Below are 71,002 nucleotides of genomic sequence, written 5' to 3' on the forward strand. Positions count from 1 at the left end.
CTCACCCACCCCCTCTGCTCTGGAGAGAGAGCAAGGGGGGCATATCCCAACCACTCCACAGACGGGAATCTGAGGAGGCCAGCCTCAGGCCCACGGTGGCCTGGGATGGAAGCCCTGGCCAAGTGGGGATCTTCCTTTGCTCAGTGCCATGGCACCCGGAGATGTCTGACTGTGGGCTCAGTGTGAGGGAATGCAGTGCTTGTGAGCCCAAATGCTCACAGCTCTCACAGCTTAAAACCTGGATCTCAAGACAGGCAGAAAGACTCTGTCCGGGACCCAGCAAGGTTAGAACTGAAGTCCCAGGCCTTCCCAGCTTGGCTCACTGGCACACTCCTGAGGGTCCCGGGACAGTTGTCTTAAGGTCTCTCTGCCCATTCCTGGCAGGCTGGTCTCCTCAAGCTCTGCCAGGCCCACTACTCTTCCCGGCCCTCACAGCTTCCTGTGTGACCTTGCCACCCCTCAGGCTGCACCTGCTACTTCGTGCTGGTAATAACAATAAGAGCCAAGATTAAGTGAGTGCTTACTCTGCGCCAGGCACTGTTCTAAGCATTGCACATGTGTTAGTTCATTTAATCTTCACAGCAACCCAATGAGGTTGGCGTTACTATTATCCCTTTGTACAGATGGAGAAACTGAGGTCTGGGGAGGTTTTGGAACTTGCCTAAGGTTGCCCAGCTGATGACTCCCAAACCACTCTCTTTCGAGCTGGTTTCTCTTTTTATCTCCTTTCCTCCTACTGCTCATGGCATACCTTTACTGGAATGTCCCACAAGCTCCTCAAACCCATCATGGCCAAAGCTGCGCTGGCATTTCCTCTGCACCCAAGCCCAACCTCAAACCTCGTCTTCCTCCTCCCAGAGCCTCATCTCTCCTGGTGGCTCTCTCATCCGCTAGAACTCCAGGAGTTATCTCACACTCCTTCTCTTACTCCTCACCACACCCGGAGGGCCTTCAGTCCTACCCATTCAAATTTCTTAAATCTCCCTCCTCTTTTTCTCCTTTCTCAGTATTCCTTCCCTCTTTCAGGTCATCTTTATCTGGGTTGTGAGGGCTGAATAAGAGAAGATGGGCACAGAGTGAACAGGCCATATGAGAGCCCCTCTCCTTTTCCCAATGGCACGCTGTGCCCACAGGCCTCTGGTCCACAGCACGCCACCAGGGATTGTTCAACCACCACCCCTCCCTGGCAAGCTGTCTACCTCTTCATCTTCCTCCCAGCCCAACACCCAGTGGCCCTGAGGAATCCTCGAAGGAGGAAAGCCCTGGCAGGGGACCCCCCTTGCCAGACAGTCTCAGTTTGGGCATTGATGTACAGGTTTCCCCAGTCTTAACAAGTGAGACCTGAATCATTGCACCATGCAAGTGATAGTGATGGTGCCTGGCTCCACTGCACACTGGGGCCTCCAGGAGTAAGACAGACTGGCCTGGGAGGCCAAGCACAAGGTTCCATCCTTCATTGGCTGGGGAGATCTCATGGCATGGTCCTCTCCCCCAAGAAAGGGTGCTTTGCCCGAGCATCACTGGGCTCTGGGAGCAAGGTAGGAGCTCTGGACCTAGGAAACCTACCCTTAGAGGAGATCAGGACACCTCGTTCCTGGATTTATCAAGCATCAGGCTTCTTGGCCTTCTCCCTGGGGCCATAGGTCCAAGGACAGATGGGGCGTTTTTGAATTCTAATGCACAATCTGTACATCCCTCTGTTCTTCTCCTCTCCCAGCCTGATGAAAACCTGCCCCAGGACCTTACTTCACTGTTCCTTTAACACTGTGTTCAGGGGCATGGCCAGGAGCTAGAGGGCTGAGACAGCCCAACTGAGCCCAACATGACAGAGAATAAGCGGCCCTTCGACATGGATGGGTCATCGTCAGTCACAAATCACATTCCCTGAGTCAGAGGCTCACAGAGTAGCAATGCCAGGGACAGTTCCATCTACCTCAGTCCCCTTGCATTGCAGCTGAGCAGACTAAGGTCCAGAGAGGGCAGGAGACTGACTCAAGACCACGCAGCAAGACAGTGGCAGAGCCCAGCACTCCCAGTCCAGGGCCCTTTCTCCCACACCCATGACAATATCTGAGGAAGTGGTGATAACTGGTGGGAAAAACTGGTAGTGGGGGCTGCAGGAGGCGGGGACTTGAGGGGAGAAATGTGGGAATGGAAAGTCACTGGGTAGCAAAGCCCCCAGCGCTGAGTGGCAGCCCACCCTGGAGACATCAGCCTAGCTATCAAGCTGCTTCCATTGCTGAGGATTAGCACAAACATCCCCCAGCTGGGGGCCTCCCTGCTGGCCAGCTGTGCAGGCTTTGGGTGGCGTGCCCCAGATGCGGGAGGCCCCAGGCTAGAGGCTGGACTTTCTCTCTAGTGACGTTGTGTGCTCTCCCGGCATCCAGAGGGCATGGGCCAGCCTCTGGCTCATCTCTGCTGTCAGGCCCAGTGAAGGACAGTCAACACTCCTGGCTGATCAAAGGCACTCCCACCCTCTAGCCCCAGGAGTGCCGGGGGCGAAGGGGAGTGGGGAGAGCCCAGATGCCATCCTGCCATGCTTTGAAGTCCTGATGCATTTTGGGAAGGGACTTGCTTTGGAGTGGGACCTCTAGAACACAAACTTTACAAAAATTCCTGACATGTGTTATGATGGAGGCAGGAGAGCCGAGTCCTAACACCTTTGGCTAGTCCCTTCACCTCTCTGGAGCCTTGGCCTCCCCAACGTAGCCAGTTGGATGCTGCCATTCCAGCACTCTGTGATTTTCTCCTCCTTATCTCTGAGGTCAGTGGGCAAGGAAGCCCAGGTCAAGCTGGTGATCAGGAGTAGATGTAGTCTGGCCCTGAGGACAGGGTGGGTGAGTGGGATAGCTGGGAGTGGAAGCAATTAATTCATTTATTCATTCATCCATCATTGAACACCTGCTGTGTGCCTTAGCCCAAAAGCTTGCAAATAGGGCACACTAATGCTTTGCTCCACTACCCAAGGGACCTAGATTTGGAACTGGCCCAACCTCTCATTGTGCACTGAGTCTGTTCTAGAGCTGGGGCAGGTATGCTGATTCTTAACTTTCAGCTGGCAGGGGCTGTACCAGTAGGGGTTTTGGTTGAATCTGACTCCAGCCAAGTTAAACTGAAAAAAAAGATCTACTAGAAGACTTTGGGATGGCTCCAACTCTGGTTGGAGAAGGTGGAGAACCAACCTCCGAGAAAGGGCAGGCACCCAGCAAGGCAGGGAAGAATGTCACAGAGCCAAGGGACAGGCAGGCTAGCAGAATATCTCTGGCACAGCTCCTCCTCCACCCCCTCCCCTTCAGTTGACACTGAAGTTGGGAATCATGTCTTAAATGTCCCTGCTTCCTTACGTGGGGAACAACCAATTGTCTGTCAGGGAGCTAGGAGAGGGAACTCTGAGCTTCTGACCTTCCTCCTCCCTCACAGACTCCCCTTCCTCCCTGCCCTTCGCCAACTACTTGCAGCCTAGACCCAAGCTGACTTTGTTTTCCAGCTGACCAAGCCCTTCTGGCTTCTCCCAACACCCCGAGTAACCCCGGCGTTTCTAAACTCACCATATCTCCAAACAACTTCTTTTTCCTCTCCATGTGTGTCCCTTAAGGTCACCTCTGGAAGGGCCAACGTAGCCATCTCCCTCACTAGTCCTGATCACCTCATGCCTGGCCCCAGGTTAATTATAAGCCTTGTGAACTAGCGCATGATGTCACTTCAGGGTAAATAGTGAAAGTGGGGTGACACAAAACTCTGCCATCTGCTGAGGGGGCACGTGCTGGAGGAGCAGTATGGCCTAGACCTCTGATTGCCCCCAGGAGAGTCAGTCAGAGGGGGCCAGTTTGCTGAAAGTCCCAGAGATCCTCGTGCCAGCCTGCCAAGGAGCCAGGCTGCACAGGGGGCCAGGCCAGGTTGGACGTGGAAGCCGCGCTGGGGACCTATCGGTGCTGACCCCTTCTAATAGCCTGCCCATCAGAGGCAAAGGGGATCTCCTGTTCTCAACATGGCCCGCTGAGATGGCAATGTGCCACCATGGTGAGGGCCATGGGAGAATAGCAAAGCTGGCCTCGAGACATTAGGGATATTATGTGACTTGCTCAAGGTTATGTACATGACAATGAGCAGAGCTGGGATTCCCAGGTCCTCAGTGGGGCAACAAAGTGTTCTAGCAAGGCCCACGTTGTCCCCACTCCCCCAGATAGTTTTCAGGACGTCCTCCTCCCCTGGGCCTCCTGCCTCAGGCCTAACTCACTCACTTAGAACCATAGTGTGTCAGTGTAGAGCTTGAAGAGACCTTAGAGCTTAGTCGTCTGGCCCTCCCCTACACACGCGGCCACACACGCAGCCCAGATGGGAAATTGAGGCTTGAAGAGGGAAGGAGAATGTTGAAGATTGGCAAGAAACTCCATAGGTTTAGAAGCCTGATCTCTGGGCTCCTCTGGCAGCCTTTGCTGTATATCCAGGCCTGGCTGCATTCCTGTCCTTCTCACCTTGTAACTCAGCCATGGCAGCTGTTACTACCTGCTCCACTCTTCATCCAGTCCGCAAGCTTTGTGTTCAGTGCCCGGCCTCCTGCTGGAGAAGCCCCCACTCTCTGCCTGAGCACAGAGCACACCAGGATCAGCTGGTGACCCCAAGCTAGCCCCATGGAAGAGCCACCTCACTTCTGGCCCACTTCCTTTTCTTTTGATAGCATGTGTGAAGAAGCTATTGGTACCAGAAAGAGTCCATGAAAAGAGGTAGGCCCAGGCAAGGCAGCACAGGCTGCTAATGGAAGAGGCAGCTCTTACCCCTTCCATCAAAGCCTTGGAATCCAGAACTGCAAAGGCCCCAGGGAGGAAGTAAAAGGAAGCCGAGTTGCTAAGTGGCCTGCCCCCAGCCCCCGCTGCAGATGCCCGGCTGGCTGGAAAGGAGGGAGGCCAGCAGAGGAATGATAATAACCATCCCTCGCATCTGGACAGCCTTTTCACACACCACTCACTGGTTTCCCACCCCTCCTCTTGTCTCAGCCACACAAAAGGGTAATTATCCCCATTGGCCAGATGGAGGCTCAGAGAGGACAAGAAACCTGCCTGAAGTTTCCCAGCAAGTCAGTGGTAGCGTTAAATGCCGTTCTGTATTCCAGGATTCCACATCCCATGCAAATTCCCTTAGCTTTTTGCCTTGCCTACGGACCCAGGCCCAAGGCTCCCAAAACTCTGCCCAGCCAGCGGGTAAAGGGCCTGGGCATCCAGGCTGCAAGGGACTGCAAGAGAATGGGGCTGGGGGTAGGGAAGGGTGCTGAGGGCCAACATGACAAAAACAGCAAATCTACCCCTGTCCCAACTTTCCCTCATTGCCCTGTCACCTGAAGAACTTTCTCTAGCATTTCTTTTAGAACGGATCTGCTGGTGACAAATTCTCTGAGTTTTCCTTCCTCTGAGAATGTCTTTACTTCTGCTTAATTCCTGAAGCATATTTTCCCTGGATATCAAACTCTGGTTGGATTCTTCTCTTTGGGGATTTTAGAAATATTGTGGAACTTCCTTCTGGCCCCCATGGTTTCAGGTGAGAACTCCACCAGCATTCATACCCAGGTCTCTTCTGACTCCAAGGGCCTGCTCAAAAGGAGGCAAAGGTGGGGAGGAGAAAGAACTCTGGGGACTGGGGCTTGAACTGTAACTCCACCACTTCCAAGCTGGGTGACAATAAATGAGTCCCTCCACCGCTCTGTGCCTCAGCTTTAACGTTGTTTCCATGAGAGGGTGAGACTGGATGGTCACGCTATGTGGCCCTGACATTCTCTGCGTCTCTGAGAATTATCAGACTCCCCAGGGTGGCAAGTTCCTGGTGAAGAGAAGAGAGAGACCCTACGGAGACGCCCTCTGGCCCTGCCTGCCCTTGGGGAAGTGACTTGAGTCCCGCACCTTTTGCTGCCCCAGCCTGGCCATTTGAGGCAGGGAGGGTTCTTAGGATGTTTGCAGCTTACCAGCCCAGCTCCCAAATCCCAATCAACTAGGGGAAGCCCCTCATTCCCTCTCACCTGGACCACTGCAAAGTCCCCCCTTGGTGGGTATGGGGACAACCTCCAAGACCACTCCATGTCTCTCCCTCCACCCACCCTACACTTGGACTGCTGGGTTTCCCCAGATGCTCCCACGCTCTTTCAGGCCTCCATTTTTTTTCCCTCTGCCTGGGAAATCCTTTCTCCCTTGTCCACTTGGCAAGGTCTTGCAGAAGCAATACTAGCTCTTCACCTCACCTCTCTGTGTCTCAGTTTTCTCAGCCGTAAGTTGGGGAGAATAATAATACCTGCCTCATAAAGTTGCTGTGAGGATCAAATGAGCTACTCCCTGCGAAATGCTTTCAATATTGTTTGGCCCATAGTAAGTACTCAATAAACATGGGCTCATTATTATAATTAACATTGACGCTACTATAGCGTGGTGATTAAGTGCACAGACCCTAGAACCAGACTGCCTGTGTTCAAATCCCAGCTCCAACACTAGCTGTGTCACCTCAGTCAAGTCACTTAACCTCTAGGGACTTCAGTTTTCTTACCTTTAACAGGGGGACAATAACAGGCCCCCTCATAGGGTTGTTGCAAGGATCAAAGCCTGGCGCATAGTAAGCTCTCAATGAATGTTAGCTATTATTTTGATGATGATTGTGATCGTTTCTGCTTCCTTCCTCCTCAGAAAGAGAGACAGTAGGAGCTGTTGGGGGGAGGTCCCTCTGGAAATGGTGCTATGGAGGGATGCCCACGTACTCACGCAACTCTTGGGCCACACCAGATTCCTGGTTCTGACTAGGAGATGCTCTTGTGAGATTTCCCACCCTTATGACTTTGCAGGCCTCTTCTCTATGCCTAAATCGCCCTCTGCCACAGCCGAGCTCCAAGGCTCTGCCTTTGGGAAGCCTCCCTCAGTTCCTGCATGTCCACTGAGTTCCAGGGATTTTCCAGGAGCCCCCCCCCCCCCCCCGATGTGCCATCTGAAGCTCCAGCAGCACGTTCCCCCAGGCCTGCCTGGAGTGGAGTTAGTTCTGCACTGCAGCCCTAGATTCTAGTCCTGGCTCTGCCCCTGACTTTCTGTGTGACCATGGGTCAGTCCCTTTTCCTTCTGGGCCTCATTTTTCCGTCTGTAACATGAGAAGTGTGGCCCAGATGGTCTCTAAGGCATCTCACAGATGGGTAAGTCGTAACATTACTCCCCACGGTCATCCCAGGGCTGAGCTAGGCCAGTGGCTGACATTAAACATGTGATGAGTCGAATCAGACTGAAGTGGACTGATTATAGAAACAGAGACAAATGCCCCAACCCAGTCCCTGCCATGCCGCCTGTCTACCCTGTGGCCAAGCCTTTAGCCATCCCTGGCTGCCCAGCTCACTGACCTCTGTACCTTGGGGGTTGAGGGCAGAGCCTGCCTTCTGCCCGGAGGCTGGAGTGCTGGGGCCCAGCAGGAATGTTCCTAGGTTTATTTTCGTTCTCTCAATTGGAAGGCTGGAGGCTTTAATTTAGCTCTCCCTGCCTGGAGCGGGAGCCCAGGCTGGGGTGGCCTGCCTCGGCTGCCAAGCATGAGCCCCACACCAGACCACAGCCCAACCTCAGAGCTGCCTGTGGCCGGCTCTGCATAGCAACACCCCAGACAACAAAGGCCCCTTAACCCTCCTCCTCTAGCAGCGACCGTGGTGGTGGCTGCTGCTGTTCTGGGGCTCAGCAGAATGGGGCCCAGAACAGGGCATGGGGTGGCTGTCAGAACACTAGGAAGGCACAGACAGTCCCTGTGCCCACACTGGGCACCCTCCCACTGAGATTCCTGGCAGGGCCACATGGGCTGCCCCCTCTGAGCTAGGCCAGACTAAGAAGGAGTGTGGCCAATGGAAACTAAGGCCTAGGGCCTAGAGGGCCACTGGGCTTTGAGGGCGCAGTCAGCTGTTTTCTATCTTCACCGAGGGCCAAGGGGGAGGAAACCGGCAGGAAAAACAGGAAGAAGGACTGAGGGTTCTAGCCTTCTGTCCTAGGCTACCATGGAGAGGTGACTGGCCCTCCAGCTTCTCCCTTCAACCTACCGTCCACACTGCCACCAGAGGCATCTTGCCAGCAAAGACTTGATCAGATTCTTTCTTTAATTAAAACATTTCAATGGCTCCCTACCGCCTACAGGGGAAGATCCAGCCCTCTATTCAAGGAGCTGAGTCCCTTCACAATGTGACCCCAGCCTACTTTCTACGTCATTCGCCACACCTCTCCCCACCCCACCCACCCTCCAGTACAGCCCCTCTGGATGCTGGGTTTCCTCCAGATGCTCCCGTGCTCTTTCATGCCTCCATTTTGTCCCTCTGCCCATGAAATCCTTTCTTTCTTGCCTGCCTACTTGGTGAACTCTTCCTTATCATTTAAGCCCCAGCTCAAATGCCCCCTATTCTGGCACAATGTTAACTGTTCCCTCTTTTGTGCTTCCACAGTATTACCATCAGACCTTTATTCAGCCAACCAGCATTTATTGAGCACCTACTATATGCCAAACAGTGTTCTAGGCACCAGAGATACAAAAGTAAAAACAATGTCCCAGAGCGTGGCCTCATGGAGCTTACATGTGGGAGATACAGATAAATAAGCAAACAAGCAATCTTCTATCTTCATAAGATATACATAAGATAATTTCAGATGGTCAGATGTACAGGGTGTGCTGGTCAACGTTTAACAACCAGCTCTGGAGAACAGAAGCCCTGAGCTGCAGCATCTGCTGATTTCTGTGGTGTAAATGCTCCCAACATGGCCCACCCGAAGCTACCAGAGTGAAGTCCATGAACACCGAGTTGGGAAGTGCCAGTGAGAGGCAGCTCCAGCACACCACTGGTATATGCCAAAAGTAGAAGAAAACAGGTTAAGAGAAGAGCGAGTAACTGGGGCACAGAGGTGGCCCAGTTGGATCAGATTAGGTGAGGCGGGTCAGGGAAGGCCTCTCTGAAGAGGTGGCATTTAGGAGGTGACCTGAATGACAAGGAGCCAGCCATGCAAAGAGCTGGGGGAAGCTCTTGGCACATTGGGTTTTTTAAAATACTTTTTCTAGATTTATGCACCCCTAAGTTCATCACAGCATTATTCACTATACCAAGACATGGAAGGAACCCAAGTGCCCATCAATGGAGGAACAGATAAAGAAGATGTGAGATACACACACACACACACACACACACACACACAATAGACTACTACTCAGCCATAAAAAAGATGAAATCATGCCATTTGCAACAACATGGATGGACCTTGAGAGTATTATACCAAGTGCAGTAAGTCAGACAGAGAAAGACAAATACCATGTAACTTCACTCATATGTGGAAGATAAACTAACAAGCACATATATAAGGAGGATAGCTTGGTAGTTACCAGAGGAGAAGGGGGTAGAGGGAGGGTGAAAGGAGTAAAGGGGCACACGTGTATGGTGATGGAGAAAAACTAGACTGTTGACACTTTGAAGTCTATACAGAAACCAGTATATAATAATGTACACCTGAAATTTACACAATGTTATAAGCCGGTCCGACCTCAGTAAAATAAATAAATAAATAAACATGTTAGAAATTGAGGTGTAATTTATAAACAGTCAACCGCGTTGACCTGAAGTGTTATAGCTCCATGAATTTTTACAGGTGTACCCCGCTGTGTCGCCACCCCTAGATGTAGATCAAGCACATTCCCGGTACTCCAGGAGGCTCTCTGCAGCCTCTTCCCAATCCGCAATAAGCCCCTCTCCTGCCCCAAGGGTAACTGCTATTTTGATGTCTATCCCCATGGATTGGTTCTGCCAGTTCTTGAAGTTCACGCACATGGAATATAAATGGGACGTGCTATAGTATTGTCTTTTTTGCATTGGATTTCTTTCATTCAACATAATTTCTGGGAGATTCATCCAGGTCGTTGCACATCGCAGTAGACTGATCTTTTTTATTGCTGTGCAGTATTCTATCATATAACTATGTCCTGGTACGTTCAGTTGTAATGATCTGTGTCCCTGCCAATCCCCTCCCCAAGCCTGAGAGATGGCTGCATAGAATGGCAGGAATTGCCTGGGCTTTGGGATCCAACCAATATGAGCTGTGACGTGGGCTCGGCCTCTCTGGAGCTGAGGGATCTGGAGGAAGGCCTTCCCCTCTGCCTCTTTATCCGCCAAACGGAGAGGGTAATGGCAAGCCCTCCTACAGGTGTGGTCAAGAGTTGGGGAGAGGCCGGCCCGGTGGCACAGAGGTTAAACTCGCACGTTCCGCTTCTGCGGCCCAGGGTTCAGCGGTTCAGGTCCCGGGTGCAGACATGGCACCACTTGGCACGCCATGCTGTGGCAGGCGTCCCACATATAAAGTAGAGGAAGATGGGCACGGATGTTAGCTCAGCGTCAGTCTTCCTCAGCAAAAAGAGGAGGATTGGCAGCAGTTAGCTCAGGGCTAATCTTCCTCAGGAAAAAGAAAAAAAGGAAAAGAGTTGGAGAGATGATACACGGCAAGCACTTAGTGGAGAACCTGCTCTGGGGCGTCTGCTTGAGGTGTCTCCGGGTGCTCCTCTTCCTTAGCCTGTGCAAGTGTGTGTGTGTGGAGACAGTGAATGTGTGATCGTGTTTTGTGCCATGAAAAGTCTGCCGAGATTGCTTTTGACATGGCTGGTGTAAGCGACAGTTTTGAGGGGCCAGAGGTACTTCCACTGCACAGAGGGCCTGATGTTTGAGGTGTCTCCTCATCAGGCAGGGCCAGGATATACGGGGGGGAAAGAAAGAGGTAAGGGACTCATGACCTCTGCCACTGCCCGTGGAAAGGCAGGGCCACAGGGGATTCTGTGTGTGGTCTCTGCTCCCTCCCTGCACTCTGCTTGGGGAGGGAGGCAAGCCAGGGATCATTTCCTCCACTTTACAGTTGCAGGAACTGAGGCTCGGGGAAGAAAGTTAGCCAAGGTGACGTAGCTTGGTAAGTGTTGCAGGAGAGATTCAAACCTGGGTGTGTTTGACTCAAAGCCAGTGGGTTGAGGGCATCTTGTGGGTGTCCAGGCTGGGCACCTTGAGGGTGCTGACCCAGCTTCAAGGAGATAGAATAGCTGGGCAAGCAGATTGGGGCTCTGGCCTGGAGGAGGGCCTTGGGCCTGGTGCCATGGACCACAGAGGGGGCTACCTGGGGAGCTCCTGCCAACACGTCCCCACATAATGGGGCTCACGTAGACATCACATCCTCTTTCTTCTCCTTCAACTTCCCAGAGGAGAGAGTATGCAGGAGAGGAGGAGCGCCTAATGGGAAACATGTGTCCTCAACATTCCAGCTGCAGCTTCCTGTCTGCTCGCCCCCCTGCTCTGCCCCTCACTTCCTCACCAGCTCATGCCCATGTACGGTCTTGTCCTTGGTACTACCACCTCTGACCCTCCGCCACTCCCAATTTGGCCCGCTAGGCCTTGAAGGCCAATCTTCCTGCATGAGAGACCTTTCTCCTTCATTTACTCTTTACCCCTCTCTTTTCCTGGCCCTGGGGAGCCCCCAGCCAAGCAGGCAGAGGGACAGGGGGAGCCCTGTACAAAGCAAAAGAACCAGTGGCTCTCAGTCCCGATTCTGCCACAGGTTCTTTGCGTGTCATTGAGCCAGTCCCTTCTCCTTCCTGGCCTCTTCCCTCTCTGTACATTGGGCGCCTCTCCCAGGGCCTTGTCAGCTCTGGGTTTCTCATCAGGCAGCAGTGGCTGGGCTCTCTGGAGCCCCATTTCCCTGATGGAGAGAAGCAGAGCTGACTCCAACTCAGGGTCGGGAGCAGTGCCCTGGAGGGAGAGAGGAAGCGGATTGGATTCTGTTGAGGACGGAGGGCTTCTGGGCATAAGAGGGGGCTGGAATCTGGTCGCCCTGGGCCCCTTTTCCTGTGGCTGCTCACTCAACTTTCGTTCAACAAATCGTTACAAAGCAGCAGCTCTGAACCAGGCAGTGGGCTGGGTGCCAGGGTTACAGAAGTGGCAAGGCAGACACAGTCCCTGCCCCAGAGAAATTGCAACAGGCCCCACGGTCCTCAATTAGGGCTTAAAATCCCATGTACAGCATCCACCCCTCATCCTTGAAGACCTAGGGAAACACAGGGCCCAACTGTCCGAGGTTCCACAGAGAGTTAAAACCTGCGACAGGGCTCAAATCCGGATCTCCTGACCACCACCTCCTCCCCCGCCTTGCCAAAATTCTTCTCCCTAAAATCCTAGCCTCGCTGGCTGATCTGGAAGGCACTTTAATCATGCCTAAGAGCCTGGAGATTTACAAAGGAAGCCATAACTGGGAATGACGCAGCCTTCTGGAAAGCTGCTTCAGCGGGGAAATCCTCCTGGCTGGCCGCAGGCAGGACTCCTGGCTCCCCTCCTCTGCACCCCCACAGTATCATGTTCTCCCTTGCCAGCACAGCAGGGATCACAGGCCGCCTCCCTCTATCATTTATTCGTGTGCCTGTCTCCTGCACTGGACTGGGGATTCCGTATGTCTTCCCCATCTTCACATCTCCAGGGCCTGGCCCAGGCAGACACAGAGAAGCAATTCAGCGGGTGCCTGTGGCATGGAATAGACTGTTTTGCTCACTAAATACTGTTTCTTCTATGTATGCCCTAAGTACGTGAGTTCTGGAGGCAGGCAGCTTGCGTTTGCACTGTGGTTCCATCACTCACTAACTGCAGCTTTGGGCCACTGACTTGACCTTTGTGTACTTTGCCTTGCTCATTGGTAAAATGAGGATGCTTGTAGTACTGACTTCATGGGGTTGCTGTGATCACCCAAAATAGTGCCTGGTACATACTAAGTGCTCAACACGTGTTCACTACTGCAACCACTACTACTACCATTTGAAGTTAAGGATGTATAAAGCTATTTCCTGTACAGGCTGCCAGAAGTGGATATTCCTCATATGCAGCCGTCTGAAGGCTGGGCACTAGCCCAGCTCCTCTCAAACTTTCTCGTGCATAGGAATCACCTGGTGATCTTATTAAAATACAGACTCTGATTCAGCAGGTCTGGGGTGGAGCTGGAAACTGCATTTCTAACCAGCTCCTGGGTAGTGCTGACACTCCTGGTCCAGGCACCACATTCAGGGAGCTCTTGCCAATATTAACTACCAAGGAGAGCTATGACCCATTGAGAAGATAGTGTCAGGCCCCGTGCTAAGTGCTCCATACGCATTATCTCACCAAATCCTTGTAGCAGCCCTGGAGAGTATGTATTGCCCTCTCTATTTTACAGAGAAGAAAGCCGAGGCTCAGAGAATTTAAATGAATTCCCAAAGGTTACAGAGCTTGGAAGTGGCAGAGGCAGGATTTTAACTCAGGCCAGGCTGACTCCCAACCCGCATTTTTTCCCCTTCTGGCAAACAGACTCCCCTGTGGCCTGGCATCCCCTGGAGGATGTCTGTCCCACTGAGAAAGGGCTGCAGCACAGTGTTCAAACAAAGTGACAGTAAAAACCACTCCCGGGGCACAACTCTAGAGTGTCCAAAGCAGTTGCCTGGCCGCCATAGGCCTGGAAGCAGGCAGAGCAGGGACTAGGGTCCCAGTTAAAGCTGGTAAGGACCGAGGGAGCTGTCAGAGTGGGTATAAGGGCAGGCAGGAGGGTAGAGGAAGGCCCATTGGTTGCCCAGGCCTGGCTTCCCAAGGGATGGCCCTTTGGTGGGGTCCCATGACCCAGGAGTTGTCCCTCATCCCTGCGGGCACAGGATTCCATCAAGGTTGCTGGACCCAGGACTACTGACTGCCACTGGCCCAAAGCCCAAGACTCTGAGGTCTCAACCAGACAGTCTGTTATGTCCTTGGGGTTAAGTGTTAAACCATCAAGGAGACACTGTGTTCTCACTGGCTTCTGATCATAAGGTAAACCCACAACTGAGGCAGAAAGAGCCTGGTGCTTCTGGTAGCTCCATGGCCCAGGGCCGCTCTGTTCCAGCCAAGCCTGGGGACACTCTCACACCTTCTGGCTCCCTGATCACCCCCATTCGCATGCCCAGTTAGGCTCACGGAAACCTTTTCACACAGTGCGGATACAATGAATGTATGCTACCTTCTTGGGTCTTTCCTGGGTCTTCTAACCTGGGACCACGGACTTGTAGAGTGTCAGAGAGATGGGTTTCTGGGGTCTGAGAATCTGATAGAATTATAAGCTAGACTGTGTGGATGTGTTTTCTGGGGTGGCTATCCATAGCTTTTACCGTTCATTTACTCATTTAGCAAATATTGATTGAATGCCTTCTCTGCGCAGGGTGCTGAGCTGGGTACTGGAGGCACAGTGATGATTGAGACAGCGATCCCTGCCTCCAGGGAGCTTCCAGTCTGGGAGAGTCAATGAATAAGTAAGCAAACCAGAAATATCTCCACTTAAGGGCAGATGGTAATGCTGGGGCCCAGAGTCCGTCTAGTCCAGTGTCATTCACTCTATAAGTTGGCACTGCTAACATTTTTGAAAGGGTTCCTCAGTAAGGCCCAGGGCAAAGGAGGGGGAAGGTTTTGCCAAAGTCATATAAAGAATCAGTGGCGAAAACTGAAACAGACCCCTGGGCTTCAGGGCTCTCAGTGTGGGGCATTGATCACCACGTGCATTTAAGTAGGCACTGGGCCAACAGAGCGGCAGAAGAGAACAACCACTTGGGGCCTGGGATCTCCGGGCCCGACACATTTTTTTTGTGTGTGTGGCCAAAAAAGCCACTCCCACCTCCATCGGTATTCTTAGTTCATCCATTTCCAATGCAGACTGCCTACGGGGGAACCTCACCCCACACCCCTCTCACCCCACAGCAGCTGTTCTCCTTCTAGCCTGCTGGGTGGGCTCTGGACCTTCCTGGGGCCTCACTCCCAGAGAAGGTCCAGCTGGCGGACCCAGCTGGGGGTTTGAGGGAGGACGGGGCCCATCTGGAGGGGGCTTGGAGTGAGCCAGAGGGGCCAGCAGGGAGAGAGAGCCCCTTGAGAAGAGAGCCCAGGCTGAGAGAACTCTCAGAATGGCACAAAGAAGAAAAGGAGAAGCCAGGTGTCTGGGTTGGCATTCATGCGAGTCTTCTGAGGCCTGAAAGAACACTGAGAGGTCACCTTTGCTCTCCCCGCCTCCATTCAGGGTGCACTTAAACTATCTTTGAATCTGTGTGAATTTCTCCAGTTTCCAATGGCTCTTGGCTGGAAATTGACCACTCTCCCTGCCCACCACTCCCCAGCGCTGTTCTCTTTCTTCTCTGGGGGCTACTGTGGCCCAGGCTCCAGGCGATGTCTGGGGAAGAAGGAGGAGTGGACCTGTAGTTGAAGAAGTCCTCTCTCTGCGTGGAAGGCCTTCAGTCTCACTGGGGAGACAAAGCCTAAATGATTTGCTCCAATACACCATGGTCAGTGCTTTGGGTCTCCTAAGGAGGGAGGGAGTAAGTCTGTGGTTGGAGGGTCTGGGATAGGAAGGAAAGGACTCCTAGAGGAGGCATGGAGAGGAGGGGAAAGGCTCTATGAGCAGAAGGTCCTCTCAGGTCTCCGGGGGCTGGGCTGATCTGCTCAAATCTCCATGTGATGCTCAAGTCCTTTCTATCATATTTCATCCAAATGCTTGACCAGCCTCTGCTTTCCTACCCCTCGAGGGAGGGAGCTCATTCACTCTCAAGAGAGAGAACCCTACCTCTAAGAAAGTTCTTTCTTGAATTGAGCTAAACTTCATCTCCTTGTAGCCTCTGCCCATGGGCCAAAGCACTGCCTCCTGGGGTCACCTAGACTCTGTCTTCTCCCCCTGCTCTAAAATAGCCCCTTGGAGTTCTGAAGCATCACCATCACCATAACCCCTGAGTCTTCTCCAAGCCAAACACCTCCTTCAACTCTTCCTCATGAGACCAGGGCTCCAGCTTCCTCCCCGGTCTGCTTTTGCCTCTCTGGCCATGCTGCAGTGTGTCTGTGGCACTCCTAATATGTGGCACCCAGAACTGACACCATATTCCAGGGCAGTCTGTCATCTCCTTGTTCCAGAAACTTCTATGCTCCCTACAGACGCAGCCTAAGGTTCCTTGGACTTATTTGGGAGCAGACCTCCTTGCTCTGCTCCTTGCCCTCTCAACTGTTTCAGCCTGGCTGACCTGCATCTGGGGACTGGGTTTTAGGATCCAAGAGTAAGACCTGACATTTCTCCCTGTCATATTTACTTTGTAAGCCTCAGCCCCTCCTTCTTGTCCATCAGGAATTTTTTGGAAATAAACTCTGAAGGTGGATGAAATTAGCTCTCCCACCTGCAGTTGGGCCCATGCTCCAAACCTGACCAGCGAGCAGCTATGTCTGCACATGTGCCACAAGGCACTTGTCTCTGCAAATTTGTCCTGAAAGACTTTGTCAGATGCCTGGAGTCAAGAAGTCAGCTCCCCCCATGCTGCCCCGTGGCCCCGGGAGCCTGAAGGAGGCACAGAGTATGTCTAGGAATTGATAGTGGACCCATGGGCAGAAGGGGAAAGATGCCAATCACTCTGCGTGGCCAGCCATCAGCCAGCAGACCTTTATGGAAGCTTGTTGGAGTCTCTGAGTGTGATAGGGTGGCTGCAGAGAACACTCAGAGACGTCAGGCACTGCCTCTGGCCTCTGGGAGCTTCCAGTCTTATAAGGAGAAAGACCAAGTGGGCTCCTGAGGTGATGGAGTAGGTTGAATAAGGTCTCCCAGAGATATCAGGTCCTAACCCCTGGAACCTTTAAATGTTACCTTATTTGGAGAAAAGGTCTTTGCAGATGTGGTTAAGTTAATGATTTTGAGATGAGGAGATTATCCTGGATCATGTGGGTGGGCCCTAAATGCAAATTGCATTATGAGAGGGAGGCAGAGGGAGATTTGACACAGGCTGTAAAAGAGGAAAAGGCCATGTGACCAGGGAGACAGAGATTGGAGCTGTGCGGCCGCAAGCCAAGGAATGCTGGCAGCCACCAGAGCTGGAAGAGACAAGAAACTGTCTCCCTTAGAGCCTCCTGAGGGAGCATGGCCCTGCTGACACCTCGATTTCAGCCCAGGGGTACTGAATTTGGACTTTTGGCCTCCAGAGCTGTGCAAGAATACATTTGTATTGTTTTAAACCACTAGGTTTGTGGTAACTGGTTACAGCAGCCACAGGAAACTAATACAGGCAATGAGGGAGACCAGCAGTCAGGTGAGGGGCCTAGACCAAGACCAGGGAAGGCCAGGAAACCGGTGGCTACAAATCTCAGGCAAGGCTTCCCGGAAGAGGCAGGCCTGGAGCTGGGGCTGCAAGAGCTGTGAAAGGAGGAGATGGGCAGAGGGGGAGACAGGGCTCTCCGGGCTGTGGAAAGGGGGCGGATCAGGCCTGGTATGACCAGACGACACCGTGGCTACAGAAGGGAAGGGGTCAGTGTGTATGTGTGAAGAGGCCACATCCTGCCAAGTTGCCACTTTACCTTCCTCCCATGGAGAGAGGAGCAGCACTCTGCATCACCAGGTGGGTGGCCCTTTGCCCTGCTGGAAAAACCCCAGATGTGGGGTCAGACAGACCTGGTTCCGGGCCCAGCACCACCACATGCCAGTGCCTGCTGCCTCCCTGAGCCTCAGTCTCCTGGTCAGTAAAAAGGGAATACTAATTTTTGCATCGTTTCCGAGGACACTTTCTCATTTTCCAGCTTCCCTTTGTTGCCTCAATTCTTCTCTTCTGCCAGATGTTCACAGGCAAGAATAGGGTGGCTTCCTTTTACACGAAGGGATCCAAGGGGGATGGGAATGCTAAGACCTCTCGTCTCGGGATGCAGTGTGGGTTGGGCAAGATAATAGGCTGCTCTGATTCTGTGCTTAATGAAGGCCAGTGCCCTCCCGGCTTGCCTCCAAGAGCCTCCCGGCCAGACCAGGTGCCCCCTTCTCCCTGAAGGGCCTGTTTTTCCTCTGCAGCTCCTCTCTCCTGACCCCTGCCAGCCCAGCTCCCAGGCAGCCACGGGAAGGTGTGGAGGAGAGCCGAGCTTGGCTATTTATAACATGGGGTGCGATAAACACTTTGAAAAGATATTTCCCAATAGACCAAACTCGAAGGCGATTACATAAGCAATTAGATCTTCTGAGCTCTCTGCTATCTTCTTGCACCAAGGCTGCCAAAAACATGTATGAGCAAGTCTTTCTTTATAGTCAGACATTTACACTTTACAAGGACATAATTGAAATGTTTCAGGTGGGCAAGCCAAGCCTCCCTCCCCACTCTGCAACCCACCGTCTCCCTCCAGCCACCATGTGTGCTGGAGGGGTCCTCAGGGCTCCTCCTTCTCAGCCGGCTGTGTGATCCGTGGCGAGCTCCTGCAGGTCTTTCGTGCTCTCTGCACTTTGCTTTTGCCTTCTGTACAATGGGGACAACACCACCTGGCCCAAAGGCTGGCATGAGAACTCTGTGAGAAACTGTCTGAAAGCTAGCAGCCTGACCTACGGTGGGCATTCCAGACATTTGGGATCCCAGGGTCCCTTTCCCATCTCCAGACCACAATGTGTAAAGATTTTGGCTCCTGGTTCATCTCGCCTACCCTCCCTCCCACACCACGTGCTCCCCCCAAATCCTAATGCTTGCTTTCTAATTTATTAGGCTGTTAATGGGCCCGAACAGTGGTAACTGACTCCTGCCAAGGGGGAAAGCTATCTGCTCTCAACAAGGTTCACACTTCTGCCTTTTTCCTGGCCCAAGTGCCAAGTCCCATTGATCCCCAGTGCTGGCGCCTTCCACCGGGGCAGAATCTTCTGTCTGTAAAAATGCCCGGGACCAACTTCCTTAAAGCCGCAGAGCTGGCAGCCCCTGGAGCCTGGCCCTCCCTCCTCTGGCTGTCGTAACCTGGCACACATGGGTCCAGCAGGCCGGCCTGCTCATTTTGTCCAGGGGAACTGGACCAAACAATGGCTGACAGAGCCTGAAGTGGCTGGAGAGCTGAGAGAGGCCTGGCCCCAGTCGTCCCCGACCCCAGCTCTGGCTGCTCTCTTCACACAAATCTCCAGCCACTCACCCTGCACTCCCACCTCCAGGACTTTACCTGTGCTCTTCCCACACCCTCTGCTCCACCTCCATGTAATAGATCATCACTCACCATTCAGGCCCCAGTCCAAGTATTTCCCACTCTGCAAAGGAAACCCTCACCAAGGCCTACGCTCCCAGGGACTTGCGTGTCACCCTCTCCTGGTATCAGAGTGCGCTGTGGGTCTGGGCTTTCTCTGGTCCCCTGCGGCCAGCCTGGAGCCTAGCCTAGAGGAGATGCCCGGGGCATTTTGCCCAGTGCAACAGAATTAAACAGCAGCAGCAGGGTTCTCAGCACAGAGGACAGTGAGGCAGGTGGAGTCTCCTCCTCCAAGACCAGGCAGAGAATGGCCAGGGAATGGGGTCTCCTTCTAGTGGAGGAGGCAGAGGCAGCAGGGAGCATGGAGGCAGATGTGGTCAGAGGACACTTGAAGAAGATAGAGCCAATAGGCAACTCTAAGGGTATTCAGCAAGCACTTAAAGAGGCTTATCAGGGGCCCCCAGGAACACCTTTGTCGTGTATGTGGCAAGGGGTCTGTTCTAATGTTGGGGATAGAAAAAAGGCCCTGGAAACAGAAAACCACCATACAACCAGCTACGTGATCTTGGCAGAGTCACGTGCCCTCTCTGCACCTCAGTTTCTTCATCCTACAACAAACATGGGAATCCTTACCTCATGGGGCTGTTGCAGGAAGGAAACGATGTAATATGGGGACGAGGGGGGAGCACCTGTGTGCAACCGCTTGGCATTCCTTCAGCACCTAAATAAACTACCATTGCCTTCTCCCCCCACGTCCCCCAGGGAACTCCCAGTCCGCTTGGGGGCCTTATCCAGAAGAACCCAAGCAGTAGTAAGTGTTGAGGACCTTGGAGTTGAGTGACGAATTCTTAAAGGGACAACTTATGAGACGGACAGAGCACAAAGGAACAAGGTTGAATGACTGCAGCACAGCTGGAGGTTTGACAGTAGGAAGACTGCCCAGTTGATGAGAATTAGAGCCACTAGAGAGGAAGCATCCTCTAAAGGCTTGACATCTGAGCTGAGACCTGTATGGTAGGAAGGAATCAGCCATGAGGAGAACTGGGGGAAGAGTGTTCCCGACAGAGGGAACAGCAAGTGCAAAGGCCCTAAGGCAGGAACCAGCTTTATGGGGTCAAGGCACAGAGGAGGTGAGTACAACTGGAACAGAGTGAGTCAGAGGAAAGTGATCCCAAATGAAACCAGAGAAGTCAGCAGGGGCTAGACTATGGCGAGCCTTGTAGCCATGGGTAAGGACTTTACATTTTACTCTGAGTGACATGAGACGCCCTGGGAGGGTTCTGAGCAGGGAAGTGACATGACTGACCTAGGACTGTAACAGATCACTCGGCTTTTGTGTGAATAACAGTTGGCAGGGGACAAAAATAGAAGCAGTGAGACCATGAGGAGGCTTCTGCAGTGATCCAGGCAAGAGGTGATAGTGGCCTGGAGGGGAGGGGTGGCAGTGGAGGTGTGGAGAAGTGGGCAGATCTGGGATTTATCTAGAGATGAAGATGGCAGGACTTGCTAATGAATTGGGAAAAGAAAGAACACTTACTTGGCATCTATTATACGGGCTCATTGAATCCTCCTGACTGCCCTGTGAGGTCAAGCTGATTTACCTCCATTAGACTGAGGAGGAAACTCAGGCTCAGAGAGGCAAGCGGCTTGCCCAAAATCACACAGCAAGGAAGTGGCAGACCAGAACTAGGAGCCACGTCTGTGTGATTCCAAAATTTTGTGCCTTCCCCGACACCATTATCCAGGCCTGAGCTAGGCCAAGCCTTTGGATCTCACTTTCCCAGAGATCAGTTCTCTGCAGGGGAGTCACCTGCCACTGCTGTCTTCTAAACCTGGCTTCGAGCCCCACTCTACCTACCACCTTCTCCTCCCTCACTCCTGAGGCCAGCCACTTCTGCAGCTGAAGGGGGAGCAGCCTTAGTGTGCCCATCTATAAAATGCAGGAGCAGCCCATTGCCTCCATAGGGATGTGAGGACTAAATGAGATGCGAGATGAAGTGTCCAAAGCTCCCTGCCCAGAGCCTGGTGTGCCCCCTTCCCTCTCAGCCACTGGATCCACGTGGGCCAAGCCCAGCAGGCTGCCCCGGCTGCTCTGGGGCTCCCTTCCCCACCCACCCCAAACCCCTACTCAGAAACCAGCCTCCTGAGGCGGGGCCCGGTCAGGCTCGCTCTCTCTTGCTCTTACTGTCCATTCCTCAGGGCCCAGGCAGATGGGATGGGTCCTATTATGCAAAAAGGACGTGGAAGAAAGAAGAAAAGCTCATTTCTTCTGGTATGATGTGTTTTATCCCCACCAAAACCAAACATAACTGACTCTCACTCTCGGGGGGGCCCTGCGAGCCCCTCTGGGGAGACAGAGAGGCAGCATAACATCCACTCGGTCTCCCCCTCCACATCCCAAGCCTCCGGGTCTCTTCCCCCAAAAGCTCAGGAACGCTCTGCACTGAAAGGAAGCGTTGGTCTGCTCTAGCACACCACGCTTACGGTATACCTGGGGAAACTGAGGCTCAGAGAGAAGGGACTTGGCCAAGGACACACAGCTAGTTAGCAGCGGGGCCAGACCAGAAATGGAATCCAAGTCTTCACCCCCAGAAGAATGCTTTTGCCTCCGGAGCATGACTACACTCCAGCTGGCACGTGCCTGGCATGTGCGCACATGTGCCCCCACTAGCCTCTGCCAAGCTACGCAAGGGCCCGGGCAAGGAGGCTTGGGGGCGTCTATGTTCAGAATCTCTCACAAGCCGCTGACCCATGTTCCGTGTCCCCAGGACACAAGGTTCCATTCTGGGTCACCCCGAAAGAGGTGCTTGCTCCCCAAGCTGGGTAGGCCCAGCACCCAGAAGTTCATGCCCTCTACCACCCTCTTGGATCGACCACCCACCTCCCTCCCTGGGGACTGATCTCTCCCCAGGTTACTCAGCACACCCGTTCTGCCCTCTCCTGGCAGCCCCACGGTTGACCGCAACCTGGGCCCCTCCCTCTCCACCAGGAAGAGCAGGAGGGCACGCAGAGGCCATGAGGAAACTCGTGCTGAGCCGGCCCTCAGGGACCTCACATTGGGGAGCAAGAAAGGGGCCATGGCCTCTGGGGGTGAGGGAGCCAGTGCGGGATTATGGGCTCCTCGCTCGGAAATGATTGGTCGTGACAAGCTCACTGCAGGAACAAAGCCATGTGAAATTGACCTCATCACCAACGATCAGATCAGATTGTTTAGTGTGAGGGGAATGTGAGGGGGATGTTCAGCTGGGCGATGACCTAGTTAGGGCCTTAAAGAGGCAGAGCAGCTGCCCCACTCCGGGGCTGAGGAGGCAAGAGGCCTCCCATGGCGGGGAGGCCCCTGCTGAGCTGCAGGTGGAGGAAGGCCAGTTCTCAGGCATGCTCTTGGTGCCTCCAGCATCCCCAGAGGGCGTCTGAGCACCATGGAGTAGGACCCAGCCTCAGGAGACTGACGGACAGTGAGAGAGTGGGCCAAGGCAGGAGCCAGGGGCAGAGCTTCCGCACCCATCCAAGGAGAACAACAAGATAGAGCCGAAACTGGGGAAGCCCTGAGGCAGAGCCTAGGGGCCAGGGCTGGAAGTTATATAATGATCGATTGATTGGTTTGTTTGTTTACTACGTCTCAAACACTATTCTAAGCACTTTGCCTATATTAACTCAAATTAGCCTCAAATCAACCCTATAGGGTGGATACTATTATGGTGCCCATGTTACAGATGAGCAAACTCAGAGAAGTGACGTGACTTGCCCACGGTTACAAAACTATTATGTGGCCACCTGGTCATAGAGTCTGTCCTATTATTTGCTACAGTCTACTGCTTCTCCTCTGATGACAGGGGTTGACCAAATGTGGCAGGCCAAATAAAGACGCAACAAGGAGGAGGTGGTCTGTGCCTCTTAGGCCTTTCTTTCCCATCAGGCCCTAGGGGCACCAGGGGGCCCAGGGGCTGGGGCAGGGAAGTGGGGGCCTGTCAGGAACTTCAGGAACAGGTGCCTGCTTTCTCCTTGGATCCTGTTTCCTGACACTTGCATGAGGAACGGAGAGGGGAGGGGGAGGGAAGGGACATGTGGCCAGCCGGGCAGAGCAGGCCCCTTTCTGCCAAGTTCTGCCTTAGGGAATATGACTCCTGCTGTCTGAGGGGTACAGGGGGGATGCCAGAAGCGGGGCAGGGCTGCTGGCGGGGCACATGGTATTAACCCTTTCATCAGTGATATGTGTGCAAAAACCTTAGCACAGGGCCTGGCACAGAGGAGAAAGGCGCCCACTAACGTGCAGCAAATGGCAAAATCCACTAAGGGTAGGCCGGGAGCAACAGCTGCAGCACAAAGGATCCTGCTCGGCTGCTGAGAAGAATCCCAGGGAGGCCGGTAACCTCCCCTTGAGAGCCTGAGGTGTAGAAAAGACCCCTGTCCCCCGAGGGGTTTGGAAGCAGCCCTGGCCTGTGCCTGAGTGGAGTCTGTTCCGAGGGCTCCAGGAGTGCCAGCTCAGACAGCAGCTGAGGGATGGGTGCGGAGCCGCTCCGCTAGTCCAGGCCCCGCCTGGCTCCATGCAGGCTGAAGAGACCAAGCTGGCAGGTCCTCAAGACCTCAGCCTATTCTCCTGGAGGCTTGTCCTGGGATTAAGGGGCTGACTGGACGCTGTGTGCTCCCTTTCTATGGGCAACCAGTCCTGAATGTGCCCCCAGGGGAGGCCCCTCTGCTCTCTGGCTCCCTTCTGCCCAGTTCCGTGGGCACCTGGGCTCTCTTGTCAAGGGCTTTGGGTCTTGGGTGAGGATGGCCCAGCCTGCCTACTGCCCCAGCCTGCTTCCCAGCTTCCTTTATGTCTTCCCTATTTCCTCAGGCTGGGCCTGTTTCCATTTCCCCCACCTTATCTCAGGCTGAATTTCTCAGAAATGACCTGGTGGGGTTTTATTTGTGACTAGTGGCCTCTCCCTGGGATATGCCTCGCACTCCTTTCAAATCCTTCCTCAGTTTGCTCTGGGTAGGGGTGCCCTCTCTCAGCATGCAGTACAGCTACTCAGAGCTGGAGGCCTCTAATTCTTTCGTGAGAGCCCACGTTGAGAGGATGCACGCAGAGAGACCTCTGAAGGACTATCAAAAGCAGAGCTACCCCAAGGACCACAGTTAGGACTCGTGGGTGGAAGCCATAGGGTTAGAGATGTCAGTTCACTTCAGAGAAGGACTTCCTGTCAGGTTGAGCTGTTCTGCAGGCAAACAGCTGTCTCAGGGCCTAGTGAGACCCCTGATCCCAGAGGTGTGTAAGTAGAGGCTGGATGGACAACCATGAGATTCTATAGAGGGCCAGTGAAATAAGGGTGGGACTGGTCTACCCCAGTGGCCCTCTCTCTGTTTACTTTTTTGTTGCAATCGCTACAGGCCGGTGGGGATGTTTGCCTTCTGCTCAGCTCCCCTCACCGGAAAATCTGTGCAAGTTCTTGAAGTTAAAGACAGAAACGACAAGGCTAAGAGCAAATCTAAGACCTGGTTGGAGGGGGAAAGAGACAAGGAGAAAAGAAAAACGGGTGGGGGGAGAGAAACAAGGAAAATGAGAGAGAGAAAGGGAGAGACAGAAATAAATAGCAAACAAGAAACAGAAAGAGAGAGAGAAACACAGAGAAAAGGAGGGGCAGAGACAAGAGAAAGGGCGAGACAGGAAAAACGAGACATCAAGCCAGAGGCAGGGAGAAAGTTGGAGACAGAGAAGTGCTCCCCGGCTTCACGTTCCTTTGTCTTTCCCGGCTGCTCTGAGGTTTCTGGAGGAGCCTTCCTCCCTAGCTGACCCCGTAACCCTACTTGTTTCTTCAAAGGCAAGGGAGCGGCCCCCAAGGGCAGCTGCCCCAGCTGCACTGGTCAGGGCCTTGGAACACGCCTGAGGCTAGGTGAGACCTGGCCCAGGCCACCAGGCCTCTCCCCTGCTGTGCCTCTGGTCAGAGAGAGACTTTCAGGGGGCCCCAGCAGCTCCAGGACCCCGCAGCCAAGAGAAGACTCTGGGGGAGGCCGTCTGTGCCTTCACACCTCTGCTTCTGGGCAGAGGAAGCAGACTGGGGTTCCGGTGGCCCCCGGAGCAGAGCTGGGCCCACCCAGAGGCAGCTTCAGCTCAATTCTGGGAACAACTCCATAGCCGGCAGAGGCTCTTCACAGAGGGCGGGCTCCTGGAGGCCTGGTGAGGGCCCCATGCACAGCTGCATACCCGAGAGCCTAGCTGATGGCCCAGTGGTGGTGGAGAGGGGTGCGAGCCTTCGTGGGAGCGAGACCAGAGAGCTTCAAAGCCTGAGAGAGTTGGCTAATTCTGTGATCCCCCTGTCCTTAGCGGGCAACATATCTTTCCAGCCCAAAGGGGAGATTCCTGCTGTGTTACTTAAAATAGCCAAGCTTTCTAACAAGGCTTTTATTCACGCTTTTACATAAGAATGTTTTTCATGTATCTCTCTTAACGTGGCTATGTAGTAATGTCTACAGCTAGGTAACTATATACCTATCATAGCTGCGTATCTCTGTATGTATGTATCTCTATATCTATTTATCTATGCATCTCCAGACCTCTCTAGGTAACTATATTTCTATGTATTTGGATATCTCTTTGCTATATATCTACATAGCTCTATTCTATCTACGTTTCTCGCCCTCTATGAGAGGGGCTGATGGAGATCCAGGGGGGTTAGGGCCCCCTGCTTCCTGAGCTGCCTCTCTCCATGGCCACTGCCTGCCTTCGTGCCCATTGTGTGAGGCTTTCCCTCCCACCTCCTTTGCCACCAGACAGTGGCCATCCTGGACCTGGGCCAAGGGGTTACCATGAGGAAACTGGCCAAAGTCCGGAAGGCCACCCTCACAAGCCAGAAGTAGCTGCTTTGCGTGCATCTGTTCAGGCGAGGAAGACAGGAGAGCAGGAAGAGAGCTGTGGGGAAGTGTGGAGGGGGTGGGAGCACAGGGCATGTGAGAGCGGCTGAGCAGCCATGAATCTTCGTGATGGGAGGCAGGACATCCCAGGAGTATGCCAGCACTGCCGTTCCCTTGCTGTGAAATCTAGGCCAAAGTCCCGCCCTCGCAGGCCTTCGGTGAGCCCATCTACGCCATGAGCGTCTTCAAGGGTCCGTCCAGAGCCGATGCTCTTCACGGCAGTCACCACACTTCTAAAACAGGCATTCCTATCACTAGAGCGTTTTGAGCACACCCGCCCCACGTACCCACAGGGGTTTCGTTGTGTCTAACGTAGTGGTTAAGCACACAGACTCTGGGGCCAGCCTGTGAGTGTGCATCCTGGCTCCTCCACTGGGCTGGTGACTCAGTCACCCGGCTCAGTCGCCCAGTGGAAGGAGGAGACAGGATTTCTGCTCACCGCCACAAGGTGGTTGCGAGGGTCTGGGACCGAGCAAGTGTACGTGTGCCGCTCTGACTACACATGTGTTACTTTAATAATTGATGATGGAGGTCACAAATTGCATGTTGAATGTCAAAATTGTTAAAGGATGAGGTAAACAGAAATAAAATACTCTCTAGATTGTAATGTTTTCTTCTCACTCCCCAGTGGGTTGCTTAGTGCACTTTGTGTTGTGACGGTTCTAAAGTTTGCTTAGGATCCCTGCTCTGGCTTTCTGACTCTGACTCAACCAGGAAAGCCTGAGTTTGAGCCTGGGCCCCCTGAGCTGACCAGGGGTGCCAGCCTGGACCCGGGCCCCCCCGCCGCCACACAATGACTGCCGGAGATGCCACATCTCTCTAGGAGCCCTCTCCCATGGAGGGACTGAAGGCCCAGAGGGAGCCTCATTTCCCAAGACCCTGAGGGCCAGCACTACCGGGGGCCTCACACACAGCCCACAGGCTCTGCTGCCCACACCCCAGGCCCCCGTTTCCCATCAGCCCAGAGCCTGGGGTCAAGGTGTAGCGCCTTCCTCTCTTCTTCACCACAGCTAGCCTCACAGGGTGAGGTACCAACCTCTCTACCTCAGAGCAAGCAAGCCAAGCCCATGGCTCGCACTTGGCACCGAATCACTACTTACTGAACGGATAATAACAGGAGCTCACCATTGCTGAGCACTTGCGCACTTTCCTAAGCACTTTATCTGCATGGGCTCTTTGAATCTTCCCAAGGATCCTATGAGGAGATGCTCTTATTCCAATCTGCCCCATGTGTACATTGCTAACAGTGAGGGGGCAGGAAAACGGACTGCCCACAGTCTGGCTGAGAGCAGCCTCTTCACCACCTTGCCATGTTGAATGGAATGGGAGGAAAGGGCTTTTCCGGGCCCCCTTCAGGCTCTCCAAAGGCCCCTGCTGTCCCCCTCCTGAATTCTGGCTCCTCCCCCAGCCTAGAGAGAACTGTCCCCAGCCTCCAGCTCCCCCACCCTTTTGCTCTGGGTGTCCAGGTCAGTGGGTGTGCACCCCCTGCCCCATGCCCAGGGCTCCTGTAGCCCCCCATCTCCGCTCCTGGCAGGACCCCCTCCTGGGAGCCCCACCCCGACCAGCGCCGACCTGCAGGTAATCCCCTCCCCCTTCCTGCCCCCGCAGCTCCAGGCCCTTCCAATTAGCCCAGTCTCGGATCCCCTCTGCTGGGAACGGCCTCCCCCAGCCCGCCGCCTCCCCGACTAGGCTCCCACGTGGGGAGCCCCGCTCCCAGGCCTGGCCGCCCCATTCACAGAGCCCTCCGCCATTGTCCTTGGCCTGTCACTCACGCATGGTATTAGCATTTCTAAAGCCCACTTCTCCTTGTCGCAGCTTTGGCCTCAGCCAAAAAGGGGCTCACTTTGAAATGTAAGTTTTGGGCGAGGGTGCTTTCTAGGCTGCTGAAACAGCTTCCCTTTAGGCCCTTAGCTCTCCGGGCCTCAGTCTGTTTGCCTATGAAATGGGGAGAATTGTTCTCCCTCGTTTCGAGGCAGAGGACACCTGGAATTTTGCAGCTCCAAAAGTCGTTGGGAAATGGGGGGCTTCCTGGGACCCCAATACAACTGTCGGCTCCTTCTCCCTGGGTTTCTTGGGCCCTGCCAGTCTGGACCCTCCGTTCCCCTACCCACGTGCCAGAGGAGATATGGAGTTTTGTCACAACTGGTTTTCCCTGCCCTAACCCAGGCGGCCTTTGTTAAGGCCCTGGCAGGATGGGGCATGAATGGGGGTGACTTCTTTGCCCTGGCATCTGAAACCTGCCTTAGTAACTTGGGTGGAGATACAGCGCCACCCAGTGGCTGCCTGGGTTCGCTGCCAGTCTTCCCTGGTGTGGGCCTTCGCATACCTGGCTTCAAGGCCCCCAGTGGAGGAGTCTCACCAGGAAAACCCTTTGTACTTGTGGAATTTCATTTGCATTGCTTTGGCTGCTTCAGATCCAAGATTAAAGAGCTAGTGGTTAGAGTCCCAACTGGCTCAGCTCAACCTTGGCCCCACCCCCACCATTCCGCTGGGCTGGCGTGGCTCTTGCTCCAGGCTCTGTTGCCAATGGTCAGCCCTCCACCGCCGGGCCTCACTTTTTTCCGTCTGGAAAATGGCAGCATATTCCTGGCCGTCCTCTGCCCCTCCTGGTGGGCTGGGGAATGGGGATTAGCTTGAGCATTCCGTTTATGTGCGGTGGGCGGAGGGGTGGGTCAGAGGGCCAGTCCTCTAAGTCAGTCCGCCACCTGGGCCTGAAGAATAGGCTCTGGCCCCGTCCACACTCCAGGGACCTGATGCCTAACCTTCACCTCCTACCTGGAGGCCCATAAGCTGCTGACCAGCCCCTCTGAATACCAGAAAAATGGGACCCACCCCTCCCCAATGCCTGCTTTCTGTTGTTCCTACTCCCTGCTTTCTCCCCTCTTCCTACTTCCTATCTACCCCCACCCCCTTGTTCCGCTGTGTGCTACAGGACATCTGCATTTCTCTTCAAGCCTGGCAGGGAGAAAAGTGAGGCAAGAGTAACCCCCATCTCCAATTCAAGGTCCCCCTACCCCATTCTCCTCTGAGGCCCCTTCTGAACCTGCTCTGGCTGAAGCAGGCAATGAGGGGAGAGGGAACCAACAATCAGCCTCAGAAAGCTGGGCTGCTTAGTCTCCATCCTCCCTTCTGGCTTCCTCCTGTGGTTCCTCCCTCTGCCTAGGAGAGGCAATGGGCTCCAAGGTCACTCTGGCTTGGGGAGAGAGGGGAGGTGGATTGGGCCCAGAGCATCTTATGTCTGCTTAGACCTCCAGAAAAACTGGACTGATGGAGAGAGCAGGGGACAGGAGGAGTCTTGGTGGGGGAGGAAGGAACGGAGGGTGCTCAGCTCCAGTATATAGCGTGGCCTCTAAGTAGGGTCCAACCTGGACTTTTTCCCAGTCGGGAGGAGGTAGACAGAAGGAGCTGAGAGCGGTCCCAGCAACCTGGATCCACACTGAGAGCAGGGCCCTGCTCATCTCGGCCTCTCTAGCTCTGCTTTGAGGAATTACCGGGGAGTTCTGGGACCACTGGGTGTGAGTGTGGGGCAGTGTGTTCAAGGGGCGCTCCCCAATCCCAGCAGAGCTCCACTCGCTCAGGTTTTTTCCTCTTTTTTTGGTGAAGAAGATTGGCCCTGAGCTAACATCTGTTCCCAGTCTTCCTCTTTTTTTGTTTTGCCTGAGGAAGATTGTCGCTGAGCTAACATCTGTGGCAATCTTCCTCTACTTTATGTGGGACACCACCACAGCATGGCTTGACAAGCAGTGCTAAGTCCATGCCTGGGATCTGAACCTGCAAACCCCGGGCCACGGAAGCAGAGCTTGTGAACTTAACCACTATGCCACCAGGCCGGCCCCATCTACTTGCTATGTTATTTTTATTAGAGTTCTAGATGAGATTTTTGTCCAGAAAAAGTATTTTGCCACCAGCAGAATGTTTAAAAAGCCCTGATTTAACCCATCCCTACAATTTACAAAGGGAAAACTGAGGCCCAGAAAGGTAAATTCAAGTGGTTCCAGCATCTAGCATAGGGCTGAGCACCCATGAAGTCCTCTGAAAACGTCTGTAGAAAGAGCAATTGAACGCCATGGAATACTCAAATAATTTTAAAGCATAATGAATTCACTTTCATTTTATATATGACCATGATACAAGACCTGCTGCCTTTTAAAACTATCTAAGTTGTCACAGGATCAACAACAAAGAAAGCTGAGAATTTGCTCAGATGTTGGGAATTACCTAAAATCATAGTAAACTCTCATGTTTGAAGTGTAAGCAAAAGTATAATTCATAAAATTGGCTAATTGTCCTTGCCTGCTGTCCAAGCCAGGATGTGTGTATATTCTTGGGTAAATTTTGGTTACTTTCCATCATGAGTTTAACATTAGCTTGCTAATGTTTGACATGAAAAAGAAGTTAAAAAGGAAGAGCATCCTCTTGCTTCAAGGTTGGAATGTGAACAGTGCAGTCACGAACACACGGGTACGTTCACACCTCAAGAGAGTGGTTTGGTCCTGCTGGGCTCCTCATTGTCTCCGAGCCAGCACTTGGGTCCTCTAGGCCCTCTCTCTGCCCTCTGTGGACCATTATGCACCACAGAGCAAAGCCTGTGATTGCACAATGGCGTGGATTCTTGATCGTCTTCTGTAGATTACCCTCAGACAAGGTTTAATCCTGGGCCATTTTCTCTCTCCAGGCATTGATGGGCTATCAGGAAAGTAATCTAATGTTAGGAGCTGCTTGATCAAGAGAAGCCATCTATCAAAAATGGGGTTGTGTTTTCCAAAGGCAAATAGAAGTAATTGGTGGGCTAGGCCCTGGTTTGAATTATCCATGCCACTGCTTTGCCCACCCTCCCAGCCCACCTTCCTATGCCCCTGGAATGGATAAGGAGAAAGAGTTTTCTGCTACTGACTCTCCCTGAATGTGACTTCGGGCAAGCCCGTTTCCTCTCTGAACCCCAGTCTCTTCATCTGTAGAAGGGGGGTCTAGAGCGAACTATATATCAAGAAAGTTAAAAGACTATCCACAGAGTGGAAGAAAATATTTGCTTATCTTATATCTGATAAAAGCCTAATATCCAGAATGTATAAAGAATTCTTACAAATCAAGGCAACCCAATTAAAAAATGGGCAAGAGAAATAGACATTTCTTCAAAGAAGATATACAAATCACCATTAGCACACAAAGAGATGCTCAACATCGTAGTCTTTAAGGAAATATGAATCAAAACCACAATGAGCTATCACTTCATACCCACTAGCATGGCTAGAATAAAAAAAATTGGAAAATAACAGATGTTGGTGGGGATGTAGAGAAATTGGAACACTTGTTCATTGCTGATAGGAGTGTAAAATGGAGCAGCCACTCTAGAAAACAGCCTGGTAGTTCCTCAAAAAGTTCAACATAGAGTTATCATTTGACCCAGTAATTCCGCTCTTACATTGTAGCCAAGAGAAGTGAAAGCACATCTCCACACAGAAACTTGTACAGGAAGATTCAGAGCAGTAGTATTCACAGCAGCCAACAAGGTGGAAACAACCCAAAAGTCCATCACCTGGTCAATAGATAGACGAAATGCTGTATATCCAGACAATGGAATACCATTTGGTAATGAAAAGGAGTGAAGCCCTGAGACGTGCTACAACATAGATGGACCTCGAAGACGTGCTAAGTGAAAGAAGCCAGACACAAAAGGGCACATATTATATGATCCCATTTATTCGAAGTGTCCAAAATAGGCAAATCCATGGAAACAGAAGAGGATTAGTGGTTGACAGGGGCTGGGGGTAAGGAGGGAATGGGGAGTGACTGCTAATGGGTACAGGGTTTCTTTTTGGGGTGGTGAAAATGCTCTGGAATTAGATGGTGGTGATGGCTGCACATACTAAAAAACAGGGAATTGTACACTTGTGAATTATATCTCAACTCTTTTGAAAAGAGTGAATTATAGCAGTAGTTTACAAATTTGGCCGGATCACAACCTCTCCAGAACTACCCCACCTCCTGGTGACTCTGGGCTTGAAAGTCTGTATTTTTTAACATGCCCCTGGGGTAGTTCAGATGCAGCCAGGTTTGGGAACCCCTGGGCCAGCTCTAACATTCGAGGACCCTGCTTGTGTCTATAATGAGAAGGACCTGTAAACAGTTGCACACAGCCTGTTTCTCTGTGGGAGCTTGCCCCTCTCGGGTTCTGTACACCCTGAAACAGCCAGACCTCACACTCCAAGAAGGACCTGTTACATTAGCCACAGAAACAGACCCTTCTTGTGCTCCTAGGGCCACAGGGGGTTTTCCGACCTCTGAGGTGGGTCTGCTGGTGCTGGCCTTCCCAAGTGTGTGTTGGGTGGCCTCTTTGCCCCTCCCCTGCCTCTTTCCTCTAGGGCCTCCCTCAGCAGAGCCCAAGATCCATTGCTCTTTGCTCTGGGGGTGCCAAAGCCAGGCCTGCTTGGCAGGCCATGTGGTGGAAGAACTCAAACCCCACTGGGGGATCTTGCAGGGGAGGGGGCCACAGGGATGACCCTCAGGTGCCTGGGAAACCACATGCCTGAGGCAGCTTGGCTGTGGTGCATGCACCAGACTCGGAGGAGGGAACTCTTAGAGAGGCAATCCAGGCCCGGCCTTCAGCAAAAGCTATGAGCAGATGAGTGGTCCTGGTCCCCTTCAGTGTAAGTGAGGACATGAGTGTGTGCACAGGCCTAGTGGGGCCCCAGGCTCAGCTGTTAGCCGAGATTCTAGGGCCTTGCCCGCAGTTTCTTCTTGCCTATCCTACCTCTTCCAAGGCCCAGATCATACTCTCCCTTCACAGTAGCTACAATAGTAATAATGTCCTTCCTCACCCCACTGACTGACGACTAACCACATGCTAGGCCCAATGCAAAATGCTTTGAGATACTTTACTCCATTTCATCCTCACAAGAACCCTTTACAGTAGGAAGCACTCTTCTCACTTTACATGAGGAATGAGGAATTCAAAGCTCAGTTATTACTTAACTAATATTTTTTAAGCACTCATTATATGCGAGATACCGTGCTAGGTGCTGGGTCTACAGAACTGAATGAGTCCAGCCCCTCTTAGAGATTGCACTCTGTCTCCAAGCTGAGAAGGAGCTTTCTAGAATGAGGTCAAGCTGGGATAGCAAGCCAGGTCCGCTTGAGTCCACAAGTCCTCCTCCCTCAGGCTGCCCAACTTCAGCCACACAAGCAGAGCCCCTCCATGCAGAGCTCCCAGCAAGACTTCCAGGGCTGCCCTGTGACTAGGTCTTTCTAGGAATGTGAGAAGGAAGAGAACATGCGTCCCAGATGTCAGTGGCTCACATGCCACCATCATGACTTTTGCCATAGTCTCATCCCACATATTTAATTATTTCATAGCTGTTTCTCTTTAAATGGACTCACTTCTGAAAAATAAAGTTTAATACTTACCTCAGAGTCATGCTAAGCAATGATATCCATGAAATCATTTGTGGTGTGCTGGTTGCGTTTTTTTTTTTTGCTAATAAACCTTAAAATGAATATATCACTATTGACATATAAATCTTCATTTAGGTGCCACTTAAAATCCTTTCAACACCAGCAACACGAGCACCATAATTTGGGGAAACACAGGAAGAGAAAGAAAACATGACTCCCTTAGCTGCTTGGAGGCGAACTTGCATGGAGACCACCTTTGTTGAGAAGTCTTCTTGGTAATCTTGCTTTGGGCTAGAGCTTGAGTCTCCAGGGCCCAGAAGTGGGCCCAGCTGAAGGCTTGTGCTATTCCAGAGGAACCAGGAGGAAGAAAGGAGGAAGTGCAGTGGGCGAATAGTGGATGATCCCGCATACTGCTGGGGGACCCCTTCTCATGACCCCCACTCCCTCCAATCTGCAGCCAAGTCGTTCCCCTCGCAGAAGGCTTGAGGCAAAGAGTGAGGAGACTGGGTCTCAGGGCTGACTGACGAAGGCAGAATCCAGGCAGCAAGCTGTCTGGACGTTACTGAAATCCTAGGGAAGCTTTTGGATTCTCTCAAGGTTCAGGCCAAGTTTAACCATAGCTGGCAAGAGGAGGAATACTGGGTCACAATGGCTGCATAATCCTAGGCAAGTAACTTCATTGTGCCTCAGTTTTCCCATTTTACAAATGCGGAAACAAGAAGGCCTTCTTCACTGGGTGGTTGTAAGGAATAAATGAGACAAAATGTATGAATGGACCTTGGTAAAGGCCCATCCAAATATTGTTGTTTTATTACCATGACTATTCAACAAATTCAATAAACATGCTTTGGCCACTTTGGTGCACGAGGCATCATTCCAGGCATTTAGGTGTGGGGGAGGGGAAGCGACAGGCATGGAGGGGTGTGCGGAGATAAGTACAGTCCCTACAGTCTAGGAGAGGAAGCAGACAGACAAACAATTTGGGCTGAACCATATGAAACTGCCAACATTCAATCATTTTTGGCCCACAACCCAATACTACTTCTGACATCAGGCAAAGTGAAATAAATACAAAATGGAAACAGAGAAGGGAATTTTCTCTCACTAGAAAAATTAAGGAAGGTTTCACAGGGGAAGTGACCTTTGACTGAGTCTTGAAGGATGGTTGGACTGCAACTGGCCTTGCAGGCTGGGAGTGGGAAGAGCATCCACAAAGGCATGGGGGTGGGGTTAGGTGGAGCCTGTTTGGGGGCATAAGGATGGCCTGCATGCCTGGGCAAATGCGCTGCGGAGGGGCATGGAGAACTTGGTGGGACTGGTACGGACGGTCTCAGATGCCGGCTTTGCCTTCCCTGGGGAGTTGGAGGCTGCCCATCAGCAAAGAGGGGGCGTGATTGTTCCTCTCTGCTTAGTGGGGCAGGTGACCCAAAGTGGGGCCGCAGCCTTCCTACTTCGCTACTAAATGCTGAAATGGCAGCAGGAAAAATTGTAATCAGGCAAAAGAAAGAAATTTCTAGGTGTGAGCTGTGAGAACCTGTTCTAGAATGGCCAAGGAAGGCTGAGGAATCTCTTCCCCTGGAGACCTTGAAAAGCAGGAGAGATTCTCATCTGTCTGGTTCTGGAAGAATTCTGCCCAGAGGCAGGGGGCTGGACTAGATGACCCATTTGGGCTCTTTCCAGTCTGCAGCCTTGATGATCTCATTGTTCCCTCTTCCTCTGGACTGGGCTGCCTCGCCCAGCTCGGATTCATTGGGATCATTTCTGTTGTTAGAGTTCTCCCAGGCCCCCAAAGCCACAGCTCTTCCGGTTGGTGACTCATAGTCTTGTCAGCAAGATCATCCCAATGTCTAGCCTCCATCCTCCTTGTTGTAAGGCTGAGTAAGCTCAGTCTTCCTCTTTCTAGCTTCCCTTGAAGGTGAGAAAACATAGGTTATTATCCTTATATAACCAAGACCTTTTCTGTTCAGTCTTATTGCCAGCCTTCCTCTCACCTCTCAAGAGACAGTGAGGATCTCACAGATAGAATAGGTTTTAGAGTTGAAGGAGCTGAGTTTGAATTTTCACTAGTTGTATGACCTTGGGCATGGCATTTAAGAGCAGGGATTAAGTAAGCATTTGCGGAGCATTGACTGTATGCTCAAGTACTACTTGTTGAATGAATCAGGTGTAGGTATTATCCTCACTTTATGGGTAGGGAGGCTACAAGAGGTTAAGTTTCTTGCACACTGTCACCAAACTAGTAAGAAGTAAGAGATGGAACTGGAACTCAGATCTCAAAGATTCCAAAGGCTGTGCCTTTTCCACCTTACAGTGTTACTTCTTGCTTCACTGCTCAACCTCAGTTTCTGTCATCTGTAAAATGGAGCTAATACTCTCTGCCCCACAGATTTATTGGGAGGATTAGAAACATACATACTCTATGTGAAAGTGATGTGTAAGTCAACAAGTGCTGGGAAGACACTAGATAATTATAACTTTGAAGCCCTGGTCAATTCTCTGGGCTTCTGCCAACATCTTTGAGAAGCTATTTCTGAAGGCAGCAGGCAGAGTTGACCTCTCCCTGCCTCCGTCATCGATGGACCTCTCTTCCATTATAGCTCTTATTGACTAGGTTGCAACTCTTTCTTCAGCACGTTTGCCTCCCTAATTCAGTTGTAAGTATCTCCAAGGCACAGTGTTTGATACATGGTAGCCCTCAACAAGTGTGGCTTGCATGGATGAATGAATAATGCAGTGACTTTCGTTGACAGACCTACTCCTTCTCTGTCAGTAGTTCAGCCTCTATCCTCCCTCCGTAGAGCCCAGCTTCCTAACTGGACCACCCACTACTAGCCTTCCAATTCCGTGGTCACGCGTTGACCTTGGCCAGCTGGCATTCAGAGTCCTCAACGTCTGGCCCTAACCCCACTCTCCTTGAGACCCTCTTTCCCACCCTACTGTCCTCACACTGCCAGGGTACTGACCAAACCACATATCATGGTTTCTCAAACATGCTGTATACTTCCCTACTTCTGTGCCTCTGCTAATACCATTCCTTCTACCAGGAATGCCCTTCCCCACCTGATGTCCTCTTGTCAAAGGGCACATTCTGCCTCCTTCATGAAGCTTTCCCTGGCCACCCACCCTGTCCAAAACTAGTGATCTCATTTTCCCATAAACCCCCATTGCATAGAGTGGGTGCCCTTTAGAGGATGCCCTTAATATCCCCTACCTTCTCAGGCAGTCAGTTGCATCCCATTGTGTGACCTTGGGCAAGCCCCTACCCCTGCTCTGGGCCTCAGTCTTCAATCTGTACAGATGCGTCCAATGGCTCTTGAACCCTGCCATCCTATGATCTAGCTTCTTTGGGGCTCAGGGAGGACAAGGCACCAAAGAGCCCCAAATGGGGCCTTCAACTCTTGGCAGCACATGCCCAGTTCCCAGGCCTGAAAATCAGCTTCTCAGATATTATGAGCTAATTGACTTGCTTAATAAAGGGATAAATAAATATCTACTTAACATGATTACTGTCAGAGGCTTGAGCTACAGAACCTTTCCATCATTGGGGTTTTATTGCAGGAGAAGCTAATTAGCTCTAATTAGGCAACTCCCAGGTGCTTAAGGCAAAGGCCGATGGAGGGGAGAGCAGGGTATGCGGAGTGGAAGATAGATGGGGAAGGGGAGGGGGAGGTACTCCATACTCCCCTCTCTCAACTGCTTACCTGCTATGGCTGGGCTTGGGACTCCCCAGGAACCCCAAGCTCAGTGACACCTCAGGCACCTCACTCATCTGGGATGAAGGAAGGAAGCTTCTGGAGAGCCTACTGTTTGCCAGGCACTGTACCAAGCCTGCTCTCTGCTTGATCTGATTCACTCCTCACAATGACTGTGAGAGGCAGGAACGATTCGTTGCCCCATTTCATAGGTGGGGAAACTGAGATGCACAGAAGTTAAGCCCCTGTCTGAGCTCACACCGCAGGGAGGTGAGGAGCTGGGCCTGGATCTGATTCCAAGGCCAGGGCTGCTGTCTTCGGCCTCTGCTACCCCTCCAGGTGACAGGCTCTGGGGTTCATGCTACTCAGAGGGGATTTATATAGGCAGTGTCTTCCCTTTGCCGTGGTGCAGCTTGGGGGCACTCAGTCAAGAGGTTCTCCAGGGTGGGCCAAACTGGGCACAGCCAGAGCTGGCATGGTCCCTGAGAGAGTTGGTCTTCTTTCCATTCAAGGACCCTTCCTCCTTGGATTTAGATCAAGGCTCTGGGCTGGAAATCCTGGATGACTCAGACACCCGCCCTTAAGGAGCTCACATTTCAGTGGAAGTCTATGAACATTTGAATAGCAAATCACTTAAGTGTAAAAGTGTCTGTAAAGAGATATATCTCTCTTCCATCATCATTCGTCTGCTTAGAAATTTTCGCTAGCTTTTGAGGCCTTAAGTCAGCAAATTTGGGTTTCTTTCCATGAGACTGCTTGAGGCATGGGAAGGAGCGTGAACTAGGGAGCTGGGATTTGAATCCGGGTTCTGCTACATATTAGTTGTATGATCTTGGGCATGTCCCTCTGCCTCTCTCTGTACTGCCACCGTTCTGGACCTAGCATCGCAACTCTTACCTGAACACAGCATCTCCTAAGTGGCTTCTCTGTCTGCTTCCCTGCTTCTCTGGAATCCATTCTTCACACCGTAGCCAGAATGAGCTGGTTGAACATGAGACAGCTCATGTGATAACTGCCCCACACACACACCAAAGGCCTTCAAAGTCCTCACCATGGCCTGCGAGGCTTGTATGATCAGACCTCTGTCCACCTCTCTGGCCTTATTTCAGGCCACACTATCTCACTCACAAGCTCCACCATGCTGGCCTCCTTAATGGTGCTTGAAAAAGTCTCATTTCTCAGGGCTAATCTTCCTTAAAAAAAAAAAAAAGGCTCATTTCTCATTTCTGCCTCAGGGCCTTAGTACCTGCTGTTCCTACCACCTCAGTGCTCTGACCCCAGCCATTTGCATTTCTGGTTCCTTCTCATTCTTAAATGTCACCTCCTCAGAGACATATTTCCTGGCTACCCTATCTTAAACAGCAGTATCCCCTTTGTTCTCAGTTTCAGCATTCTTTTTGTTTCCTTCCAAACACCACAATTGGTAACTATTTCTTATTCCTTTAAAAAATGTATTTATCGTCTGTTTCCTCCCACTCAAATGTAAGCACCATGAGGGCGACGGCTTTGTTTTCATCACCACTGTGCCTCGGATAGTGCTTGGCACATAGTAGGTGCTCCCTACAGACTTGTTAGATAGACAGATGGATGGGTGGATGGCTGGAGCAATGAATGAAAGAACACTTCTTAAAGCTGTTGTGAGGATTACACAAGCTAGTGAATGTTAAATGTCTGGCACAGAGTTCAGCAGAGTCCACAGCTCAACAGCTAATCGTTGAATCTGCATGTGACCCACTGGCTGGCACCCAGCTGTTCCCTGAGCCAGCCCCACCCTGGCCAGCTAGTCCTCCATCCCGCCACCCTGCTCCCCACAAGGCCCAGCTCCTGCTGCCCTGGAAACAAACACATTCTTGCCCATAGGCAGTGGTGTTGAGCCAATTGTTAAATATTCAGGAATTTTACAGGCAGGCTGTTAAACTATTGGTAGCTTAAGAGTGGTGTGGCAAGAGTATTTACACCACAGAAATTGGCAAGTGGTACAAATTGGGGCACCAACCCCCTGCAAAGAGCCAGTCTACAGCACCACTAGGCTTCACCCCTACCGTGCCCCCACCCTATCAAAGTGCCCTGCCCCACGTTCTCTGCCTGAATCAAGTCTGCCAGCCTTCAAGGTGCAGGTCAAGCGCTGACTCCCCCAGAAAGCCATGCAGCCTCCCCGACCTCACTCCAGCTGACAGCCTTGGTGCCGCAGGCTACGGTACCTAAGCGGGCATATCTATATGCTGATTTTTGTCTTCTTTTTCTCCAAGTGAACACGAGAATCTTACTCCTGAAGGTTACTTTTAAAACCATGAAGGCAGGGACATGGTTGATATATCGTTTCCTCTCCCACCCCGATGGTGCCTAGCACAGGACTGGGCCTGTAGGGGTGTTCAGGAAAGACACGCAGCCGCGTGCTGGTAGAGGGCCAGGAGCCTGGGACAGGGAAACAGGAGCCCTGCGTTTTGGCTCAGCTAGCCACTGACTTGCAGTGTGACCTCGGGCCAGTCCCTTTGCCTTTCCAGGCCTCAGTTTACCCATCTAAAATGATGTTGATGATTTTGAAGCTTCCTTCAAACGTCAGGATTCAAAGGGCTTCTTCATTGACTGATAGGAACACAAATGTTTATTATTTTATGTGAAAACTCTTAGGTGCTTTCAGAGAAACACTCCCTGGCACCCCTTCCACCCCACCCGCCACAACGGAAGACCTGGAAGGGCCTTTAGAGAAGATTGAACCCCAGGCCTCCATTCTGCAGATAATGATAGCGAGGATTTACCGAGCACTCCTTATGTGCCAGGTACTAGGCTGAACACTTGACATTGATTAACTAATTTAACCTTCCCAACAACAACGTTAAAAAGTAGATACTGTTACCAAGGTCCATGTTCCAGATGCGGAAACTAAGGTTCAGAGAAGTGAAACAACTCGTCCAAGCCACGCAGCTGGGAAATAGTAGAATTGAGGCTTGAACTAGACAGCCAGATTCTAAATCCCGTACGCCTAACCACTGTACCGTACTACCTTTACAGTTTCTCAGAGGAAGGGGCTGCCTCTCAGAGGCCCTTGGGCCACTACATGACAGCTAGCTTTCCCACCCACACCCCAACAGACCCCGCTGTAACCGAAGCTTTTCCAATAGGCAGAATGCCTTAAAGGAAATGCCACATCTTGCTTCCTCCACTTCCTGGCCATGTGACCTTGGGCAAGTCCCTCTGCCTCTCTGAGCCTCAGTTGTCCCATCTATTTTGCACAGGGCTTTTCTGAGAAATATGAGAGACAGGAAATTAGCATGGATTAACCATCTCTGTGTGTATGTCTATAAATTGCATTTAATTACCTCCCCTGGCCCTTCCGGAAGCCTAGAGAGAGAATTTCTCTCTCCCATTTTAGGGAAGTGGAACCAGACTCAGAAACGATGATAACTTCATTAAAGCCACGCAGTCAGGTGGGGCAGAAGTGGAATTCAAACCCAAGACTTCAAGTTCTTTTTGTTTACCTAAACTTTTTATTTTAGAACAATTTAATATTTACAGCAAAATTGAGTAGTGTGGAGAGTTCCCATATACCCCACGCCCAATTTCTCCATTCTTAACGTCTTACATTAGTACAGCACACTTGTCACAATTAATGAACTGATACTGACACATCAGTATTAAAGTCAGATTTCCTTAGTTTGAAGCTAATGTCCTTTATCTGTTCCAGGATCCCATCCAGGACACATTACATCTAGCAGTTATCGCGGACTTTCCTTGTTTTTGATGACCGCCACAGTTTTGAGGAGTGCTGGTCACGTATTTTGTAGAATGTCCCCCAAGTGGGATTTGCCTGATGTTTTTCTCATGGTTAGACTGGGGTTAGGGGTTTAGGGGAGGAAGACCACAGAGGTAAAGTGCCCTTCTCATCACATCATATCCAGGGCACGTGCTCTCAACATGACTCACCACTGTGGATGTTGACCATGATCACCTGGCTGAGGTGTGTTTGTCGGCTGTCTCCACTGGAAAGTTACTCTTTGTTTTTGCCCCTTTTCGTACTGGACTCTTGGGAAGGAAGTCACTATGCACGACCCACATTTAGGGAGTGGAGAATGGAGAGATCTGCACCACCTCCTTGTGCGAGGATGATCAACGTAAATTATTTGCAATTTTTCTAGGCAGGAGATTTGCTTCTTCTCCCCTATTTATTTATTTATTCAGTCATTTATATCACTATAGACTCATGGATATTTGTTTTATACTTTAGGTTATAATCCAGTACTATGTGATTTATTCTGTCGCTCAAATTGTTCCAGCTTTGGCCTTTGGGAGCTCTTTCAGTTGGCTCCTATGTCCCTTTGACATACCCCCATCATTGTGGGTTTTATTTCTTTAGCACTTCCTTCTTTTCTGGCACAAGGCGCTCCAGGCTCATCTTGTACATTTCCCGCTCCAGCCCTGGAATCAACTGCTTCTGGGAGGAACTCTGGTTCCTTTTATTAGAGAACAGCATTAGAAACCAATATCTGGGCAAATTGCTACCGGGTCCCCTCAACAGAGTAAGGAGTATGTATACTAACTAGTGTATATACACATATCTGTAAGTGCTTCTCTGTGTAACTATTTGTATCTACATTAAGCTAAACATGAGTTCACACTGATGTTTCCCGTTTTGATCCATTGCCACATGGATCCTCCAGCCCTCCTCCTTGCTTATCTGTACACTTCCACTCCAACAGTGAGCAACCTGGCTCCCGCTATCCACCATCCGACTTCATGCTCTTTTCATAGCCCTCCTCCCTCACTCTTGCCAGGTTCCCAAGGCCTATCTGGCAGCTGCCATGGGGAGTAGCTGTGTTCATCTTTCCTGGTCTCTGGGTGGCCTAGGTGGTGGCAGTGACTTGATAGCCTGGGAAACTCTCACCATCAGGCCCTCTCTGGTTTGGTTCCACAGGCAGCCCTCAGGGTAGCCTCCTCCAGTCCTTCAGAGGGCCCAGGAGAGTTTGCCCCAGCACCTATCTGTGGGCAACTGAGCCTTTAGACCTGCAGGAAGTCATTGCTGGTGTGGCAGCAGCCGCTCTTCCACTGCCTGGTGTGCCAGTCTCACTGCCACCTCCTCCACCATCCTTCCTGTGAGCCAGCCTTGGAATCTCTTGCTCACGCCTGCTCAGATCAGCAGCTCCCGGCCATTGGGATGGGCTGAGATGTGGCGGAAGATGCAGAGAAAATTGGAATTCCAGGCATGGGCAATACACAGCATGGAGGGGCTAAGGCTCCTTTGGCCAGAGTTCAGATTAGTTCAGCTCAGTGGCTGTCACCTTGGAACAGTATGCTCTATGACCCCACTCAAGCAGGGCTCCTGCCCCAGCCCCACGCCTCAGGGGGCCCTGTGCTCTGGAGGGCCTTCCTCCAAATGTGCTAATGTCCCCTCTTGTTGCCAACTACCGGCCAGAGCCAGCACTGCCTCCCGAGGGGAGTGCTCTGAGCCCAAACTTAGACCCATGTGGGTCCTGGTCCCTGTTTTTCCTCTTTGGGATACTCTCTGATTGGCTACTCCACTCATGGGGTCAACCAGATGCCCTGAGGAGCTCCTGGACTCTCATCTAGGGCATATTCTGGGGCCCTGGGGCTGAGCCCAGTTCCAGGAGGACAATCTGGCAGGAAGATCGCTCCTGCTAGCTGGCACAGTACTTTTTTCGCAGGATCATAGGAGAGATTAGGTTGCCAGAATGATGCTAACACAGTGATTTGGGGTAACTCAAATTGTTTATATAGACAGGAGCCTCACACACACAAATAAATCTCTCTCTCTCTCTCTCTATATATATATAAGCTATAGACTACACGCTCTAGGGATAGCCTTTCCTTAGAGCTTATGGAGTTAAAAGCACAGAACTTCCAAGCCTCAAGGGAGTTTTGAAGCCATTTAGCCCAAGGCATTCCTGGTGTATATGCGTCATCCCTCCACCTGCCCCAGAATCTACTCTGGGCCCCTCAGTGCCTGAAGCTTCTGGGGATAGAGAGAGGAATAAGTCCCTGTCACTGCCCTCCAGGATGTCCCAGTCTAATGAGGGACACAAGCACAGAAACTGTCTCTTTCAATAAAATAGGAGAGCAGTAATAATAATAATAGCTGCCACTTACTGGAGTCTTACTCTGTGCCAGGCACTGTGCTACATGCTTTGCCTGTATCATCTTATTACTTGCTCTCAACAAGCTCAAAAAGTGGCTGCTACTAGTATTCCTTTTATAGAGGAGGCAACTGAGGCTCAGAGATGTAAAACGGCATACGCGTGAGAGCCAAGAGTGTCCCTCAGCTCTGTCCAGCTCCACAGCCTGAGTTCTTTCACACTCTCAGGCCTCAAGCCTGAAGAAATGGAGGCCAAGTGGGGTAAGGCAACTTGCCCAGAAAGAAAGAACTTGAATCCAGTGCCCTCTGCCCTCAGCCCTGCAGGGAAGCCATAGTGCTTTGCCAGAAAGACAGTGTCATATGTCCATGATCCTGGCTCTCTTCTCCTACCATGGTCTCATCTCCTGGCACGGCCCCAGCCCCAGCCTGGGCCGGGTAGGCCATGTGGCTAGCACATCTCCCTTTCAGATCTGCCAGGCCTGCAGCTGGCCCACCCCTCGTGTGCCCTGCCCGCCCCTCCCCCCCCCCCGCGCCGCCCAGCCCCCTCTCCTCGGCCAACAACGGAGCCCTCCTTCCGTTCAGCATTCCTGCCAGCTGGTGTGTGAGCCCTGTGCAAGGAGGCTGGGTTGCCATGGCAGCCGTGGAGGGCTGGCGTGGAGGGGGGGCCACCCTGGTGCAGGGCTCCTGACCTCCCAAGGAAGGGAGGCTGTGGCCCCGGGGCCTGGTAAGTGCTTCAGCAGGTCATCTCAGAAGTCCTCCCCCTACCCCGCCCTGGCCCTCTGCCCACACCGGGTGTGCTTTAAGAGCTCTCACCACACAGAGAAAGGGATGAGCTAGGGAGGAAAAATGCCCAGGCCCTTCAGAGCTCAAGCCCAATATAGCAGAACTAATTCGAAATGTCACTTAGGGCAGTCTCGCTCCCAGCCAGCAAAAAGCTGGTTTATTTACATAGTCAGCTGTGGCGGGAGGCCAAGAACCCGGCCATGCCAGGGTGTAGGGGATGGGCCGCTGGGGGCCCTGGCTGTGGCCCCTTGGTCTGAACCTTGCTCAGAACCACCATCTGGAGACCCCTGTGGGCAGAAGGGCTAGATCCAGTAGACCTCACGCATGCCTCCCCTACTCCAGCCAGTGCTCCCCCATCTCCAGGCCCCAGGGCAGGGCAGGGCAGGAACTTTTAGTGTCTGCCTCGGCACCAGTTCTGTGCCTGGTACTCTGCTGCATTCTTGACACGGTTTTCTCATTGAACCCTTGCCATGCTCTGAGAGGAGGGGTGATTATCCCCGTGTTGTAAGTGAGGAAACTGAGGCTGGGAAGGATGTATGATTTTCTGGGGGTTAGACAGGCAGTAAGTGGCAGTTGGGGTTCAAATCCAGGTCAATCTGACTTCTAAGCCCGTGCTTCCCCTCCTTTATCCATATTCTGTATCTTGAGTCCTTGGCTTCCGCCAACCCAGCCACGACCAGGATGTGGCCTGTCTGTGCCACTGGGCCTGTCAGTTGATTGCTGATGACCTTTTTAAGTAGAGTCCCTCTGGGCCCTACTGGGTTGCCCAGTGAGCCACCGGTCTTGGGGGCTGGTAGGTCAGGGTGGGCTCAGGCCCCCAGGAAGAGAATGGAGGCTCTTCCTGGCACACACCTGTGTGCTGCAGTCGGGAGAACACCCAGGGCCCCAGATGAGAGGGGGCACGTGGACCGGGTGGTCTTGCCTGTCTATGTGTATTTACTCCATTATGTGCCAAACATATACTGAGCATCTGCTATGGTGCTTGGAACTGTGCTGGGTGTTGGGAGTACAAGGGTGAGAAAGACATCACCCCTGTCCTCACGGAGCTGCCAGTCACTGTCCACAATAATAACTCACCAAGGGCTAATATTGAGTGCTCTAGGCCAGGCCCTGTTTTAAGCAGCTCGTGTGGATTAATTTATATAATCCCTTTAGCAAAGCTATGAGACAGGTACTATCATTATCCCCATTTCACAGATGAGGAAACAGAGCTATTGAGAGATAAAGCATCTTGTCCAGGGTCACACAGTTAGCAAGTGACAAAGGCGGAGCTTGAACCCAGGCAGACTGCCTTCAGAAATGATGCTTCCAATCCAGCATGATCTAGAATAGAAGGGAGAGGGCTGAACACGGCAGCAAGAAGAGTCGGGAGAAATACAGAGCAGGCTTGCCAAGGGCACTTCGGTGGGCAAGATCGGGAGGGTTTGGCCAGCTGGAGACCCTTCCTAGGGCACTTCTCCAGAGGGTTGGCCCCAGGGGAGGAGGTTGGGGCAGCCCAAGCTACCCTCAGAGAAGTCTGACCACTCTATTAGATTTTGTCTCTGTTTTTCTTAGGTCTCTTGTTTTGGCTATTTATTGGAGCCCAGAGGCTCAGCTAGCCAGGGGTTAATGCTCAGAGGGGCCTGCTGGAGAAGGGCCTGCTCTCTGTGCCAGGGCCCCGGGGAGAGGATGTGGCTGGGATCAGCTGGGAATCATTAGGGATGCTGGCGGGGCAGACTGAGGTGGGGAGGGGTGTGGAGAAGGCCCAGAACCCAAGGCCGGGGCGTGGTGGGCAGCCAGCCAGCAGGCTCTGGGCCGAGGGGGCAGATACAGGGTCAGGCGGGGAGTGAGAGCTGCTTGCCCCAAAGTGGAGACCTTGCTCCCTAAGTGGTCCTCCCTGAGGCTCCAGAAGAAGGGAGCAAACATCTGGAGAGAAGGCTCAGAGTGGAAATGGAGACGTGCGCTGGTGAGTAGAGGAGGGGGCTGGAGATCTTCTAGGACCCAGGCCTCTTGGAAGGTTGGCAGACCCTCATCCACAGTCCACTTTGCTATGTGCCCTTCTGGGATTTTCCAAAGCAGCCCAGAGAGGACGGGAGACCTCAGTGGCGCTAAGGGCTAAGATATCCTCTCCCCCTGTCCCCGGGCCTCCCCCAGCGCCCAGCTGCCATGCATTCCCTCAGCAGAAAGGAGCACACAGGACCTGCCTTTGCAAGTGCCACGAGCTCTGGAGAGTTTTATCCAGTAAGTGCTTCTTGACCTAGAAACCCAAGGAGGAGTAAGCAGGGGAGCGGCTGCTGTGTGGGTAGGAGGCCCAGCCAAGCTCCTCAGGCAGTGGCTCAGAACTGGCACCGAGGCTGCTTAAGGAAAGGGGGCAGCACTACATGGCATGTTGGTGGCAAAGCTGCTGACTTCGAGGCCCAATTTGGGGAGGGGGGGGAGCCCAGTTCCTGCCTGAGCCCAACCAGAGCTGTGGTGAATTCCACAGAGCAGGGGACTGTGGGACGTGTCATCAGAGACCACTGAAAACTAGGAAAGGCTCCGCGGAAGATTGGGCCTGATCCTGGGGCTCCTCTAACATGCTTGGCTAGCTCAGGATCCCAAGGACCTGTGAGCACCCATGGGACGAGCACCCTTCAGTCCATGCTGCAGACCTGACAGCACCTCAGCTGGCCTTGAACAAACAGGCGGCCAGCAGAAGGAGTAAGATGCCTTGGAGATCCAGAGCCCTAACGAGCCAAAAGTGAGCTGGGAGAACATGGCTGGAGTGACCTTCAAGGTTCTCAGAAATGTCATCTAGTTGCCTCCAAGCCCGTGGGATGAATTGTCCAGGTCCCTGTCTCATCTGACTCCATTCCCCTATCCCACCTCTCTCCTTATAGTCCTTCAGTGACTCTCCATTGTCCCCAAGGCTCCCCACCTGCCATTCTCTCCTGCTAACTCCTTGCACACTGTCTTCCAGCCCAGTGTTCAGACTAGCTACATTGCAATGTGTGTCCCCATCCCTTGCCCTGTCATCCCCAGAGTAGGCAGCCAGGAGCCCACAGGGTCCCTGGGAGTCCTGTGTGGGAGGGGCAGATATGTCCCAGCAGAGCTTCTCTGCATTAGCAAAGGTATGCCAGCTTAGGCTGCTGGAGGGGAGACAAAGTGCAGGGAAGGAGGGGGACCAGGAGGACAGGATGGAGCTGCTTAATTGTACCCCAACTCCCAGCAGCCTTAGCAACAAGGGCTCTCAGGCCTACTGAGGCACGTGCTGAAAAACACGTGAGCACAGAGCAGGGCACTGCCCAGCAGAGTCTGGCAGGCAGCAGGCAGACGGGCTGGGGTTCTCCTCCTGTCGACTCTCCTCCCTCAGCTCCCTGTGGGAGAACTCTCACTGACCCCGGTCCCAAGTTGCAGGTGAGCGCCGGGCATTGGGGGTAATTTCCACAACCCTCTGGTTTTCCCCGTCTCTGGGTCTGTCACTCAGAATCCCCACCAGCTGCCCACCTGGGAGTCATGATGAGCTGCTCACTCTCCCTTCCTTCTCCCCACATCCAATCAACCACTAAATTGCCAAGCCCTGCCCATTTCCACTCCTAAACCTCTCCTCTGTCTGTCCTGTTTTGTGCCTTTCACTACCACTGCCCAAATCACCAAAAGGCCAACAAGACTCCCTGTCCTTTACTAACAGCTTTAAATACGCCAGGTTCTGTGCTAAACATTTACATGCATTTGCCTCACTTAATCCTCCCACCAACAACCCTCTGAGAGCTGTACTATTATTGGCTCCATTTTACAGATAGGAGAAACTGAAGCCCAAAGCAGTGAAGTCCCTTTCCCAAGAGCATACACCTAGCCAAGGGCGGAGCTGGGATTCCAACTCAGGCAGTGTATTTTGAGAACTGCCCCGACACCCGCCCCCCCGCCCCCCACGGCAACATACGGGCTCACGGTGCTCTGCTGCCCCTCCCTGGCCTTCCCTCCTGGCAGCTCCACCTCTGTCTCTCACCAGCTGCCAGAGTGGTCTCTCCAAGACCCAGAGCTGACTATGTCTGTTTGCCTCCTGGTCCAGTGCCCTCGTCTGGCTTTCTTTAAAGCATCCACCCGTCCCTCCTCACTGCCATTGCCCTAATCCAGGCTGCTGGCATCTCTCACCTCCCAGCTTCTCCATTCAACTATCAGCTGCTTGAGAGCAGGGGCCAGTCTATCTTCCTTACCAGCAAGGTGCCCAGTACACAGATGAACCAGGTTACTATTCACCGAGTCAACGGAGGGAAGAACAGACACTCCCCACCCCCACCCCGTCTTCTGTGTTACTCCTGCCAAGGCCTTCTCCTCGCTACTGCCAGAGGGATCTTTCCAATCACAGCCTTGAGCAGGTCGCACCTCTGCTCCAAAACCACCACTGACAGACTCTACTTCTAGGAATTTATCCTCCCGCTATACATGCGCTCACGGGAAATGACGTATGCGCCGATCATTTCTCGCAGCCTTGTTTGTAATTGCAAATGATTGGAAATAACCTACATGTCCATGTTAACTCTTGGATAACAAAATACTGTCTGCCTTCAAAAAGAACGAGGAAGCACTTTAAGTGCTGATGTGGAACAGTCTCCAAGATGCAATATTTGGTGAAAAAGCAAAGTGCAGAATGGTGGCAATAGTATGACACCATCTACATAAAATAAAAGAGGGAAAGAATAGATAAATGTATTTGCTGTATATGTTAACCTATTTGCCTCCTCTACCTTTAAATTTTTGGACTGTTTGAATATATTACCTATTAAAAAAATGTAAACTTTCATATTTAGAATGTAAAAGTATAAACCACGCTGTTTACGAGAGCAAACAAACAAAACCGGGTTGCCTGTCAGTTACGCACCCGAATTTGCCCCTGCTGTCTCCTCCACCTACACTGCACTTGCTCTGCCTTCCAGCCTCTCTGAATGGCCACATCTGTGCTGTCTGTTGTGGGGCTCACAGGCTGCGTCTGGGTACTGAGCACTTGAAATATGACTAGTCCAAATTGAGATGTGCTGTAAGTATAAAATACACACCAGAATTGGAAGATTCAATGTGAAAAAAGAATGTAAAATATCTTCCTAATTTTTCTCTATTGATTACATGTTGACATGATAATATTTTAGATATATTGGGTTAAAGAAAAGATATTATTAAAATTTACTTCACTAGTTTCTGTTTACCTTTTTAATGTACTAGCAAATTCACAGTCACATATGTGGCTCCCATTTGTGGCTTTCATGGTATGTTTCTTGGACAGCACTGGTCTAAGTTCTGCTGGCCCTTCCAGTGTACTTTAAAGGCCACCTCCTCTGTGAAGCTCTCCTTGAGTCCCTTCTTGGAACCCCCTTTGCTGCCACCTGCCTCACGGCACGGAGCAGGGACAAGCTTGGCAACTGTGTTAGCCTCGCCCGTTCAGCTGTGTGTAAGCCCCTGTGGGGAAAGGCCCAGTTGTCTTCCTCTCTGCACCCCTCGGAGTCTTTGCCAGCCGAGCCCCGAGCCAGGCACAGGAAAGAGCTCAGCTGGTTCAACTTAGAATAACTGAAGCAACTACTAGAATGGGCACTGGGGAGCTTGCAAGATAGCTCCAGAGGCCCACCCAGGACCAAAGGCCCAGCAAGCAGCAGAGGCTACTTCCTAAGGTCATCGCCTCCACCCCTCTGCTTCAGGGCCCAACTGCTCAGCCCACACCACCCCCCCCCCCACCCCGCCCTGTCCTGGAAAGGCAGGAAGAGCAAGGACTATGACAGAGGAAGGCTGAGGCTTCAGGTGGGTTTGCAGAGGTGAATAAAGGCCTGCAGTCGCTTATTTGCATAGACTGTGAGCATTAGCCTGTATAGTGGAGAGGTTATACAAACAGGATCTGGAATCAGAAAGCTGAGTTGAAAACCTACCTCTGCCCTGAGAAAGCATCACAAACCATTTACTTGTATACTTTAAATGGGCAAATTGTGCAGTATGTGAACTATATCTCAATAAAGCTGTTATATCCACTTTTAAGCTGTGTAGCCAGGAGCAAACAGCTTTACCTCTCTGTGCTTTAATTTACACGTCTATCAAAGGGAGGTGATAATAATCCTACCTATCTCCCAGAGTGGCTGTAAGAACTAAATGAGCAAATGCGTGTGCAGCAGTTCAGGTTTTGCCCGTAGTAGGTGTTCATTAAATGCTAGCTGCCCTTATTCCTGCGTGCCAAGCACTGTGCTGGTCATGTCACTTATGGTACTTCGTTCACTTCTCACAATGACCTCACAGTAGCAGGCATGTATTACCACGCCCATAGGAGGATGCAGAAATGTAGTCCAGAGAGGCCCCACATTATGTAGGTATCTATTGGCAGAGCTACGATGGGATCTTTGAGTTCCTACCCCTTCCACCTTTGACATGCCTCTCCATTCACAGGACTTTGGGGCACCTGTGGAGCAGAAGTCTTAAACAGGCTTCCCCTGAGTGCCAGTGAGGCCTGACGAGGTGTGACAGGCCTTCCTCTAGAAGACATGTCTTTGCACCTGCGACTAGCCTGGCAGGGGGCCTCCAGACAGTCCTTAGGAAAGGAGGCTGGATCCAGGGCTGAGGCAACCCCAGGGCAAGGGCCATAGAGGCCATGGCCATCAGGCCATGTCCTTGAAACGGACTTTCACTTCGGACAGGTGAGAATGCACCTGGGGTCTCTTGAGCATCTACAGGATCTCAGGAGCTGCTCTCGGGCACTTTGCACACCTTGCCTCAGTGAGTCCTCACAACGGGGTGGCATCACTACCCTAATCGACAGATAAGGAGCCTGTGGCTCAGAAAGGAGACTCACTCGTGACAGAGCCATGGATCAAACCCAGGCCCCATTCACTTACCAACTCATTCATTCATATTTCTTTCTTCATTCATCCATCACCTATTAAGTGCTGGGGATACAAATGTGAATTAATTTCTGTTACGGGGAAAATGCTGAAGGCGAACCGAGGAGGGAGAAATGCAACGACAGCTGGGAGGGGTGTGTGTGTATGTGTGAAGTGTGTGGTGGGGGGACGCTGGCAGGCAGTGAATGTCTCCCAGACAAAGCGTTTAGTGAAGAATAAATGCAATTTCACTGTAGTGGGGGAGGGAAAAGGGGAAAACGGTTTCGGGGGGAAATGGCTTGTGAAGCTTGGGAAGGCCTGGCAGAATGTGGGTGTTTGGTGGGTGGTGAGAGATGGCACGTGGTGGGGAGCAGGGAGGACGTGGGGTGAGTGTGAGAGGCGAACCTGCAGCCTGTGCCTTAAAGGTCTTGTGTGCCAGCCCAAGGGGTCTGGACTGGATTTGCTGCGCCTGGGGAGCCACTGAGGGTTTTCATCACAGTCAGCTTGGTTTTGTAGAAAGACCACTATGTCAGCAGAGTGGAAGGCAGATCTGAGAGGCTGACCTGGAGACAGGAATCCAGACAGAAGACCTCTGGAATAGGTCAGGGAAGAGGTGACAGATAAACTACAGCTGTGGCCCTGGGGATAGAGAAAAGGGCACAAATCTCCCCAAACTTGTAGGTGGTAGATTGGACAGGAAGGATTCAATGCAGAGGACAGGGGAGTTCGAGGATGATCCCCAGGTTCTAGTTTGGGCAGCTGGGTGGAGGAGGCTGCCAGGCCCTGAGGCAGGAAGACAGCCTAGGAGCAAACGTGGGGCAGATTGAGTTGCAGGTCATCAAGCTCCAGAATGGCTGCATTTGGAGCCCAGCAGTGAGGTCTGAGCTGGAGAGGGAGCTTTGAGAGCCCTCAGCTAGTTTCTTGATTCTGGGTCTAGTGCTCCTCTTTCTATTCCACCCAGCCTACCTCAAAGATCTGCAAATGGAAGGTTCCAGTGATGCAGATAAGCCCCCATTGGATCTGGGGTCTCAGTGCAGTCCAGCCAGGAGGCAGTGAGGTGTCTGTAGGGTTCATACAAACGCAGCAAGACTCGGAGTGGGCAGACAGGGGACTAGACAGAAAGCTAAGAGGTCACTTTACCCAGCCAAGTTCCAGGCAGGATTCCCACTAAACCCACATTTCCACGAGGGCCCTCCCCCTCCCCCATCATAGTCAGGGGAAGAGCTGGAAGAACTCTCTAGTGCTCAGACAGGACCAACCGGAGAGCGATTTGCATATAATTTGCATAAGACAATCTGTTCTCTGGTAATTTTCAAGTGAAAATGTTATCATCGCTCCCTGGAGGGTCATTGCGTGATTTTTCTTTCCTTTGTTCTTCTGTACACACAGACTGCCCCAGGTCTGCCCTCTAGGAAGGCCTAATGGAGAGGAGGGGCCAGAGGGGGCTGGGAAGAGGAGGGCCTGCATTGTACAGCTTGGGCTGAGGCTCGGAACTGCCTCCCTAGGGAGCCCTGCAGACCCAAGCTTCCATTGACATGCTTTTGGGGCCCTTTAGAGGAGCACCCAGGCCCGGGCTGATGCCTGCCTCCCCCTAACCCCTGACTGCTGCCCCACTCTGGGGCCTCCCTTGGGGCTCAGCTGCTCAGTCAGGCCCAGGCAGCTCACAGCATAGGCCTGGCTCAGGGGACGTTTTCTAATAGGCGGATAATTGCCTCTGTTAATTGCAATTTGATTTTAGCAATTTTTCTCTAAGAGCCTGGAGGCCTTGGGCCCAGATATGGAGAGAGGGTGCAGGAGTGGAGCCTGCGAGCTGGAGTCCCACTGTGGAACTTACCGCCTGCCGGGTCTCTCCTAGGCTCCGTTCCCTGCTGGGTAGGGGACAGCAGGGACGGGGACTGAGCTACATCTCACTCTCACAGCCTCAGCTCCTCAGAAGGACACTCCACAGATGGCTCCAAACACCATTAGTCCCCAGGGAGTGCTTTGGCAGCCCTTCTGGAAGGGGTTAGCTGGCAGACTCCCCAGGGTCAGAGCAGGAGCCCATGGCAAAGCCTGGAGGGCTTCCCGGCCAGGCTTCCTGCTGGAGCCGAGAGGCTGCTACACTTCTGTCCCATGACCATCCGCACCCCTCAAACCCGTTCCTGGAGCTGCCACCATCTCCTCCTCCTCCTTATCAGCCAGCCCTGTCCTCCATGGACCCTCAGAGCATGGCTTTTGGAGCCCAGCTGCCTAGTGGACGTAGAGTGAGTTCCTTCACTTCTTGTGTTTCTGTTCCTTCCTCATAAGGTGGGGAAATGCTAGTATCTACGTAGTGTTGTCATGAGGGCTGAACAGTTCATGTGTGCCGAGTGCTTCACCCAGTGCCTGGCACATATTAAGTTCTGTATAAATGAGAGCTAATGATAGCTGTATTCTGACTTTCAGTATTATCCACGCTTTCAGATACTCTTCGCTGTCCCTGACACCTGCATTCTAAGGCCATAGGGTCCCTGGGGGCCAAGGTAGAATCAAGTGGGAGGAAGTACCCTTAGGTGAGAGTCCCTGATGGAGCAGGCCTGAAGGCTGCTGAGTGGGAGCGGCTCCTTACGAGACTGGGGGCTCTGGAGTCGAGACTAGATCACATCTGCTGCCCATTCACTCTCCCCTACCTCTGCCTACCCATCTGAACTGGCCACTCCTCCACTAAAGAGGAGGACTTCTTGGAGGAAGAGGCCTACAGGGAAGAGGGAGGTTTGTGGAGTCAGATTGGGTCCTTGGAAGGGCACTTGGAGACAGGTGGACCTGGATTCAAATTCCTTTTTCTACTTCTTAGCTGTGTGCCTGGGGCCCTTGGCTCCACCTCGTCCAGCCTCAGTTTGCTCCTCTGCACCAAGAGGCCATTCCATCTCCCACATAGGGTGGCCGTGAGGATTAGCTAGAATAACACGTGGCGGCATACAGGTAGGTGCTTAGTGAATAGCCATTTCCTCCCCTGCCCCCTCCCCTTCCTTCACATGTAAGGGGAGCAATTATCTCCCTGTGTTTATGCATGTGCTGCATGCCTCTCCCCACCCAATTCCTCAGCGTGGAGGTGGAGGTGTCGGGCCACTGCCTTCCTTCCCACCGCACACAGGCCTTCTCTGTTGCTGGCAAGGAGAGGGGAGGAGGAGGGGGAGGCAGGCGGTGGTTTGGGGCCCAGGGGGAGTGTCTCGGCGCCTGCCCACCACTTCTGGCCTACTGCTCCAGGCAGCATGCTAATTAAACCAGGAGGACCCACAGAACAGAATTGCAGGCCCCCTGCCTCGGTCCAGCCCCCAGTGGCCCAGTGTGGAAATCAGCTGCACAGACAGGCCCTTTGCTTGGGGCTTGGGGGTGGGGTAGAACTGGCCTCAGCAGTGGCCCAGAAAGGAAACAGAGGAGGGGTCGGCAGGGGTCTAGGGGAGCCTGGCCTGTTAGCAGGGCAGGAACCAAGAGATGTGAGGCGAAGACCACAATTTCTGCTTGGTCCTGGGCTGGGCTGGTCCTGGTCTGGCCTGGCCCTGCCTGTAAAGGAGGTGTTGACAGAATGATGGGGTGGGAGGTCCCCAGATGGGGGCACTGCAGGGCCAGCATGCTGGGAGGTGACTGCCTGGTACTTTGTCCCGGGGCTTCTGGTCTGTACTACCTACTTTTGCTTTGTGTGACTTGGGGCAAGTTCCTTCACTTCCCTGAGCCTCAGTTTTCTCCTCTCTAAAATGGGGCTGATAACAAATATAGAGTAAAAGAATGTGTGGGAATGAGGCACGCCAGATTCAGGAGGGTGGTCACCTCTGTGAAGGGGGAGAAGAAGGAGCATGCGGCAGGCAAGGAATACATAAGGGCCCTTATCTTGACCTGGGCTGTCTTACCCCTAAAACAAGATGTGAAGCAAGTGCGGAACAACGTTAGGATTGGACTAAGCTGGGTGATGGGTACACAGGTGTTTCTTACCTATTTTTTTCTTGTGTCTTGTCTGCATGTCTGAAATATTTCATAATAAAACCAATGCCCAGTGACAGCATTATACACAGGATTCGAAATCTGTTGAACCTCAGGCACCTCCTGAGGAGTAGAACTGATGTGCTCTGGGAAACCACGTGAGAGAGCTCTAAACCACAATGTTGACGGCGACCCTAAGGTCAGAGGTGTATGTGAATTCATGCATTCTAGGTTGGGTAGCAAAAAACATTCCCCAAATTCACATATTCCTTCTGTGATGTATGACTTCAAATAGGCATGTGTAACTGAGGAATAAATTACAATGGCAGCCTCACTGACTGGGGCTGGGGCTGGACCCCCCAGGCCTGTTGTAAGGAGAGGGTGTGGCAGAAAGGAGGCTGCCTCCCCTCTGCCTGCTCCACTGCCAATGGTTGAAACACTGGGCCGGACGTTATCCCAGTGGCTGCCTAGATCTCTCGTTCTCAACTCTGGCTGCATGTTAGAATCAACTGGAGAGTTTTCCAAAACAAGAATGTTCAGGCCCCATCCCCAGGGATTCTGACTTAATTGGTCTGGGGTGAGGCCTGGACACTCCTATTTCGGAAAAGCTCCCCAGGTGCCTCTCTTGCGTAGCCACGCCAGAGAAGCAGCAGGCTTTGGCCAGTAGAGGCAGTTCCCAGCACCCATTAGCTCTCCCTTTTACCTGCTTTGAGAGAGGGCCCTGAATCCGGGCATGACCAGTTGCCCTTTGGGGGCCAAAGCTATGTGACCCTCGATGCAGCAGCCTTCTGCCATCCAAGCCTTCAGAGCACATCCCCCGGAAGGTCTGACCCTTCTCCCCAACCCAGGGAGGACTGCTGTTTTTAAGAGGGCTAAGGAAATGGAAAGGGATCATCCCCTACCATGAGGCTGGACTCATCCAGGCCACTGGCGACTTTTCCATCCACATCTTCTGGGACCTCTGGCTCCAGTGGACACAGCAAGCTCCTTCTTGAAACTCCTGCCTTGGCTTCCATGAAGCCTCATTGTCTTGTTTCTCCTCTGACCCTCTGGCTATGTCCTACACACGCACACACACACTCACACACACACCCTACTGCCTTCTCTGCTTCCTCTTCCTCTCTGTTCACTGACTCATCACCGCCCCACCGCCCCCACGACGTTCTGGTTTTGGCACACTGTTCCTGTCTTATGACACACTCTACTCCCTTGAACTCACTGCTGTCCTCTTAAAAAAGGCTTTTTCAAATTTCTCTCCAGCCCTACCCTATTTGCCAAGCTCCAGTTCCACAGCCTCAACTATCTGGTGGACATCTTCATCTGGAATTCTCTCTAGCACCTCAAGTTCCACAGGTCTAAATGAAATTCATCGTGTCTTCCACGGTCCCTCCACCAGCCATCAAGTCTAATTTCTGCTCTTGGCACCACTCTTCTCTCGGTCTAACGAGCTTCGGTCACCCCAAATCCTTCCTGTCCCTACCTTCCCCTCCCACATCCTCCAGCCAGTCAGTTGATTTTGGTCCACAAACTGATGAGTCTTCTCTGGTACTGTCTCCTGCTCCCACAGGATTTCCCTCCACCTCCATCCTCACGGCCCCTGCCTGAGGTGAGACCTCCTCACCCCCTGCCTAGACCATCCCAGCAGCTGCCTCCCCAGTGGCCCTCCTCCCTCTCAATGTTGCTTCCTGACTCCCTAGTATCTGTTGGCAAATTCTCAGTTCTTCAGTCTGAGAGACATGATCCTGCTCAACTGACTTTGACTGGCCTTTCTAACCTTGAACCCATTGCTTTTGCAGGAAGCCTTCCTCTCCAGGCAGACTGGTACCATTTTTTACTTTTATTGAGTGCTGGGGCTCCTCACTGTCCCCGAACAGTCTTGGTCTCTGTGGAGGTCATAAGCTCACTTGCTTGCAAGGGCCAAGTGGGGGAGGGGAACAAGTCAAGTGAGCTGAGTTGGGGATAGAATCAGGAGTGCGGGGGATGTGAACTGGAGAGGGCCCACCCCGTTTACATGGGGGTGACATTTCAACTCCTGCTATTTGTGCTCATGAGAGAATGAGGGCCAAATGTTGCCAGATCCTCCAATTTATGGAGCACAGCCAGAAACCCAAAACTTGAAGGGGAAATAGCTAGGTTTTTCAATGTTGGCAAATCTTTCAGATTTTTTTTTTTGTACAATTTTGTACTGGGCCACACAAAACACATCTGTGACTGGCAGCTGCTCCCAGTTGGTTCCAGTCTTACAATATCCAGTCTCCCCACACCTATCCGCTGCTAAAGGTACCCTCCCTGCCCCTTTTGTCCCAAGCCTCCTCAGTCTTCAAGATCCAGCTGAAGTGCCACCAAGCTGGCCAAGCGCTCCCTGGCCACCTCAGTTTGCTCCAACTTCCCATGACCTTTACCCTTCAACATCGTGTACCTGCACCCCGCTAGGGTGCTTGGGGAGGCAGCAGAGCACAGAGGTCAGAGGTTAGAAGTGTAGGACTGTAATTAGGCTGGCTGGATTTGAATGCCAGCTTAACTACTTATTAGCTGTGTGACCTTAGGCAAGTTTTTGCCTTCTCTGTGACCCAGTTTCTCTCTCATGGGGTTGTTATAAGGATTAAATGGGATAATCCATGAAAAGCACTTGGAACACAGCTGGTTTGTAATAAACACTCAGTAAATGTTAGCTGTTATTATCATCGTTGCTTAGGGTTATTCACTTGCTGTTTATATGTTCAGAGTTTGCCTGTTGAACCATAAGCTTAGAGAAGGCCGGAAGCATGCCTTGTAGCTGCTGTAGCCTCCCCCATCTGCACCATCCGCCTCCACCACTGAATCCCTCCACAACTAGTTCACACACCCAGGAACACAACTGATGCTTGGGAAAATGTCTGTTGTAACAGATTGAATTCAATCAGCAAGCATGTATTTATATAGCAACTCTGCACCAGGCACTGCGCTAGGTGCCAGAGGCACGGTGCAGAGGAACCAACACCAGCTGTGGGATCAGGAAGCCCAGGCTGCTGCTTCCGAGGTGCCTAAGTGCCCGCCGACTACTTCACCTCCCTGACCTTTACTTCGGCATCTGTAAGATGTTAAGAAGGCCCAGCACAAGGGGTCGATGGGGGCGCTAGGGGTGAGGTATGGGCATCCCTGTCTCAATTCAGGTAGCCTTTCTTTGAGGCTCAAATGAGAGCACTCAAGTGTCGGTTCACAGGGGAAGAGTGCGTCCCTCCCGCTGGGGCCCTGGCAGATCGGCCTCCTCCCCCAGTGCCCTCTGGCTCTGAGCCTGTTGCCCTGAAGAGGTTCCTCTGCAGACTGGCTCACTGCCCCGCAGGTGCCGTCCCCAGCCTTCACTCTCACAGAACACGCTCCCACCAGGCTGTGTGCGGGCGTGTGTAGGTCAGGGGGAGAAGACTTGACGGACGGCTGGATAATATGGAGGGGCTCACATCATAGAATCACAGGCAACTTTAAAGTGAGTTTTAGACACTGCTCTTTAAAAAGATCCTGAGTTATTTTTACCATTGAGTTAAGCGCTAGCCTGCTAGGCCCACTCTGCACTCCTCACCCCTTTGCTACCCTCTGGCAACTCAAAAATTATATACAAATACGTATTTTATAAAATATATGTATTCCTTGACTCTCACTTCGTTATGCTGAGCAATTGGACTTTCTCCAGCCCCTGCTCCAGTACAGCTCCAAGACTGCCTTTGTACGCCCCCAAACTCATGGACATGCTCTCCTCACCACTCGACCATCTCCTTTCTCTCTCACCCTTTCTCTTTGCCCTGAAGAGGAAGCGGGCAGTAGAGAGCTCTGTCCCCCTCACCGCCCCCCATGGGAATTTTGCCTCACTCCCTTAGATACCGGAAGTGACTATGGTCACTTGGGATAAAACGATTTGTTTCTTCTGTTACATGCTTATATGCGTGTGTGTATGACACATCCAGCACAGTGCCTGGCTTGTGAGAGGTGTCAATATGTGGTGGCTACCCTTCCCCCATCCCACCCTTCAGGTCCTGAGGCTCCAGAGAAGAAAAAGCTGTGATCCCTGCCCCCGACCCCACCCAAGAGTTCACAGTCCAAGAGGAAGAGGACGAGCCAGACATCCAAGCCTGTGCTGTAACAATCTGTACAAACCATGGGAGTAGAGGTGCGGGGGGGAGTCATCAGACCTGAGCTCGTAGAAAACACTGGCACAGAAAGTGACATTTGAGCTGTGTTTCTCAGGGTGCCTGGGGGAAGGGTGAGGGGCACCAGGCAGTTCACAGTGGCCGAGGCGGAGCATGGGTGTGAGGGCCAGCGATGGGAGATGAGATCGGTTTGGGCCAGACTGTGACTGGCCTTGAAGGCCAGGCTAAAGAATTTGGACTCCATCCTGTAGGCAGTAATGAGCCATCAGAGGTTTCTAAGTAAGGGAGTAACCTGATCAGAGCTGTGTTTAAGGAAGATTAATTAAAAATAATGTCTGGTGTGTTTAATTCACAGCTAGCCCTGGGCTTTGGAAGAGACAGGAGATGAAGAAAACAAGGCCCCAGTGAACGGGCAATTCACAAAATAATGGCCAATAAACATATGAAAAGATGTTCAACCCCACTAGAACGCAAAGAAATGCAAATTAAAGCAACAATGCGATACCATATTTGGCCTATCAAATTAGCAGGGATTAAAAATGATAACACTTGGTGCTGTGGAGGTTTTGCGGACCGGCCCTTAGCGCACACTGTGGGGAGGGGCGCGGGAGTGTGACAGCCTCAAATCACCCTGACCTTTCAGAAGGGCAGTTTGACAAGAGGTAGAAGTTTTTTAAAGGGCACATTGTGTGACCCAGAAATACCACTTCTAGGTATTTGTCCCAAAGAAATTACTGTGGATGTGAGCAAAAATTTATGCCCATAATGTCCCCCGGCCTCAGGTGAGATTTATAAAAGCAAATAACTGGGCTTAATAGGGGACATGTTAAAATGGCGTGGCCGTGGCGTCAGAGACTGGACCTTAACATTTCTGAATCCTCAAAGGCTGTAGGCAGGAGACAAAACCGCTATTTCTTTTTTAAACTGCCCATAGGGTGTTGCCTGGGTCTCTAAAGCGAGCTGCTGAAATTTGTCCTGGGGGCAGCCGGTGCCTTTGTTCCACTGGGACCCGCAAGCAGGCCTCTTGGTCATGCAGATGTACCTCAAGTACCTATTCATTGTCTTGGGGAGGCCCTGACTCCACATGCAGATGCTCTAAGCAGCGCTGGTAGGCATTCTGTTTAATAATGTAAAAGGCCAGCTTCATTGTCGGCTGGGCGGCATCTCGGCAGAATCTCTTGTGATGGTAAATGATTTTCAGCTTCCTTTGGCCCGGCTTTGAGACAGCGTGGGGGCAGGTGGGGCGGGGTCGATGACAGCCCTGGCATGGGAATAGAAAGGACAGAAGAAAAGAGTCTCAGGATCGAGGAGGATAGCGTCCCCGCAACGTGGCGGCAGTCTGGATTAAAGCCCCTGGCCGCCAGCAGTGGGCCCTGGGAAAGGGCAGAGACTCTCAGAGCAAGGAGGCTGCTACCAACAGGAACTCCCCACGCCAGTGTTAGCCCAAGAGAAGTTCTGTACACGAGAGGATTTTAGGTGGTACATGGGAGAAAAAGAAGTTTAATATTTGCTTAGGCTGAAGTTCAAATTTAAAAAGGCCAGAGGCAGGGGGGAGAGTATTGATAGAAAGACCCATATTAGAGTAAATACTAGCATAGGTGGAATATGAATAAGGCAGGTCTTGAAGGTGGCTGCAGTTAGCTGAAGTTTGGGAAAAGTTATTCTGTGTTGTCTTGAAGTCACCAGGAAAGTTGGTAAACAACAGGCCAGGCTCAGCTGTATGTTGGGGAATTGAGACAGAGGCTCTTGTCCACACGTGGACCCAGGGGCACAGAAATGGCCACAGCAACACGGAGGGAGAAGCCCAGAGCATTGGGCAGGGGTTGCAGGTGACAAAGGACAAGCAGAAGGATGGAATCCCTAGGGCGGGAGCATTGTGAACTCAGGGAGGGCTGAAGCCCCCTCTGGACACCTGGATGGGCTCCCAGACTAGGACCGTTTGGCTGTTACAGTGATCGTGTAAGACTGGAGATGTTTGAGATGCTCGGGTCCTAAATGCATAGGACATCCAGGTAGATGGTCAGGCAACCATTCAACATTCGGGTTTACAAAGCATTTCTGATGATGCAGAGAGGTACCAATGAGAAATCGGGAGGTGAAAAAGAGCACAAAACTGTAGTACAATATGACCTCAATTGTCTTTTTTTTTTTTTTTTGGAAATGAAAATTGTCATTTGTTTCAATTGAATTTTGTTTCATTAAAAAATTCTATGACGGGGCCTGGCCCAGTGGCACAGTGGTTATGTTCACTTGTTCCACTTCGGTGGTCCAGGGTTCACGGGTTCAGATCCCCAGTGCGGACCTAGGCACCGCTTGGCAAGCCACGCTGTAGCAGGCGTCCCACATATAAAGCAGAGGAAGATGGGCGCGGATGTTAGCTCAGGGCCAGTCTTCCTCAGCAAAAGAGGAGGATTGGCAGTAGATGTTAGCTCAGGGCTAATCTTCCTCAAAAAAAAAAAAATTCTATGATGATGTTAAAACAGAAATAAAATAGAAATATATTTATTTAACTGCCTTTAACCTCTAAAGACCAAATAAACACACATTTCAAGTATTTCCACTGTTTTAACAAACCTCATTATTACCATTGTTGCCATCATAGTCTCCTGAAATACTAATCATGACTATTAAACAATTTACTGGACTAAATATTAACCATAGTATTTATAAATACAAAGAGTCGAACAGCTACTGCACTCAATGTATTTTGGTAGTATGATGTGTATGCTTTTCAAGGCTTGATTCTATAAAACATGTTTCTCTCTGTTGAAGAGTCCCAAAACCTGCTATATGAAGGCACACATGTTAACACATGCAATTCGAGGGTGGTTACACCTTATTCTGAGATGACCTCAATTAGCTTAAAAAAAAAATGTGAAAGGAAATACACCAAACTATCAGTGCATGTCACACAGGTGGAAGCCCCAAGGAAGAGCCCGGGCCTGCCAGTCGGAGAAGGAGGTCAGGGGACGGCCATGTTTGAATCAGGGATGGAGGAAATAGAAGTTTGCAGGGCAACTTCATTCACTGCCTTTCCAGAAAGAGGAAGAGCAAGGCAAAGGCTGAGGATGGGAGAAGTCTAACATGCTGGGTCACAGCTTTCGGTCATGATCTGATGTATGTGACTTATCAGAGACCTCTGGCCACTGAATGGAGGGTGTATTGCAGGGCGTTAGAAGAAGGGAGAGAGCAGTTAGAAGTTGATTACAGTCATCCCAGAGAGGTGACAAGGGTCTGCACTCCTGTGAGGTAGTGGTGGAAGAAAGGAGCAGAGAATCCAAGAGACATTGAAGAGGTAGAATCTAAGGGACTTGGTGACAAATTGTATGTCGGTGAGGGAGAGGGCGGCCTGAAGGAGGATTCCCAGGTTTGTACCCGCAGAAGGCCTGGCTCCAGGCACAGCCGGCGCAGGCCCATGCCAAGGGAAGGCAGAGGCAATGCTTACATTCTTACGGCTTCCGTAGCACCAAGGAAACAGTTCCTCCCACACCACCAGTGAGGAGAGTCTCGGGGGGGCACTCTGACTGGCTGGCTTAGGTCTCAGGCTCACCCCCGTGGCCAAGCAGGCCGGATCTACTGGCCAAAGAAGAGGGATCTATTACCCAGAAAGGATAAGACTAATAATCACCACAGATTCTCTGGATTTGAAAACTAGAGTGATGATTAACTCTAAATGTGGACTTTGACCAATACAACTTCATCAGTGTGTGTCCGCAGAGATAGAAGGTCATCACATCAGACGCTCAAGTTAAAATATCGCCAAGTCCATTGTCCTGCCTCCAAACTGCCAATCTGTCGCCTCTTCCTTAACTCCAGTGCCACTGCCCAAGGCCAGGTCCTCAATATCTCTCACCTGGGCTCTTGCCCCTAACTCCTCGCTGCTCTCCCTGCCTCCAGGTCGGCCCTCTCCAAACTACCGTGCACACCATTGCTGCCACAGGGACAGCTGGCCTGGGTCAGAGGCAGCGGAGCTTAGCGATTAAGAACGTGAGATTTTTCTGAGTGTGGATCCTAGTTCTGCCACTTACTAGCTTTGTGACCTGAGTGAGTGACTTCATCTCTCTGGGCTTCCGTTTCCCTAGGAAATTTCACAGGCTTTGTTCTAAGGATTGAATGAGTTAACATTTGTCAGGTGCTTAGAACAGGGTCTAACACGTAGTAAGTGCTATGCAGGTGGTGTCAAAGATATCACTGTCATTCCCCCACTGAAAACCCAATTTACGTCCCCTGCCTCCCATGAGCTCACCTCCTCCATGAAGCCGTCCCCACCTGCTCCTCTCCGGCCTGCAAAGAGGCTGTGCTGCACCAAAGTACCCCGCCCTCTCCACTTAAGTCTCCCTCGTGGGGTCAGGAGCCGGCTGACCCGTCCAGAGGCCCCCAGCATGGAGCATAGACCCCAGCACATAAGCAGCGTCTGGGTAAATACTAAATGCACCGACAGCTTACATTTGAAGAGTTCGGTGTGCTTTACAAAGTGCTTTTCATACCTGTTATGTCACTTAAACCACGCCACAGAGTTGTAGAAGGGGTATTATGGCCTCCATTTGCTAGATGGGGAAGCTGAGGTTCTCAGAAGTAAAGGGGCCCAGGCAGTATACGGCAGGGCGGGGATGCGAGCTTGGATGTTCTACTGTGAAGACGGTGGGCAAAGAGCCCTGGGTTAGGGTTAGTGGTGCCCAATTCCAGTTCCATGTTGTGAGCCTGAAGCCCTCTAGGCCACAGTTTCCTCACCTGTATCATGAAGGGGTTGGCCTGGAAGGAACCTGAGGGCCCTTCCATCTGTGACATTCTATCAGTGGCCCTCCCTCCCCACCACTGCAGCTGCCTCGCACTTGTGATCAGCCCCTAGGAGAATAAATGACACCAGGGAGCCAGGGCAGGAAGAGGTGACAGTGCTGGCTAGGTCCCAGTAGAGGCTGAGCAGTGAGAGGACTCATTAGATGTTAATGAACTGCAATTGAGCATATTGATTACCACTCAAATCATTTCCTCCTAATTCAGTCCTCTAGAGTCCCCGGGCCCTGGCTTCCCTGGGCTTTCCGCCCACGCTTCGAACTAAACTGTTAAGGGCTCCGTGTAGGGCTGCCAGGCTCAAGGGGAAGCACTCAGGTGTGGGCCCCGCCTCTGCCTCGCTGTCCTTCAGCCTGCACTTCCGGTCCGGTCAGGGCCGGCTTTCCAGGCGTGCAGCCAGTACAGTCCACAGGGCCCCACGCTTGGTGTAACGCTCTGCTGTCCCTGCTTCAAAATTCTTAATGTTGGATCAAGAGGTTTTGCATTTTTATTTTGCACTGGGCCTTGCAATTATCTAGCATACAGTCCCAGGATAGAGTATGGTCTATGTCAACGGCACCCACTAGAGCATACAAAATGGCAGCCCTGGCTCTTAGGACTTCTCAAGCCCATGGAGTTTAGTCCCTTGGATTGATGCCCAGAGATGGGAATACACGTGCCCAAGGTCACACAGCCCAGCCAGTCAGTGGCAGTGTGAGGACTAGAACAAGCCCTTGGACCAAATCACTCCTGTCACCCTTATTTGACAACGGATCTTCTAAGTGCTCAGGGCTAGAGATCTTTGTGGAGCTTCAGCACCTTCTCACCACTCCCATTGGATGAAACAGGCTCTTTCCAGTTTTCCTCCCAGATGTCCATGCTTGCTCACTTGCAGTGTCAGAGAGCTCATTACCTCACATGGCAGACCATTCTATTGTTAGACACCTGTAACTTTTAGGAAAGCCCTTTAAGAAAATCAGTGAGAATTTACCTCCTTATAATATTTGCCCTTTGGTCCTAGTTACTTCATTGAGGAACACTGAGAATTAAGTTGGCACCATCTCCTCTCAACACCCTCAGGGTGTAAGCCAGCAGAGCAGATTTTCTGGAGGTAGGAAAATAGTGGAGATGATCTGTCCACCTTGGGTCCTATTAGCCAAGGCGTCAGAGTCCCCAGTAGGGAGGCACAGAAAGGGACATCACAACTGAGAGCACTTGGCCTACTGTGCTCCCAGCTGGGAGAGCACCAAGAAAATGTGGGCAGCCCCTGGCTGGGAGTCAGTGCCCTTGGACATGAGGATTGAGGTGAGCTCTGAGGCTGCGAGGCTTCCCAGTCTCCCTGGCTCTCTGCGAAGTGTGCCGGGGCTTGTTATAGAAGTGAGTCCATAGGAGGAATGGCAAGTAGGGCACAGGAGGGCGCTGTAGGCCTCAGAAGAGTTCTTAGGGAGAAGGACGGACTGCTGCTGCCTGTCTCTTCTGCCCGAGGGAGAGCCTATGGGCTGGTGTCCTGACAGGAGGCCTGCAGTGAGACCCCTGGAAGGACTGCCTGACTCTGAGGCTTGGGATGCATCTGAATAGGTAGACAGAATGGGGTCTGAAGCTCGGAGATGGACTCAATGACCTCTGAGGACACTGTAAACCTTCATGCTATGGGAAGCTGAGGCCCAGCTCATCTAGAAAAGCCTTAGGTTTGGTCCCTAAGGCAGCAGTCCTAGCCGAGTAAGAGGATTCCTATTGCCAATGCAGGAAGCTCTAAGAGCCAGTTCTTTGGGGCTCAGAAATTGCATCTAGAAGCCAAATCCCACAGTGCCCGACCTCCTCATCCACTGGCCTGAAGAGCCTAGGCGTGCCCTGGCCCACCCCTCCTTCCGAGGGTCAGCAGATTGGAACCCTGGACCACCGCTGCCCTCAGGAGTGAGGCGCCTTCAGCATCCTTCAGCGACCCCAACCTGGCCCCCAAGTCAGGCCTCGCGTGATGACGGGTGGCAGAGGGCCCAGATGTACCCTGCTTTGCTCTCTTGGGCTGTCACTGTTCCCAGGGGCCCAATTAAACCAGCGCTTTGTCCCTGGGCAGTAGAGGCAGGCGTCTCTGGCACTCTTCCGCTCCACACTCCATCTCTTCATCAGCTGTCGCCAGACAGCCCACATAATGTTGGCATTTCATGCTCAATATTCTTGATGAAAGTGGAACATCAAAACCTCAGCGGGGTGGACACATAGAGACTAAGTGAGGCTCTCGCCGAGGGAGCTATCCGCTCAGCACAAGAAATCAACAAAGCTCCTTTTCCAAGGCTGCCTTGTATTATTATTGTCATTCTTGTTGTTGTTATTGTTATTTTCTTCCCTTGCATCTAAATAGGAATAATAAGTTACGTCTGGCTTTCTTATAGACGTACTCTCTCGGTCCCTTGCTGACAGCCGTCTTTGCCTCTTGTGATAATAAATATTGATTGGCACTGTTAGGAGGATGCCAGGCCTTTAATCTTCGGACTGCCTGCTCCCTGGCTCACCAACGTGGCTGTTAGGGAAGAAGATTGTATTATCTGCTCACACACCTGTCTTGCCACTCGCCTCTCTCCTGCGGCAAAACTTGGGCTATTAATGCCATGGGGAATTGGCTTTCCTGTAATGTCGCTTTCTCTCTTCACTTTTCTGGTGGCTCCAGGGAAAAACACAGCCCCCTAGGGCCCAGGTGAAGAGAAGGGCTGCACGCAGTCACCCACTTATTTGTTCTTCATTCATTCAGTCATTCTGTCATCAAACATTTGTCAAGCACGTACTGTGGGACCAGCCCACGGTTGGGCCCCATGAATGCAGAGCTCCGTGGGACACAGTCCCCGCCCTCCATGGGCTCTCGGTCTTGTGGGCAAATGACCCCATTCCCGTGTGATCAGCATGACAGCAGGAGGGCAGAGCAGCCATGTGAGTGGCACGGCAGGGGTAAGGGAGATGTCAGCTTCCTGGAGGAGGTGCTATTGAGCCTAGCTCTTAAAGCTCAAGTAGAATTGAAACGTCATCGTGTCCCCATTGAGGGTTCCTTCGAGACCAGATAATCTGAGGTTCTCAAGAAGTGGATGGCCCAGACAGGGGAAGAGATGTACCCACTGCCCACTTCTGCTTTGAACCCCTGCCCTGCCACTGACCCACTGTGTGACCTGTTGCAGGCCACTGTCCCTCGCTGGCCTCTATCTATCCTAAAATGAAACATCAACCCCATCACTTCTCAGAGCCTTGGTGCCCACATCCCTCCACCAGGGGCAGCTCCTCTTGGAAGCAGAAACCACTGCAGTGTGGGTTGTCCCCTGGGTGGAAGGTGTCTGAGACAATAGTTCTGTCCTGGTACAGAGATGGGCAGGTCCTTGTGCTCAGAGGATTCTGACACTGACAGGAAGAAAAGAATGGGGAGACAGCAAGTCTGACTTCCAAAGGGAGTCCAGGCCTGCCGACACTGGGCCCTCGTCAGAAGTAGAAGGAGAAAAGAATGAGCATCTGTTGTGCCAGGCAAACTGGAAGGCACTTTCACATGCGTGATGGCATTAATTCCCCGAGACAAGCCTGAGAAGCTGGGAGGATGCTGCCCACTTCACCAGTGAGGAGCCTGAGGTGTAGCGAGGGTAGACGATGCAGCACTGTGGGGTGCAGTGGGGACGAGGGCGGGCTCTGGCTCACACTGCCTGATTGAAGCCCTGCTCCAACTCCTATTAGCTGGGGGACCTTGGACAAGTTATTTAACCTCCAGTTTTCTCAACTCTAAAATGGAGATAATAATAGTACCAACCTCGCTGAGGATTAAATGAGATAACATACGTAAACAACTTGGCTGGCACAGGGCAAGTGCTCAAAGGTCATTACTACTAATGGCTGAGGTCACGCAGTCACTGCATAGCAGGGCTGCAATTCGAATTCAAGGCCGACTCTAAAGCCAACACTCTTTGCAAGGCTTTGTGCCCTCCTTACCCACTTGATCCCTGGAGCCACCACTCAAGCCTTTCTTTTGAGCTGGGCTGAGTGAAGCAGCAGCTGGCAGACTCCTTCCTGCCTGGTGGACCTACTGCAACTAGGTGCTAGTTGTCAATGCAGAGGGAGAAATGCTGGAAGGGAGGAGGGAAGCGGGCCTAGAGGAGATCAGCTAATGATCAGCCCTTCTGGGAGGAGAAGGGAAGCTATTACAGAGACTGCTCTGGGAGATCCCATCCAAAGTCTGCTCTCCCCTTCCTTAGTGACAAAGCCTCAATTTTATCCATGATGACAGTGTCTAGCCAAAAGACTATATTTTCTAGCTTCTCATATAACATGTGATTAACGAAATATCTGACCAATGAAATATAAAACGAAATGTCATGTGGGACTTCTGGAGAGGCTGCTTAAAAGGAAGCTGACTCAGCTAAGATGTCCGCCCTTGCCTTTTTCTGTTGTCTAGAATAGTAATGTGATGACTGGAGCTCCAGCAGCCACCCTGAACCTTAATGGCACCTTGAAAGTGAAAGCCGGCGGTAAGACGTTAGAGCAGAAAGCTGGAAGGAGCCAAGGCCCTTGATGACTTTGCGTGGCCACTGTGCCATCCCTGAACTGCCTACCTCCAGGCTTCTTGCACATGAGACCCCCATGTGTTTAAGCCGGATTTTAGGCGAGGGGGGGGAGTTTCAGTTCCTTGCACTGCATGTAATTCCTAACTGATTCAGGAAGCTTCCTGGGGAAGGAATAATTTGCGTGGGGGCTCTTAGGATAAGTAATTCCAGGGAGAAGAAACAGCTAGTCCAAGGATGCGGTTTTGAAATGTGTGACATGATAGAGTTCACAGGGGTAACCCAGGAGGTGGACACCTGGGTTCCAGCCACACAGGCCTCCTGGCTAAACACTGGACGCTCACTCACAGTGTGGGCACCTGGCCTCCTTTTGAATAAGTCTAAGACCAGCAGTTTCAGGTCTAACTATTCACAAACTCTTCTTTTCTTTATACTGAATCAAAACTAATGCTATTTCAGGTAGCCAGGTGCTCTGATCTCCATTCCACAGATGAGGAAACTGAGAATTAAGGAGGTGTATTGACCTGACCTAGTAGTGGCAGCTAGTAACGGCAGAGCTGGGATTTGAATTCAGGTTGGCAGGAGTCCATTGCTTTGTTTTTATTACTGGTTCTCAAACTCTAGCATGCAGCAGAATCACCAGGAGGGCTTGTTAAAGCACACATTGTTGGGGCCTACCCCAAAGTCCCCGATTCAATAGGTCTGGGGCCGAGCTGAGCGCTGGCATGGCTAATAAGGTCCCAGGGGATGCTGACGCTGCTGGCCTGCAGACCCACTTGGAAAATCACTGGGTTGGAGCATTAGTTGGGGATAGGGGTCTCCTTGTGGCAGGTATGGAGCAAGCACCCTTGGGTTCAAGCTGAGAGTGACAGGAAGTGAGCTGGCACAGAGAAGCAGGAGAGCCTGGGCAGACCTGGAGACGTGAAAGAGGAAGGGCGCGGTGAGGGGAGCATGCTGGCCCACGAGTCCGGGGCGGCGGAAAGGCTCTTCTGTGGGAAGGGCACTGGCCTGGGCGTGAAGGCAGCCTGGCACCAGGGAGGGGAAGGTCCTCCCTCACCTAGCCACTTGGCTAGTGAGAAACCTTTTCCTACATCCCTTCCTCCCTAGCAAAAGGAAAATAAGTTAAGAGCTTGGCTGAATTCTGCAGACGCTCTTCATGGGACATCGGGGGACTTGGGAGAGGCCAGCAAGGCCATCCTTGCTTCCACCCTACTGAGTGTCACGTAGAAGCCATGGACAGTATCACAGTCAAGTCTCTCCTTACATGCCTAGGAATTCCTCTACCCCGAGGAAGGCAGCCTTAGGCAGCCTGCAGGGCGGAGCTGACACTCCACCATTATCACTTGCTGTGGCTTTTCTGGGCTTCAGCGTGCTCATCTGTAAAAGGGAAAGTAGGAGTCCTTGCCCACCCTCTCCCCCCTTAGCAGTGGTCAGTGAGGCTCCTAAGAGACGAGATGCACAGAGTACTTTATGAACCGTCAAGTACTATATGGAGGGAGGCGGAGGTGACTTTGCATTTGTTTTTTAAAATTTCCAATCGGTTTTCACCTGACAGGCCCCAGGCTGGGCTGGCCCAGCAGCAGCCACTCCCTCTTGGTGCTGATAAGCTTCCACCCTTAACCCTGACTTTCCTGGATACTCACCATTCTCCTCTGGGAACCCATCGAGGTGCTGCCACTTAGCGAAGGAGTGCTTCATCTGGAGCTCTGGAGCTCCCTGAGCCCTTTTATCTACTGTCTGCCAGGCCAAGATGGGTGGCACCTGAGCTGAGCCCCGGCCTAGCAGGAATGCTGAGAATTCCAAACTGGCTAGCTGCTGGCAGGTTCCAGCTGAAATGCAAACAGACACCACCCTTAGTCCCCCCGCTGGGTTTCCTCAGCTCCTTGGCTCCCAGCCTCCAGAAGGGCTAACACTGACCCACTGGGAGGAGAGAAGGATGAAGAACATTTTTGTAGGCCAGGAACCAATCTGAATCTCATTGCAAACCTCCAACCAGATGTGAGAGATTCCATAAGACCCCAAGGGGTTGCTTGAACTGAAGACTATGGTGTAAATACTTTCCTCCACATTCACGCAAGGGAGGGGTTACTTTTGTGTCTTAATAGTTGTGTCCTGTTGGCTTGTCAGTTTTCAGGCTATAAATTCCTAGAGGGCAGGGAATAGATTTGCAGGGATGAGGAACTGAAAAGAGTGATGATGGGGATGACAGTGATAAGGATTATAGTGTTGGGGTTGTTGCTGGTGGGCACAATAAGGAGACAGGAATAGGAGGAGGAGAAGAGGCGGAGCGGTGGTGGGGGTGGTGGATGTGGAGGTGAGGGAAGTGGCCATGAGGTTGATGCAGATGGAAATAGTGAGGGAAAGGGCGATGAAGGTAGTGATCTGAGTTGTCCATATCCTTCTGAAGGCACTTTTCACTCTTCTCTCTGTATGTGTCTGTTCCCCCTTCTGGAAGCGCCTTCATGCCAGGGACTGTGCCTCACTCACCTTCGTGTCCTAGTAGCTAGCCCAGCGCCCTGACGTAGTGGATGCCAACAGTGTTTGCTGATGAATGGAGGAGTGCGAGTGGTGTGGGGCGGGAGGGATGGCAAGGGTACCTGTGATGATGGGGAAGAAGCGGCCATGTTAAAGTGCTCCTGTGGTGGGGCAGAGGCTCCAGAGAACGGATGTCCATGCCCCCAGAGATCAGAGATGGAACTGTCCCTGGGAGGCACAGCAGGTGCTCCATGCCAGTGGTGAGTGCAGAATGAGGACCCGGGTCCAGGGTCCAGTGAGGCCCAGCCGGGCAGCAGCAGCAAATTTGGGCATTTGTTGGTTTGCTGAGCCTGCCTGCTGTGTGCAGGCTGTTTTTCCATAATCATCTTTTGTCTGGCTGAACAATAGAGGTGAGGGGGGCAGCCAGGCAGGTGGGACATAGCTTGACAGAACCCGGGACAGGCGAGGAGGCCCCCACACTGCTTCCAGCCAGCTGCCCCACTCCAGGCCTCCCTTCCCAGCTCAGGCCCTCCGCTGTAG

General features: G+C 52.1%; 1 long non-coding RNA gene across 1 annotated transcript; it reads right to left on the reverse strand.

Moving 5' to 3' along the window:
* Positions 1-31,584: 31,584 nt before the first annotated feature.
* On the reverse strand, positions 31,585-55,683 carry LOC123282616 (uncharacterized). Its single transcript, XR_006522784.2, has 3 exons — positions 55,473-55,683; positions 37,849-37,932; positions 31,585-35,167 (listed from the first exon to the last, which is right to left on the reverse strand). It is a non-coding gene; the product is annotated as an uncharacterized lncRNA (long non-coding RNA).
* Between the last annotated feature and the right edge of the window lie 15,319 nt (positions 55,684-71,002).

This window comes from Equus asinus, chromosome X (genome assembly GCF_041296235.1).
Source record: "Equus asinus isolate D_3611 breed Donkey chromosome X, EquAss-T2T_v2, whole genome shotgun sequence".
Lineage (NCBI taxonomy): Eukaryota > Metazoa > Chordata > Mammalia > Perissodactyla > Equidae > Equus > Equus asinus.